Source organism: Boleophthalmus pectinirostris, unplaced genomic scaffold, assembly GCF_026225935.1.
Source record: "Boleophthalmus pectinirostris isolate CB_2022bp ecotype Guang Dong unplaced genomic scaffold, ASM2622593v1 HiC_scaffold_23, whole genome shotgun sequence".
NCBI classification, from domain to species: Eukaryota; Metazoa; Chordata; class Actinopteri; order Gobiiformes; family Gobiidae; genus Boleophthalmus; species Boleophthalmus pectinirostris.
Window position 1 is genome coordinate 15534215 of NW_026571207.1, and position 72089 is coordinate 15606303.

A 72089-nucleotide genomic window follows, 5' to 3' on the forward strand; every position below is an offset into this window, starting at 1 on the left:
ATCAAATGAGGCCCATGCTAAAGAACCGTTCAAAAAAGAGCCAGTCATTGATGAAAGTCATATCACAAAACTCAATGGTCTGACTTGTTCAAATGTTTCAGATCATGCCAGAATCCCTTGAAAACAAACATAATTCGCATGAAGCAAATTCAGTGATCTAGGTCATAAGAAATAAATCTAACTGTACTATTATGTATTATTCAATATTTGAGACTATTAGTTCTATTATTTTATGTTAAAGCAATCTTCTTTCTTCTTAAGGCAAGGCAAGGCAAGTTTATTTGTATAGCACAATTCGTACAAAAAGTAATTCAAAGTGCTTCACAGAATAAGAAATACATTAAAATCATAATAAAAACAAATCAAAACATAAATAATCATGAAGATTAAAATTAAAAGAGACATAAATTGGAGAGAAAAGTACAGAATGAAAACCTTACAGTTATATGCACAGTTAAACAGAAATGTTTTGAGCCTGGATTTAAACAGCATCACAGAAAGTCTGTCTCACATGTTCAGGAAGACTGTTCCAGGTTTTAGCTGCATGAACCTGAAACGCTGACTCCCTTTTGTTTAGTCCTGACTCTGGGCACCAGCAGGAGGCCGGTCCCTGAGGTCCTCAGAGTGCGAGATGGTTCATATGACACTAACATGTCACAGAGATGTTCTTTGGTGCTCGGCCTTGGAGAGACTTGTACACAAGCAGAGCTGCTTTAAAGTCTATTCTCTGAGGCACAGGAAGCCAGTGCAGAGACCTGAGCACAGGACTTATGTGCTCGTACTTTCTAGTTCGAGTAAGGACCCGAGCTGCAGCTTTCTGGATGTTCTGCAGCGTCTCACAGCTCGTTTGGAGAGACCAGTGAGCAGACCATTACAGTAGTCTAACCTACTAGAAACAAGCACATGGATAAGTTTCTCCAAGTCTGCTTTAGACAGTAAACCTTTGATTTTTGCTATGTTTTTTAGATGGTAAAAGGCTGCAGATGTTATTGATTTGATGTGGCTGTTAAAGTTCAAGTCTGAGTCCATTATTACCCCTAGATTTCTTGCCTAATCACAGTTTTATGTCATATTGGTGTCTCCAGAGCTTTTCACAATCTATAGAATTCTTCATCTTCAATATTGTGTGTAGTTGGAGCCAAGAGCTGTTCCAAGAAAATGTTATGATGCCAAGAAAAGTGTTTGATGTAAACGAAAAATATTGCATCAAGAACGATTTGTGCTTTTAAATATTTATGCCTTACATGTAATAGGACCGAGCGATTTTATTTTATTTTTAAATCAAATTGAGATTTTTTAAGCAATTTATGTTTTGATACTAGGATTCTTACGAGGAAAAAAGTGATTCCAGAGGTTTCTATTTCTACAGAATCACCATACAGGACCATAGAGGACCATACAACTCTGTTAATCCGAGGTGACAAAAATATTGTTTTATTCAAAATAATTACTGACAATAAGATTCTATTCACAAGTGTCCCTGAAATAAACAAATCTGAACAAATCTGAACAGCAGAGGTGGGAAAGAGGGCTTGGTGACCAGACTGATTATTCTGTAAAAGAAATAAAGAGGTATCACTCCAAACTTGCCAGGAAAAGAAATAGTAGTACATACATTTAGATTTAATTTAAAATTCTTGGTTGGCATGTTGGGTTTAGTTGAACAGAGAAATGTGCTTGAGATGTGTAAGTGATAAAAAGGAAAATGTGGACAGGGATTAGAGTGGATGAAAAGATACTTCCAGAAACCATGATTTCACGTATCCCAGTGGAAAGGATTTGCTGCTTGTATCCTACTGAGTCTGTGTACGCTCCAACAGTCCTTCCAATCAGGCTTGTGTTCACCTATAGCAGTATCAGCTCCTTAGTTATCTGCTGCTATTATCCAGGGGCATCAGTTACATACACCTCGATTCACGGTATCAGATAGTGGACAAACCTGGCACTGTTGGGAAGATTGGTGGTCTCGACTAGGATTCGAGTTCAAGATTTAGAACAAGATTGGCTCCCTCTCTCAAGATGTAGAAGGAAAAAAGGACCGGGAATGCCGCTTGTGAGAGAATGTTGGGGATGGTCAATAGAGCAATGGGATATTGTCTACAACTTTTTGAGTTTTTTGACTTTGACATGTTTAGCACCACAGGTTAAATGCATGTTTCTAAACTGTCCACTTTGTAGTGCAGTTTCCCTCACATGCTCTTGTTTGGTGGACATGTATATATGTATTTTTATGCTATTTTTTCAAAAAACGTTTAGCTTTAGGAGAGCTGCAGGGTTGGAAGTGTACTTGTGACATGTATCTGATTTCAAATAGATTCGATGTGTTCTTGTTTAGTGCAAATCTGATTTGATAGTGCATGAAATGTACGTAGAACTATGTAGAAAGGTAGATTGAAAACTTATTTGTAACTGTAGACTGTACAAATGAATATAGCTAACCTGCTAGCCACCGCGTTACAAATAGGAAGTGATCACAGGCACACGTCCGCCTATGATCACGTCCATCGAGTCCGGCTCTAATTCACTTTGTATTGAAAAAAATGTCACTCCCTCTACTGCTGCCAGGCTCCTCATTTTGGTCTTAAAATGTTCATACTAACCTCTGTTCTGCATAATCCTGATGTTTTTGTTTTTGCTATTTTGTCCGTAAAATCAATTCTTAATATGGAACTCGGCCTATAACTGCCAGCCTCATGAGCTTCATTTGACTGAAACTAAAAGCTGTGGGTGATGTCACGCTCCTTTAGTACACTTACAGTCTATGTTTGCACTGATATGGAGGGACCAACTATACAGTAATATTAAACTGTGGCAAATTTGAATGAAACAGGCAATAAACTTTTCCACAACGGTAAATCTGACACTGTCCAGGTAAAACGAACAGACTTATGGTGAGTGCTGCTGTAATAAATCAAAGGAATCACTTTTCCACTTTCTGAAAACAGCTAAGAGCACCCATTTCTCAACTCAAAGAGGCATGACAGTAAAGCTAATTTATCATGGCGTTATACCTACCAAAAGTTGAACTACTCTGTTTGAATCTGATCATATAAATAATATTGTAATCTATTTATTTAATGGTCAAAGATTTAACACAGGATAAATTACAGAACCATAACCCATAATCTGTGATCAATCAGGTAATCGATATAACTTTTACTGGTAACAATGCTCATTTATTAATAACTACAAAAACATTGGATGGCCAGGTGGTTTATGTTATACAGTGTTTTGGTTCTCAAGATGATTATCCAGTATGTCTCAGACCCATTCTAGTCCACAAACATGTGTCCAATGTGTGGGGAGAAAGTTATTAAGAGGTGGTTTTGTTGACACTGTTTGGGGTAGATTTATTCTTTTAAAGCAAAATTTAAAGTCCCTCCATGACAGTAGATGTTCTGAGAATCACCAAAAAGGCGAGCAGATACTGTATTTATGCAGAGAATCAATACTTTGTGAAAACCGTGGAATACATAATACATGCTTGAATGGGTTTAGAGGATTTGCATTGATAGATCACATGCCCAGGACAACATGAATGATGCAGGAGGTCGACTGGTGGAGTGCAGATGTGACTGGCTCTATAGAAAACTGCCTATTGTGACACACTAGGACTAGATCCGTTAGTCTTACTACACTTATTCAAGGCTGTTGTGAAATAAACAACACAACAGATAACAACATACACCCTCTGTATTAATCTGGTTTAAGTTGCACTTTTTTCATGGTTTGGGTGGTTCTGCTATTTATACTCCAGTGCGACTTATACATAAAAATTTTCACCGACAACAGCGGGAGGGTGCTCTAGGCTTGTGTGTCAGTATCTGCTACTACTATTATTACACTGTCACTTCATGCTCTACTGTGCATGTCTCTTGCAGAAAGAGCCACTGCCCGGTCTGTATCATGTCAGTCGATCGCACACTTACTTCTGTACCACTGAAAATGTTTTATTTAAACAAACTTATAAAGACAACTGAGAAGACTAAACACAAATGCCCCCAAAAAGAAAATGATATTTTGCAGATTACAAGCTGCAAGTAGCGAAATATGCAGCCGAAAACAGTAACTGAGCAGCAGAAAGATAGTTTGGAGTGAGCCAAAAACCAGGGTGCGGCATGCAACTTTCCTGGAAGTCACTGGATGGATCGACAAAGCATGGGCTTCAGTGACAACCGAAACCATCCTGTCAGGATTCAGAAAGGCCAGAATAATTCTGGAACTGAGACTGACGACAGCTACGCAGAAGAGGAAGCGGTGCTCCGTTTACCTCCAGAGGTTGCAGAATTGCTCAGAAATGACACAGAGGATGAAGAAGTCAATGGATTTATTGATTTGGAATGAGAGTTTGGTAAACTTGTTATGTTGTTTATGCCATAGTTATCTGAATAATTGTTAATATGTTACGTTAACAGCCTGATGTTCTCTGTTCTTTAATAATAACTTTAAAGTTACTACTATAACTTGCCTTTCAAGATGAAATGTCAGTTCTTCATTACACATTTTTTGGCTGGTGCGACTTACACTCTGGAGCGACTTATAGTCAGAAAAATACAGTAATTGTTTTAAGCAGTTAAAAGAACTGTACATTATCACTTGAGTAAATGTGTTAATAATAAGTTACTTCTAAAGACAAGATTCAAATTGTATTGTTTTTGTGAGAAATTTGTAAGAAAAACCAACAGATCAACTATGTCTCATATATTCATCTCATTAAATGCATTTCCTCATTTTAAATGCTTTTATTGAGCTTAAAATTGTGACCACAATGCATTCGCATGGCTACAAATATAATCTGCATCCAGTAGGTTATATTGCATTATGCTGAAGACTGCAATAATAAGAATGATTACTTATGTTTTTTTGTTGTTGTCCTTGTTTTTTCCCAATGAAATCTGAATAAAATGAGGCACGTGAACACTGTATATATTTACTATTGTCATATTCAAATGAAAGTATCTTTTAAAACCACAGGGCAAACAGACAGCTCTCAGCTCTCAGCCTTTGGTCCAAGGTGCTGTGTGGGGACTGGCCTTGGCTTTAAATGTGCTGAATCATAATATGAGGATCCTGTGGGCGCTGTGAGGCTCATTTCAGACTGATGCAGAATAAATGCATATTGATATTCAATGGGGAATGCGTCTTAATTATAAAGGTCAGTTTATCTTGATAAATAAAAACAACACAAACATCTTAGTTATCGCTCAATCCAGGTGTAAAACTGCACATGTGTACCTCTGCTGCTCCTAAAATATAATTAAGCAGCCACGAATAACCACGCTCAAAACGTTAGAATGATAGATGACTGTGCAGTCACTCAGTAATCCCTTTGTACTTCTGTACAGAAGCAGAATGTGAAGGAAATGCATAAGGCAGAATGTATTCTTTTTGTTTCAGTGTGCACAGATTTTTAAAGGGCAATGATGATTACATTACCCTTTGTTTATTCACACTATATAACACTAATTACACACTATTAAACTTTAAACAAAAGAGACAAAGACATTTAATAACGTAATTGTACACATTTGTATTTGTCAGTGCATCTGTTTGGCACAGAGTTCATTCAGTCCATGGTGCTGAATGATCTTTCGCACATGAGTGCTTCATAAATGAATGATATCTACTGTAGTGACATTCATGTTAGTCTCTTCTTCACAGAACAAACTCTGGCCTGGCTTTTATCTGGATTTAGTCAAGTTTACTCCCGTGCTTGATGTGTTAAGTATATGAAGTGAAGGCTCTCTACATGGGTTTCAGAGTGATGGAAAAAAAAGACCAGTTGCCATAGCAACTAACAGTTTTTCTGAATGGTACTCTGGCATGCATATGCCGGATATTTGGTTGTGCATTATTGAGAGAAATAATGTTCATGCATAGAATCAACATTTCATTGCTTTTCTGTGAAACAAAGAGTGTTTGCACACAGTCTAATGAGTGCAGGGAATTATTATTAGTTCTTGGTACATTTATTTTCATTGTCCTGTCAATCATTTTTCACAAGGAAAATGAAAAGAAAACACAATTGTGGGTTCTGGCACATTTCATAATAAGAATAAGAGTGTGAAAATCTATTGGCTTCACTAATACCACCAAATATAATAATGCCATGGAATAAACAAAGCAGAACTGTCAATCATATTGCTACTATTGTGTTGTGTTCATTTACTTCTCAGTCACATATACTGTAATTCTGATAAAGCCCTCAAAATGTCCTTCCAAAGTGAAAAAAGAACAAACAAAAAATTACATGCTAGTTTCCCACCGAACTACTGTTGCCCTGTTATTTCTGTATTCATCAACCAAAGACCTAATTTCTGAGACATTCATTCATGTACTGCACCAAAATAACACAAACTCCACACTGTGCATGTTGTCACCATAATGTTGGATATTGCCTTGTGAAAGCCACTGTAAACTTAAAAAAAGGATGCAGTGGCCAATGGTGAATGCAGTTTTCTAAAAAGGAGAAGGAGGAATGACTGGATTAAAGTGGTATCTTGGCCTCAAAGGTGAGTTCGAAGGTTTGGGTTGTAGTGCCCACCAACAAAATGATAAAGTCCAATGCTGATTTTCCCAAAGATCTAGCAGTGCACAATTTTCTGTATTGTTCCCTGTTTTGGTGGAGATGTTTATGGTTTGAAGAATAGGTTTTTGTCAACACATCAAGCACAAGTGTGACATTCTCTCATTGGCTGAAAAATGCTTGCTCTACAGTCAGCTGGGATACACTTTTACTAGTGAGGTCAAAGGTCACTCACAAGCTGGATCTGCTTCGGTTGTGGTTTATAATGCTGTTCTTGCCGTGTTATGCAAAAAACATCTCTTTTTGAGCTTTTAACCAGAGTTAGAGTTGTTAGAGATGTTCCCCTCAAAATGTACTCACCTGAAGTTGTATTTAGACTGATTTGTGCATGTCTGAGCACTCTTTAATCACTTTATTTCAAGACACCGTATTGCAGATCAACCCATGTGGATGATCAATGCCACATGTCCACAGCTCTATTCTTACTACACCTTACTACCAATTTTATCTTCTTAATCAGTGATATGTGTTGGCAGCTACTCACTAGCATTATGTGCAGCTATCCATAGGAGGAGCTGACAACTTCACAGCGCTTTATTGAGATGACATTTATGGTGACATCATTTCCCATTGGGTACTGCTGTTTTGTAATGCAGAGGACAGTGGACACATTTCTTTTATCAAGTCCTTTTAGATCAATATCGTGACTTATAATGTCCTAATTATAACATAATGATACATGGCTGTCATAGATTATAGCTATATAGCAGACACAAGCACAATCTTTAATGATGAAGAACACACTTACGTTTTATTTTACACCAGAATAACATGTGATCCTTTAAACTGATATTAAGTGGGCCTATTTTTTTTTTTTTTTTAACAACAATTATACAAAATGTGCCAGCAATTTTGTGTTTCTTAATCTTCCCTCTCTTTGTTTTATAATATATCCACTAGAGTAGCTGTAGTGTCTTCATATGACCTTGTTCTCCACATAGACTGGCTCCTGACAGACAGAAAAGAAAAGCAAATATCCTGCCATCATCAAACACAAATGCCTCTCCCTGAACTGTGCTCGACTTCTGGACCCCTGCTTTTGTGAACAGACTACAGAGAATGCATGAATGTATTGTATATAGTTAAATTTCCACTACGCTGAATTTCCAGTGTACCCAATTCTTTGAATGACCATACGTTACTATTACTGACAGCATATAATAACAGACTTTTAGATCTTACCTACAAACCCAACAGAGACATGTTTTATGCATTGCTCTTCTCTTCTCTGCAATTCAAATGATCCACCCACACACAGGAAGTTCTGTAAACACTAAATGTGAGCTGAAAAATACTTCTTTAAAAGATTTGAGAGATTAGGTGAGCCTGCAGGGGCATATGTGCACAGGCCGTATTCAGGCGTCTGTGTCTGCACCTTTTGATGAAGTATTGTGCATCAGTTTAACCTGAAGTCATGCACAGTGGGAGGGGGAATGGTTTTAGGGATTCACTGTTCTGATATTGGTATATCAGATATCAGCACCAATAATGAAAATTTTGCTGGATCGGATATTGCCATCCAAATATCAGTTCAGTCAATATCCAGGTTGAACAAATAACATTTTTGGTTGTTTGGGTTATTTATTTTTTTTTTATTATTATTTTAAGGAAATAAATACTGTTTTCAGTCTCTGTACTGGTATTGGTGGATATTGGGCACCAGCAGACTTAAATCTCTAAAATTGGAATTGGTACTGAAACTGAAAAAGATGGATCTGTGCATCCCCAGTTTTAGGTAAGCATTTGGTAGGGGAAGTGTTATCCTGTCAACATGGTTCTACACAGAGCAGACAGGGTCCAGTAGCCATTCAAACCATTACATATTTCTGCTAAAAGAAGCTGAATTATGAAATATAGTGATATCATATCATCAAAGTTCTCACAATAATATCAAGGGCTGTCACATTATATTGCATTATACTGTAAGCTTCTCTGCTTAAATGCACTGTTTTATTGTAGCAATAGCAAAAGAACTGAGGAAACCATGAAAATATATTACAAGAAATAACAGTTATGAAGAACTTTTCTATCTTCTTATCTTCTTCTTTGGATTATGACACTAATCAAGGCTTTTTTTTAAAGAAAAAAGTAGCATTTCAATTTCAATTCTGTTCTGTTCTGCATCTTCACAATATGACAAAAATATCATATCGTGGAATGAATATCATAATTGTATTGTACCGTGTGACGTACATATATTGCCTGCCACGTTTATTTTGGTTCAGTTGGACACTTCACTTTTGGATTCTGACCAAACTACAATGCTGCTCTCCAATTGGTCTGAACCACTGGTTAACTTGACAATTACCACAGCAGGAGTCAGACTAGATGGATTCTTGCGAAATTACAAATTCATCTTGCTCGCCATCTTAGAACAGTACCACTTTCTCCATGACAGTACTCAAGTTCTACTGCCCAGAACTGTTTGGTAGAAAATATAACTCTTGAATATTTTGAGAGAAGTAAAGCATGGGTAGGAGGAAGGATGAGTAACAACACTTCATATCTGCACTGCCTTCGCCTTAAGCCTCCACATCGCTGGGGCAGTTATATTTTTCCTTGTGTCAGTGTGAGAGCGATGGCATCCTCTGCCTCTCCTCCAGCTCTTACCATCAGGCTTCCACCTGTTTGCAAAGCATGACAAAAGTCGTGATAGCATGTGGAGTCTATTTTTATGCCTGGCACCTGTCTAACTCCAACTTGGGGATGTTCCCTGAGGAGGTACTCTGACGTTCCATGATTCAGAGTTTGCAATCCTCCATTATACACAGAAAGTTTACATTGCAAACATGAGAGGATTCACTGTTATAATGGATACTTGAAACTTCAGCCAAATGATCAGGCTAATATTTATGCTGCCTTCTTTATCCATGGGTTTCTGATTAATACGAATTGTTGGCACAGCAATTTAAAGGACACGGTTTTTCATTCACACTTGCTGAAGGATTCTGGACATCATTAAAATTAAAACAATAAAATATAATTGTCATAATTGATCAGCGAGTTAAATGAAAACAACTGGATTTACTTGAAGCCAACGTTTTGCTACGTACCAGGGCTTTCACAAGCTAATACATATCTTATTCCTGAAATAATTTACAATATCCTACAATAATTAACTGTACTTGCCCAAATTAGGGATTACACGGAGTGTGAGACAATGACCTGATTTTTTCCTATGAATTTGCGCAAAAATTGCCCCAGATACATTGTAAGCAGCACTCAAGGTCAAAATAAATCAGCTGCATGCAACCTGCATCAAATTATAAGGTCGATAATCAGGAAGTATGCATTAGCATTGCTAATTGCTGTTAGGTAAAACTCCACAGTTATAAACTCATCATGGTGAAGAATGCATAAAGGTAAGTGAGGAATAACTTTGGACCACAGCAAAACATTTAAAATGAACTATTCTTTTTTTCATATTTTAAGAGCCTTTAAAATGTATTTGAGCCAAAAAAGTTGGAAACCTCTCATGTAGTACAATACATTTAGCTTGACAATGGCTTCCACAAACATCGTCCAGATGACCACTGAAACCATGGACCACTCCTGGACAAATGTTATTACACTGATATGCTTTTTAAACCATCCAGTATTGATTTTAAAAAGAGTAGCTATACCACAATATTTCCACACCATGTTACTAATATCACCCATATTAAAACATGTAAACAAACATTGTATATTTACAAATACTGTTGCTAGCCCCATATAGTCTCATGTAATGCAATCTCATCAAAGTCTTAATGGCACTCTTTCCACTCCACCGGTAAAACTGCATTTCTGTTTGGAATCTGCAGAAAAATAGTATGCTAATATTCACACATAAAAAGCGTGCGTCTTGTTTATATGCAGATTTAATAATACACTGAGGGCTAAATAAACAGTCTTTTTACATATTTTACATTTGACATTAGTTCCTGCATTATGTATGGTAAATTATTCAGCTTTTTATGTTGCTAATAGTTACTGAAAGTTGTGAGGAAAAAAACAAAAAGATTTGGATTTTTTTTTTACCAATCATGTGATCTACTTATACATAATAACAAGTTTGTTTTACCTGATTTTATTTTATTTTTTCATTGATTGGAATAAGCGACATGGAAAAAGTCATCCCCAGCCTGAGGATATGTGTTTGGGTGAGATTATAAGTGCACCCATTGGTTACTGGGTGAACGTTTGATTCCACCACACACTAAAAAATTCATTGTGCAATTTTTCTGGTGGGAGACTGCCAGCTGCTTGTCTTTGTGAAGGTTATGTTCCTCAGTATGGCATTAGTTTGTGTGTACAGAGGCTTAAGATAGATACGTTTAATGCTGTAATGTGGAATGTTCTTGGCAACACAATAAAATCTCAGTGGAAAAAGAAACGTTGCAGATCCAGAAGTGCACCTTTAAATGCTTTAAATCTGGAATGCAGCTACAGAGAGACAGAAAGAGATATATACATTATTATTTTTATTTATATCTTTTTTAAATATCAAAACTCCAAGGTTTTCAGTCTTACTCACTTATTTTCTGCACTCAAACTTTTTAAACTGTGTGTAAAATGGAAAGATTGTTTTGTTTTTTGTTTTTTGCCTTGACCACTTGTTTTTCTATGTGCACTGCACTTGAATCCACTTATGCTGGAGTAGTTTCTGATGTAGGTAAACTTGGTAAACTTTTCTCTCATGACCCAAGAGTGAACTATTTCTTTCTTTCTGTCTGTCTGCCTGTCTGTGTGTGTGTGTGTGTGTGTGTGTGTGTGTGTGTGTGTGTGTGTGTGTGTGTGTGTGTGTGTGTGTGTGTGTGTGTGTGTGTGTGTGTGTGTGTGTGTGTGTGTGTGTGTGTGTGTGTGTGTGTGTTGTGTGTGTGTGTGTGTGTGTGTATGTGTGTGTGTGTGTGTGTGTGTGTGTGTGTGTGTGTGTGTGTGTGTTGTGTGTGTGTGTGTGTGTGTGTGTGTGTGTGTGTGTGTGTGTGTGTGTGTGTGTGTGTGTGTGTGTTGTGTGTGTGTGTGTGTGTGTGTGTATGTTTGTGTGTGTGTTTGTGTGTATGTCTGTGTGTGTGTGTGTGTGTGTGTGTGTGTGTGTGTGTGTGTGTGTGTGTGTGTGTGTGTGTGTGTGTGTGTGTGTGTGTGTGTGTGTGTGTGTTTGTGTGTGTGTGTGTTTGTGAGTGTGTGTGTTTGTGTGTGTTGTGTGTGTGTGTGTGTTTTTGTTTTTTTCAATTCTTTTTCTGATAATGATAATTTTGGTCCCATTTTTAAGAATTGTACATACTCACTGCAATGAGTTTAGAAGTAATTTTCACAACATTCAGATGCCAGAGAGGATATTTGGTGTAAAGTTAAAGCTAGCAACAACTAGCATGCTAACATGCACTTCTTTATTGTTGGTCCTTAAAAGACTTATGGCGCAGACAGCACACAGCAGATATATTTTGACCTCAAGAGCTGCTACAATATATCTGTACTGGGGCAAGACATACTGTCTTTTTCTCAAATACATGTGCAAGAAATGTGTAGAAGGCAATTGGCTGAGCAGGGCTGCTGCTTTTAAGGCCTTACATTTACACAATCCTGAACAGGACAGAATGTCTGAAGGTTGGACATGATGTTCAGATTAGTAAACAGATGCACATAGCAGACCACAGTGATGACTTCAGTAAATCTTCATAAATGTACAGACAGTACTATTTACTTCTGCTGCAGTGAGGCAAGGTCCTTCGTCTTTCTGATTGAATCTGCTCATGAAAATAGATGTTTCTATTATGCACTATAAGGGAATTGATCGCAAAGGTTATTGAAGATCATCTCACAATCATAGATAAAACTGTAGGAGATGTCATATGGGGCGAAGCTAATGCAAATAACATATGGGTTCAATCATATTGATTGGTTCTGAAGGAGAATCTGGGGAAATATGGAATTATTTAGATCCAATTTGGTTTGAAATAGTCAATAATAAGATTTTGACTTTTTAATTAAAAAAATATATATACAAAGATTGAAGCAGCATTCAGATATAGAGAATGTTTTGTCATGTATTGCTTTCAATTATAAATTGATGAACATAAACAAGTTTTTAATTTGTTTTAAAAAATACACAAATTGAATTGTCAAGAAAATATACCCCAGCGCTAATTAAAATGTGTATATTTGGCAAAGACTGTTTGTTTATTGGCTCGACAAGGAAAATAGTAGAGGTTATGCCCCTCAACATTTTGACTGAGTGGCAGAAATACAGGCAGCACAACAGACAAAATGTGTTTCTTGGCTTTTTTGCAGATTAGCTTTATATGGCTAAATGAAACTGAGAGGAGTTTCTCTGTAATTGCTGTGATTGTGCAGCGCTTAGCTAGCATGTTAGCTAACGATAGGAGGAGACCATGGATCTATTAAAATAACTGGATACAGTATTGCTAGCTTGTAGCTGCCTCGAGTTGACGTAGTGGCCACTCAGTGGTACTACAGTCGAAAAAATCCCATGGGCCGAGAGAAGATTTTTCTCATAGAGCGCAATGTAATCACAACCTGCTCGTGTTCGGCTGACAGGGCACCTACAACTTTCAAAAATGTCGGATTTTGTGGCGATTTTTACCTATTTTTAGATCATAAACTTTTTCTCGCTCAAAATCCTTCAGTTGTCTTAAAAAAACGCTTTATATCCGTTAGCTCCGGCTCCGCTCTGCTCCGCTCTCGTTCCTCTCGCTCTGATTGGTCAAAGCGATCACGTGATACACGAGCCCGCGCTCCGTGCGTGTGGTCGCGTGCATTCGCGTGTGCCCGTGGGAGAAAAGAGCACTACTGCGCATGCTCGGTCGGCCCACGGCCACCGGAAGTACCTAGCCGGGCTAGGCTAATCTGGGATCATGCGCCATTGAGCTCAGCCCATTGACTTGAATGGGCGGCCATTTTGGAACCTGGGGGCTTGGAGGAGACACACAACTCACCCACAAATATCCTCAACACATGGACTCTGTAACATTTTATTCAAAGGTTCTTTATTACACACAATTGACTTTAGGAGAGCTTTAAGCAGTAAATAATTCTAGGGAAAGTGTGTGGAGTTTAAAACACAGTGGAGCACTACTTGTATTACATCACAAGGTCAAACCGTTTTTTTTCTGTCTAAGCGAAGAACTCAGCCTAAATATACAGAGTTTATGTGTTTAACATGTGTGAATGAAACAAAACACAACTCCAGGTATGTTGTAATGAAGAAACAACATTACAACATAGATCAGAAAATAGCCTAATATGGGCCCTTTAAAAAGGTTCAGTTCACCTGCATCTGATCCCAAAGTCTGTGTTGGTGATAAATGTGGATGTAATCTGCAGTGACTCTGTTTAGCCAACTGTTAACTGCTTTTCTACTACTGTTAACTAGATTTCATTGTTTAGGTGCCAGGAACAAACTCAATATTTATATTTATAATCAGATTGTAATCTTAGATGTGTCTTGTGCTTTCACAGAAGAAAAGGCCATTGCTCACCACTGATCAGCACTCATAAATGCTGCAAGTCATTCTTAAAATCCGTAATGTTGTGATGTCATCTACATAACCTCAATAGTCAACAGATTATTATCAGAATTTTTCTTTTTTTAATTGAATATATTAAAGTGTGCAGAAGTGTTATAATGAGACGCAATTAGTTCCAGGCTAGTAACCAACATCACTCAGCTCATACAGATATGAGCTACCTCTTTTCAGCTTACAGTGATTCATTTTAGACATTACTGAAGGTCCTATTTTACACAAAATTGGCTCTTGTGAGCTTTAAATTTAAGTTTTATGTTAGAATGCTGTTACCTCCTCAAAACATACCCAGAGTTGTGTTTTGTTTCATATTTATTATATTATTTATAATATAATTATATTATTGATATTTTGAGATATATTCATATTTGAGTAACCCTTTATTAAATCTGTTGACATCTCCAAAGCCCAAAATGCTCTGCTCCACCTTGTGATGTTATCTGTGGTAGTTTTTAAGTAAACAGCTACCTTTTACCTTTTGTTCAGGAGAGATTGGCAATTACAGGGCTGAAATTATCCAAGTGATTCTAGTGAAGGTGTATGGAGTTAAAAAAATACACAAGGTTGAGTGTTTTCTGTATGAGGGAAAAACACAGCCTAAATATTCAGGGTTTGTGTGTTAAACGTGTGAATGAAACAAAACAACTACATGTATGTTTGTGATGAGGAAATAACACAACAGATTAGAAAATGGCTTAATATAGACCCTGTAAAAGAGTCAATATGTAACTCAAAAGTGAACATTTAACAGCACTCACACAAGCTGCCTCAAACATTTATTTAAGTTGAAGATTACGTCTATTGGCTCAAACTTGAAGAAAAGGATTGTGCCAGAGGTGTGCAGATGAATTTAGTTCTTCGACTCCCTGTCTCTCTTTCACACGCTCAGATCCTTTTGTCACCGATATATCCTGCATTGTGCCCCAGAGTTGAAAAGTCTTAAGAGGAAGACAGTTTTCTTTCCAATATAAAAGAGCATAACCTTTTATGCCCCCATTAATGTCACGGTGGTTTGAAAATAGCACTGTCAAAACTGTCTTTTGAAAACAGCACGCAGGCATTTCCCAGCTGGAAACTGATAAAAAAAAAAATCTAAAATATGCTCAAAATAAGAGCCCCGGTTTGGTTTATTTTCAATACAAAACTGAGTAAGTGCTTAAAGTCACATGCTGCCTGACCTGGGAATTTACAGAGCATTTTGCCAGATCAGGCGATTTTGCAGCTAAAGGTGTTTGGACAGGTGTTGATGTATGAATATTAGCCTCCAGGCTCTGTGTGTCTCTGTAGTCCATACGTACTTGTATAGCTAGCACTATATGCTTGCAGTGTTTTTGCATTAAAGTAAGTAAATGAAAAGGTAAAGGGGAGAGATGACAATAACTGTAAAAATAATTTTAATCTAAGATGACACGTATTCTACATTAGTTCATTAACTTCCTAGGACCTGCATTCTTGCTTGACATGTTTTATTGAGTTCTCTTTGTTATTTGGTCTGACTGGGACCTGATGAGCAAAGAATAAAGATATTTTTAAAATAATATTTTTATATGTGTATATTTATTTGTCTACATATGATATATAAAACATTAATTTGATGTTTTAATCATTTTGATAGAACACAATAAAGTCACAGTTGAATAATGATTTACAAAATCATTATTAGTTTGATTATTATTATTACATTAGTGCCTGAACAACCCAGAATGTGTTGGACATATATGCTACTCACTTAATTATCAAATAAGTTCATTCAAATAAGTTCAGTTAATTGATGCATTTCATTTATGATAAGTTATACAACTGCTAAGGCTATATTTGAAACGCTGTCATTCTGTTTGCAACATGTACTTGTGATGAAGTGTTTTTTTTTGTTTTTTTTTTCTCAGAAGTGCTGCAGCACAAGCATTCTGAACATTGTACAACTACTCTGTAAAGAAAAAAAACAACAACAATTTAAACATAAATTAAAAAAAATAATAAAGAGTCTGCTGGCGTCAACTTCTTGGTTGTAATTTCATTCACTTTCATTTCTTCTCATTTCATTAGCCATAGAGAAGCTGATACTCTGACAATTAGATCTGCTAAATTGGATTGCTACTGATGGACTGATGTGACTTAATTATGCTGAACAAGGTACAAATTTCAAATGTGATCAAGCCCATCCCGTGGTTGAATTTTCCATCTCGATTAGTTAGAAACAAGACATTGTAATCCCTGATTGATCCAGGACCACTCCTAAGGTAGAAGAACCAAATTACAAGGCGTAACAGCCCATAATGAGGTCAGCTAGTAAACAAGGGCAGACCAGTTTCACTCTAAAACTCCTCGCCGGACTAATTTAACTCAGTATAGTATCACCTAAGTCTGGAAGTTGTCATGAGCGCCACTGTAGTCATTTGGGTTGTATTGTTTTGCATGAGGCTAATGATCTGGACAGCATATAACTTATAATTGAACTGAAACTTAGAAATGATATCATTTTGACTTTATATATAGCAAATGTGATCACTTGCATATGGATTAGGCCTGTCATGATAATTACTATATCAGTGTATTGTTCAATATATGAAAGGTGGAACAATTATTTTTGGGGTCAGTATTTATCATGGGTATATTTTCTTTGTACTGGGAGTTTTTGTTCTTTTTTTGTACTACGATTAGATTTCAGCTGAAGAATAAATAAATGAATAAATAACTTCTAGATGTATTCAAACTAATAAAGTATTTAATTCTACTACTACTACTTTCATTTTTGATAATCCTGCCTTTTGGTTATAGTGTCAGTGGGATATTTTTTCTCAGTATAATCATTTATTGTCCATATCATCAAAATATTTTACCGTGACAGGCCTAGTCATAATGGGTTTCCAGCACTGAGGTCCTGCAAGTTATAGTGAGTCTATGTGCAGAGGAATCCTGTATTTGTATCAGGTTTGGTCAGAGCGGGGCTGGTATATTCCCGATGGGAGCTGGAGCTGGAGCCTCAGACAATGTCCATCCACACTGTCTGACATCTTGTAGTGTTTTCTTCAGGCAGTGTGACAGTGTGCTGGTGGACACATAGTCAGCCTGTCAATGACGCTTGCCCTTCTTTTAGGCCCACTCTGGAGAGCATGTGCACTGAGGTGGGTAAAAGATTATACTTAAGGCGCCTTCCCCTGTCAAAATGAATCAGACATTTAGTTTGATGCCGAGTTCAAGTGCTGTACGGAAAAAGGACAGTCTGCTCCCAATAGAAATACTTTGTCATTTGCCCTTTTTGGTTTTGTTCTTGCTCTTCTCACTGAATGTAGATAGACCAGCTGCACAATCTTTGCATCAGACACAGGTAAAAATAAGGTAGATAAATACACACAGAGATGGTTTGGATTATTTCACTTTCACTTGACTTTTCAATTTCACTCAGCAGTGTCCACCTGTACTGTCCACGTGTCCTTGGACAAAACAAATGTGCATAATACTCTTACATAAAAATTATAGTGTTGTAGCCACATCTGCTTTGGGACAGACTCACACTAGTGATTCTCCTTTTGTTGACTACACTGATTGCATTAGTACTTAAAAGCATAACATACCTATCACAATGAATCCGTGTATCATTCGTTCATTTTTTCAATATAAAACCAAAAATAAGAAAACGAAAAAACAACAGTTTTCTTCGCTATTTGTCTCCAAAACCAAAATGAAAAACGGATAACGATTCGTTTTTTCAGTTTTCGATTTTGTGTTTAAATGAAGAATGGAAAAAACGGATAACGGCCGTTTCCCGTTAACGTGACTTCCGTGACTGCGATGCCGAACTTTTGCACGGGTACGGACTGAACCAGGACTGATCCAGGTCCGAGACCAGACCGAGACCAGACCGGGACCAGAGCGGACCAGACCAGGACCAGAGCGGGACTGGGGCGGACTCCAAGCTTTGACTCTGAGCCTCCGCGGGGTCCAAGCCTCAGCTTCGAGCTCTGGTCCTGTTGTGGGCTCTAGCCTCCGCTCTGGTCCCGGTCTGGTCCCGGACCTGGTCCATTTGAACCAAAAGCTCTTAGTTCGGTTCGTTTTCGTTGGTGTGAAAGCGTATTTGGTGCTTTGCACCACCTCGGAACCAGCCGCGGTTCTTGAGCGGAGGACTGGAGCAGCCCGTCCGGACCTGTAGTCCACAGAGCATTCTCACTTTCCCCGCACGCAGACGATGACACGGACCGCTCGAACCGCTGGTCTCGGTCTCAGTTCCGCTCTATCTCGCTCTGGTCCCGGTGTGGTGATTCTCCCGGTCTCAGTCCCGCTTGTCTCGGACCTGATCAGTCCTAGTTCAGTCCGTACGCGGTGCAAAAGTTCGGCATCGCAGTCACGGAAGTCACATAAACGGGAAACGGCCGTTATCCGTTTTTTCCATTCTTCATTTAAACACAAAATCGAAAACTGAAAAAACGAATCGTTATCCGTGTTTTCATTTTGGTTTTGGAGACAAATAACGAAGAAAACTGTTGTTTTTTCGTTTTCTTATTTTTGGTTTTATATGAAAAACGATGAACGAATGATACACGGATTACAATGCACCAGCTGAATGATACGACCACACAAGTCAGCAGAGGTGGGACTTGAGTCAGACTTGAGGCACTATTTTAAGGACTTGAGACTTGAATTGATAAAATGGACTAAAATTTGGGATTCAACTTGGACTTGCAGGTCAGTGACTTGGGACTTGACTTGGATTGAGAAGATTTGATGCTTCTGCTAAAACACATGTTTTTAGAAAATACTTTTTCTCTTTACAGTTGAAATATGCAGTGCTTAATTTTACAGGAACAAACTGGAACATGTCTCTCCCACTTCTCTGTTCGGTACTTTGGATGAAACAAAAGTACTGTGATGTGGCACAGTAGTTTACAGTACAATACAGTAAAACAGAGAGAACTACATGAACTGAATGACTGAAATGACTTGAAGCTCAAAGCATACGACTTGGACTTGACTTATGGGCCAGTGACTCAAGACTCGACTTGGACTTGCCTGTTTTTGACTTGGGACTTGACTCGTACTTGAGACTTACTTGAGACTTGCAAAACAACGACTTGGTGCCACCTCTGCGAGTCTGAACATGCACACATCTCCAACAACAACTGGACACAACTATAATAATGGACATGTTTTAACTTTGTTTTCTCATTCGGCTATAATCCAAGTTTCTGTTCATAGAGCGTGTGATAACAGGTGCACCTCATTCTCTGCTGCTGTCTTCACCAGATGAGTACTTTCACACATGTTGGGGACATGTCGCCATCTGATGTGTAATCCATGAGAGTTCATTGTTTTAATGCTGATAGACAGATTCTTTTAGATGCTATTCTGAGCGTATTTACAATGAACTTCGATAACAAACGTAAACTTTTTGAAAAATAATCACATTATTTGTCCAAAAAGAAAGTCCAAATGAAAGGACACTCTCTTTCTTTCAAACTCCACCAAAGTAGATCCATGAGTGAAACTAATTAAGCTAGCACTCGTTGCAGTTCTGCTGTCTGCCTGTCAGTCAACTGCAAAGGGACAAACCGATGGGTCAGTTTGGCTTTGACATTAGGGCCAGAAAGCTTACAGACAGAAGGCCCAAGGAAAGAGAGGGCATTTCTGAAAGGATAACCCTTAAAATATGTGATAATTGAGAGAATTTTAGATCTAAAAAAAAAAGTGATTTCATTGATGTAATAAAAGCATCAATCAGCACAGAAAGCACTGCTGGCACACCACTGTCTAACAACAACCTGTAAAACAAGGCCAAAGATTACCTAAATTACAAACTAGAAATAGTCTGTCCCTCCATGTGTAAAGTTTGATTTTCATGTTTTAAGTGAACATGTGCTGAGTTATACATAGCTTTGGGAAAGTGCTATGAGAACTCCATTGTCACGTTGCTTTCTAATTATAGTCAGTAGTGCCACTTGTGAATCCAGTTGATAAATATATTCTGAGCTGCTTGTCACTCTGCTCAAACTTGCTTCTCCCCCTGAGTCCTGGACTAGAGCTGTGCCGTCTGCCTTCTTCAAAAGTCTGTCACTCTTTTATTAATAATACTGACTGGTGAATCGAGTTCAAGCAATCTGCCACAGTTTGGGCATTCCATTGTGATGACAGCATATTTTCATTATAAATGAGACCAAAAGTGGTGCAGTCTAGTAAGTAAATGTTTGCCCATAACCTGAGTAGTTTGAAGTTTAAATCTTTCTGTCAACTTAATCTTAAGGCTAAGGCCAAAAATACAAGTACTGAAATGCAAAGAGTAGTATGGATTTAGAAATATGTATTCTTTTAATTAGAAAAAAAAAAAAAAAACACAAGTATTATACACAAACAATGTACAAATCTGAGGTTTAGCTGTTGGCTCACTTGTACTGGATAGCACTACACACTGTAACACCTTCTCATATGTGAGAACAAAGATCAGAAATGACCGCATGAAGAAGATCATCGAAACAGAATCATTTAGCTTGAATTGAATTGATGCAGCAGCACTGAAGCCCTCTGCAAGTTTTCTTGTGCTTTCAACATTCAATGAACTCAAACATTTAAAGAAACAATAATTAAAAAGGAGATTCATGTGCTTGAGACCATGAGACTAGAGACAGACTGCAGAGCTGTGCTGCACATGTGTCCCTCTGCTACTGCTCTCTGCTGATGATTGACAGCAGCCACCTCAGTCTTCTCTTATTCTCTCAAGACAAAATGTTTGGCTGCCAAGTAAATACATTCCAGGATGTGACAGCAGAAGGTGCTTGTATAAAATGGAGAGATGCAGGCATGAAGAGGAAGAGGGAAAGATGAGAGCCGGATGCCCTTCAAGAACTAGAGAGAGAGAGATGGCATGGAGACAACAGCAGCATCTGCAGGTAAAACACTAGAACTTGTAAACACATAAGATGTGCTTATTTTTGTAATAAAACTCTGCACAAGACATACAAACTCCAGGTTACTTAAACGTAACCCTGGTTCTTTTATAAATTGTGTGGGCTTGGTCCAGTCTTGCCCTTATGTACAAGGAATTGTCTAGGTCTGGTCTGGGCAGTGTGAGGGCTATCCTGTTGAACTGAAATTTCAGTTTTTCAGTCTTCCACATGTGAATATTGTGCCAGTGTATTGTGCAGTCTCTGTATACAGTCTATATGCTCTTGATGCCCTGAAATCCATAAAAGTTCCAGCGTTTCTCTAACCCAGCTCCTACTCCTGTCAGCTCCTGTCTGAAAGTGCAGGGCAGCCGAGAGAGCAGCGCCTCCACTTCACCGGTGGTAATCTGTCAACACACAAACACAAGTCACTGTTACAATCCTGCACCAGCAAAAAACAACAACAACAGTGTTCCTTGAGCCTGGCCAACAGGACTGACTATTTTCATTTGTATAAGAAGAATGGGATAGCATCTCAAGTCAGAATGGAGGTGATTGTCAAGGGGGCTTTGTTTCTAAAATGGCAACAGGGAGTTCACTCTGTATGAGATAGCTGGAAGAGCACACTCCGCTTTAGGATGACAGGATAATGAGGGAGTAAGGAAGACTGTACTACATCAAGGGTGAAAGGTTGCTTTCATACATGTGAAAATATGATGCACTATGACTCCACATTTAAATAACTTAAATAAATAATAAATAAATGAATACAGAAAGTAATGACCTCATGTTCCAGTTGGACAGAGATAATGCTGCCTGGTAATTGGTTAGATTAGACAAATGACTTTCTTATTCTATCCTAAAGGGAAAGTTGTCTGGAGCTGTTGTTGATGAAATATATTTTCAAGGTGAGACCAATATCGATGAGTAATGTAGAACAAAAGTGTAATTCTATTATAGATTATGGAGAGGAGCAAAAGACAAAAGTTGTGTGTTATCAAATAAGTAGCAAAGACATTCTGCCATATTCTGGATTTATGTATTATGTTTCTTTATAGTGGCTTTAAATATCATCTTTTTGTTTTTCAGCACAAATTCCTGCAGTAAAGATTTGATAAAATGCCTATTAATGTCAGTGAAACCATTTGGAAGTGACAGTGAGAGTTGGCGTTTTAAAACTACCAGGAAAACCCATAATAATAATAATATCTCTTATGCCTAAAATGTCTTCTCAGAGAGAAGCTTGCGCTGGTTTAGAGAGAAGAATCAAAGAGTGACGATTCATTGAATTACTTTCAGTGTCAGCTCCAAGGATTAAGTGATAAGATGGCTTTCTTTATCCTTGTGTGAACTCACTTCTTTGCTCCAAAATCTGGTCCAAAACACAATCAAACTTGTTTATTATCTGTAAGATTTGTGGCACGCTTTATAATGATAATCATTTTAATCTTTCATCTTGTGCTATATATCTTAGTACTTAACACAAAAAAAGACTACATTAAGGGCCAGATTGATCAATCCAGGTTCAAAAGAGTAAACAGCGGGTGTTTAAGTGTGCACAGTGGGCCTCTGCTGCTGCTTTTAGAATACTATCATTAGATTAGAGCAGCTCAAAGCCATGTCTAAAAAAGATAGAGTGTTGAATTGAATATGTGTACCATGCATAAAGTATAATTATTTTTTACTTATTCATGTACAAAGTATAATACATTTTTACCTATTCAAGTTGAGAATGGAAACGTTTGTTGTGTGAGCATTGTCCCCAAATCCCTGTCTGTAGTGAGGCAGCAGTTTAGAGCCGCAGCAGCCAGTGGCTTCAGTCCGAGTGGAGAATGAAGCACCATAGCCCCTCTCTCCGGAGTGAGTCAGACGCAATGTCGTATCCTATAAAAGCTCCTCCCCATCCCTGCCGAGCCAGTGAGTTAGGGTAGCTTCGGACAGTGATTACCACTCTGCCTCTGCTCAGCCTCAAAAAGGAGACCGCAAACAGCATATTCACCATCTCATGCTGCCCAGATCCTCTCACCTGCTTTGCCTCTATGCAGTGCCGAGTGCCCCTGAGGCAAGCTTCACACAGGGCTTTAAAGGCCACTGGCCATGAGGAAAACATGGGCAAAAAGCTTTATTATTTATAAAAATCAAAGGTATACTGTCTAAAGCAGACTTGGAGAGACTTATCTATGCGTTTGCCTCCAGTATGTTAAGCTACTGTAGTGGTCTGCTCATTGGCCTTTCCAAACGAGCTGTGGGACAGCTGCAGTACATCCAGAACGCTGCAGCTCGTGTCCTGACTCAAAATTCCTAGCACCTAGGTTCCTAGGTGCCCAGAGTCAGGACTAAACACAGGGAGTCAGGGTTTCAGGTTCACGCAGTTAAAACCTCGAACAGTCTTCCTGAAGATGTGAGACAGGCCTCTGCTTTGACACTGTTTAAATCCAGGGTCAAAACGGTTTTGTTTAGCTGTGTATACGACTGAAAGGTTTTCATTCCGCACTCTTCTCTCTAATTTATGTAATTAATGTCTCTCTCTCTTTTTAATTTTTTAATTTTAATCTTTAATTTTATGATGATTATGTTTTGATTAGTTTTTATTGTGATTTTAATGTTTTTCTTATTCTGTAAAGCACTTTGAATTACTTTGTGTGCGAATTGTACTATACAAATAAACTTCCCTTGCCTTGCCATTATTTTGGCGTATAAAATGAAAATCAGACAGTTGCGACATACACCCTAAAAGTTATTCACATAAACTGCAATTTTGTGCCAGATGTTCATCCATGTACTGCTGACCTGCTTTTGTGAGTGGACAAGATCACTGCAACGTAATGTTGAGGCCAATTCACCTGTCTGAGGCTTAACGGTGACCTGCCCATGAAGAATATACAATAAATCCAGGCAGGATTTCAAAACGGCGTTCAAAATGGAAAAGGAAGAAGAAGCAGTATGAAACTAACAAAAGAGAATGCTGAGCTTTGTTTATACGCACATTTTGAGTACTTATAATATAGACTCAAGACTCACCCCACCATATGCTTACCCAGTGGGAGTTAAATGGGATAATAAAGGACAGATCAGCAGTGGGAACACTCATTCATTCAAGCCTGTTACCTTGGAGTCCAGACGCTGCAGGTAGGAGCAGATGTACTCGAGGCTGGCTCCGAACGGGTGAACGTGTAAAAATGTACAGATGATTCCTGTGTGTCAACAAAGAAAACAAAAACAATGCATTACACACAAAGGCACAAGTCCCACTGGTGTCTGCAAGCTGAGACAGAGAATATATGTGAATATAACAGGAGCAGGGCCCTCTCCTTGATCTCAAAGCTGTTATAGAGTTGTATTTGTGCAGTGAGATTAGAGAGGGTTTAATGAATGCTTTGATGCTGTGTTCCCTCAGCTCAAAGAATACATCTGCTATCAGCTAGAAGAGAGAACTCTCGAACAGTATATTATCACGGGACAACTATAATTGTACTCATTTAATGGAGTAGATTTTTGGGGGGCAATTGTATTTTTTTGACTAGATGTAACCTTAAACCTGTATTTGTAATTGTGTAAAATTCTAACAATTAATAGTACTTCATTACAATTAAAATGCCAGAAGTTACTGAGTACTCTATAAGTCCCAATCATCTTAATGCATGGTTGTCTCAGTCTGACTAATCAAGTTTTGTAAAAAATTGTGATCTAAAAAGTGTCAAAAAGTAACTAGTAACTTAGTATTTGCGTGTGTACTTTTTATTTAAGTACAAATTTTACATTTACATTGTAGCTATGTAACTACTCTTTCCATTGCTTCTCACAGGTCACAGCTCACTTCCATTAAACAGCAGCTGGAGAAAAGTGTTTTAACCTTGCACCAAAAATATATAAAATGCTATTGGTTTATTTGAATATATCCACCCACTGGAGTAGTTCTGCTGTCAGTGTTTATTTGTGATAAAAAGCCAATAGATGTATTCAGAAGCTGACAGCACAGAAGCTTGCGGAACAATATGCTCCTATACTCTGTGCACCGATTCCATATGTCAGTGCTCAAATTTAATAACAACTTGAGATTTTAAATATGCAGTAATACATTCTTGTGATCAACAGTGAAATCAGTGCATAATAGCAACAGCTTTCTGGAGACTAAAGAACTGTGCTGTACCTGATTTTAACTATCTTAAAAGTATGAACAACAGAACTAGTTCAGTTTAAGTGGTTTGCAGTGATCCATAGTTATTCCTCACACTCTTTTCACAACGATCAGAGTGCTGTGACAGTAATCATAACAACTCAGGATAACAATAACTGGGACAAAACCACTAACTATTGCATCTAAGTACCGTCATTTCCGGACTATAAGATGCTTTTTTCTCACACTTTGAACCCTGCATCTTATACAATGTTGTCAACACACTCAAACAGTTTATCGCCGTGTGATAAAAGTTATAATGCTAAATTAACATTAGTGAGTGTGATACATCTTACCCATATGCGTTATATGCAGGTGGGTGCATCGTAAATGGCGAGAAAAATCATGCTATAGTATCGTCAAAGTTCTCACAATAACATCGAGGACCATCACAATATATTGAATTACAAGTCTCTTTGCTTAAATTAAGAGTTATGGTGCTACATAACTACTATAACTACATAGACCATAATCATTTGCTCCAGTTCAGTGTATACTACAAGAAGAACCAGTTCTGGGCACTTTTAAGTCTTTGAATTAAGTCTTATCAAGGCATTTTAAGTGGAAAAAAGTAACATATTAACAGCTTTGTTTGCAGCCTCCACAAAATATCACTTAGATATTTGGATATTGTTACATCCCTAATTGTGAGCCTCCCCACCATATCGTGAGCTTTCCCATGATATCGCAATAAATACCGTGACAATATCGTATCGTGAGACTTGGATATCATTACAAACCCCACTGTCCCAGACAGGACAGAAGCTCTTTCTGCAGGAGACATGCGCAGTAGAGCACAGGGAGAGAGATAGGGTGATGCACCAAGGAAGATTGTAGTTTGATTGTGTTTTGAACAGTTATTTTGTGTTTCATGCGCACACCTTCATCATGGAAAACACATGAAGAAATGCAGATGCAGCTTTTAAGTTAACAGCGACTGATCTGGCTGTCAAAGAAGGAAACAGAGCTGCTGCACGTGAGCTTGGCATCAATGAGTCGATGGTTAGATTTTGGTGACGACAGCGTTACAAAGTGACTCAAAGCAAAAGGATGACAAAAACTTTCAGAGACAATAAAGGCAGATGGTCTGAACTTGAAAACGTTCTTGAAAATGTGGACACCTGTGGCTTATCGTCAGGTGCGGTCTATATATGTAAAAAATTGTGTTAAAATTTTGTTGATGCGGCTTATATTCAGGTGAGCTCAATAATCCAGAAATTATGGTGATCTGATTCTTGTGTTGGTTTAGCGTTCATCAGAATAAAATCTGAAATAAAAAGATTTGGTTATTTTAAAAAATTAGATTCAAAACAACTTTATCTCTCCACCAAAACCATCACTACCTGCTATGACCTCGACCCCCTCAAACTGCCTCTCTGCCATAAAATTCTTGATGACCATCAAATTTCTCAAACTCTACTGCAACAAATCCAAAACCATCATCATCTGTCCCAAAACTCTCCTTCGCTCTGTACACAATTTCACTCTAACCGTAGACAGGTACACAATCACTCTGTCATCTCAGATCAGAAATTTTGGATTCATCTTTGACCCCACGCTCTCCTTCAATCCCCACATCTGGCACATCACCGAGACTGCTTTCTTTCACCTCCGCAACATCTCCAGCCTCCACCCCTCTCTCTCCCCCTCTGCTGCTGAAACTCCAGACTCGACTATTGCAACAGCCTCCTCCACTGACCTTCAAAAACTTCAATATGATCAGAACTCTGACACCTGCCCGCCTCCTCACCCACACCCACTCACGAGACCGTATCACCCCTATTCTCCAAGTCCACTGGCTCCTCATCCAACAGCGCATCAACTTCAGCATCCTCTTGATCATCTACAAAGCCCTCCATAACCAGGCCCCTACATACTTCACCGAGCACCGAGCCTTCAGCATCACTGCCCACACCCTCTGGAACTCTCTACCCCTTCACATCAGAAGCTCAGACTCACTAAACAGCTTCAAAAACAGCTCAAAACTCACCTTTTCCTCATAGCGGATAACCCCCACTAATGACCGCTTCCTCACTGCTTCTTTTGTCTGTCCTTGTTTTGTGTTACACCATTGTGAAGCGTCTTTGAGTTACAGTGAAAAGCAGTATATAAAACCAATGTATTATTATTATCATGATTATTATAAAAGAGCTGTCTGGTTCACGAACATCACATCACTATTTGGGTCATGTTTAGATGACATGATCTCACCGACTAGCAGAGCCTCTCTCTCAGACTGGACAGGACTCTGTGGACTTCTCTCTGTTGGACCTTCTTTCTCCTGACTGTACGACGCCACCGTGGACGCTACAAACACTTCCTGCATTAAAAAAATAAATAAAAATTAATAAATTAAAATAAAAAAGTCTGAATCAGCTCAGCATCCATATCAACAGGTAAATGAAACTGAGATAATTGTCACAAAATAATGCATTTTATTTAATTGCACTATCAATACGCCATTTCTAAACACTATCTGTATAGCATTAGTTAGAGTTAGGTTTTTATAGAGCCGTTTTCTACTTTTATCTGAGAAAATATGGCATGAATAGTATCATGAGTGTACTTAGTTATATGTGTATTGTATTGTGAGTCTTTTTAAAGCTTCCATATTACACAAAATTGACACTTGTGAGCTTTCAACCATGTTATAATGCTGTTACCTCATCAAAAACGTACCTGGAGTTGTGTTTTGTTCCATTCACACATGTCTGAGTAATTATTAGTCTGTCTATATCTCCAAAGCTCAAAATGCTCTGTTCTACCTCGTGATGTCATGAAACAGTATTTTACTAAATAAAAGCAACCTTTTTGGTAATCACATATCACAAGGTGGAACAGAGTGTTTTCTGTTTGCAAGATCCTAAATATGCAGGGTTTGTATGTTGTGTATGTGACTGAAACAAGACAAGCATGTTTTTGATGAGGAAACAGCATTATAACATAGATCGGAAAATAGCACAATATGGGCCCTTTAAACATTACAAAATATTGTATACATTCTATAATGCACTGTGAACTTGACTGCCCTCTGCTGTCATGGAGGAAGTCGTGAGCGGAGACAGAACTTACAGCGGTTTGATCAGTGCTCTCCTCTGGGCCTCTGGCTTGTTCCTGAGACGTCTCCAGCTGCAGTACATTAGAAACATATGAGGGAAAGACACAGTGAAACCAGCTCATTTACACAGACAGAGGAGGGGCTCACAGACACACATATTTGTTCTGAGATAATGATAATTTAAAACAATAATAACTACAGCATGGCTATTGAATGAATATTCCAAGTCAGTGAATATTCCAAGTTAATAATTATACTTGGCAGACTCTATTTCTCTGTATTTTATGTACACAGGAATAACACTCTGGTCACTAGGGATGGGGATGTAGTCAAATAAAGAAATACTTGCTTGATTAAAAGAATGCCGTCATATGCCAATTGATTAGTTAATTAAAAACGTGGTGAGGCAAAGCTCTCAAAACAATTATATCTCTATGTATCTGACCCAAACTGCACTCGCAAGACTACACCTGCACTGGAGTTCAACTATTCCAACAACTATTTATGCAGAAAAAAGTACTAGGAAAAAATGTATTTATTTAAATAATGTATTTATATAAGCTTGTGAATCATGAGTTTAAACTGTCCTTTTATATTTAAATACCTAAAAGTGTAAAATCTTTAGATATCTCACTCACTGAATTCTCCTTTCTGCTGTTGTCCCATATACATATTTACTAACAAAATAAAATAATTAGTTGACTAATACCAGTTGTAGTAAGTAAAAGTAAAGATACTGGACCAAAAGATACAGAGCAAAAAAAAAAAAAAAAGTTAAAGTATCACAAGAAAAATCTACTTAAATAAAAAGTATTAAAGTACCTTTTTGAAAATGTATTTAAAATGTACTTAAAGAGAAATTTGCAATGTTTTTTTTTTTTTCCTCGTAACTAGCCATATTTGTTATGATGGATTATACATGCCCCCAGGTTGTCTAATCTAATTTTCATTCACAAGCGTATCACAAGCTGATAGGTTAGTCATTTTTAGGAGGTATTTATTACAGTACAAAAGCGCAACTTTACAAAAAAAAAAAGTATGAGCTATGTTGCAATGTTATATATCTAATTATTTGGAGGGTTTTGGGGGCTCAGAATATCAAATATGTGGAGCCATCCCTTTTACACAAATACATTTTCCCCATAATTATTCCTTGCGTACTAATATTATTTTATATTTCACACATGTAAAACAATTTGCTACATTAATTCCATTAAATCACAAACAGGTGGATCTTTATTATGCTTCCGACAATGACACCACTCCAAATGTAATTACAGATTCACCAGAGGCTTTGCAGCATTAAGTGTCCCAGACTGATGTCACACGCAATCTTTAGTCATTTAGTCATTATCCAATTTAATAGACAGTTGTACCCGGAGCTGGTTTCCATTCATATAAAGAACATTAAGAACGAGGCAAAACACCAGACGTTTACAACATGACAAAGCTAGTTTAAAACCACTATAGTGAAGTAATAAAAACACTTTTCTTTTATTTCAGTAAAATAGTGTTGAAATAACACGTGTGAATGTCTAGAGTAAGAATGCAACAATAACCAAAATATCGTGATATCGTATCATCAAAAGTCTCACAATAATATCGTGGGCTGCCACAATATATCAATTTACGATTTTTTATGATTAAATGCGTGGTTTTATAGTAGCAACCGTTAATAAACAAAGTAATTACATATCCCACGATTCATTTCAGTGCAGACAACATGAAGAAATATGTTTTTTTACTTGAATTTTTGGGATTATGGGGATTATGACAGAAATGATTTGCATCAAAGTCTTGTCAAGGTGTTTTAAAAGCAGTAAGTGTCCTATCTACACTACTATTAGGTTCACCAAAATATCGCAATAAATATCGTACCGTGAGATGCATATCATAATAATATCGTACCGTGAGATTTGGATATCGTTACAGCCCTACTCTACAGTCTATAATAGTAATTTTTTTGTGCATGTTTCTCTGCTTATGGTGGTCAACAGTGTCCCACTCCCAGATTCTGCAAGTAAATTTCTCATTTATATTTTTCCTATAGATTTAAAAAAATAAAATAAAATAAATAAATAAATCAATAAAATTAAATGTGAAAAATTTGAAAATGATTGTGGTTTCTAGCCTTACTACATAGCTGGTTAGCCTTTGCAATACCTTTGAACTTTTAATATTTGATTTTATTTTATTTTTTGAAGTCTATAGGAGAAATTTATGGAAAATATACGGTCAGCTACACTAAAAGACGCCAGACTGAATAGTTGATATGCAAATTTTTTATATTAATCTTCCAATTGTGGCTTTTCGGTCGGAAGCCTGAAAGTCAATGTTGCACACTTACAAAGTTAGTAGAAAGGACGTCGTCTAGTTTTTGTTTGAAGAGCCAGTTAAATGTTGAATTGCTGCCAGTTTTAGTGTGAGCAAAATTTGATTACTGTGAAGAGATGATATGAACCGGAGAGTGCAGTTCACAGTGGGACTCCTCTTTTATCAAATGGATTTTAGTGCAGCACTTTCTTCTGTTTGCCTGTGTACACATCATGCTGCAAACTAATTTTTATTTTGGATTGTTGGATATACCCCAATTATTACAGCTGGGAGTTAGAACATGTTAGAAATGTTTATACTTTTTAGACCCACCTGTATTTCATGTGTGTTTTTCAGATGTTGTAGTTTTTGAAGTCCTTCCTTCAGAGTCTGGACTTCTTTCTTCAGGTGCTGTTTGTCATCCGAACTTTTCTCCAGATCTGACTCACGCTGTTTCAACTCCTCTCGCATTTTTAAGAGTTGCTGCATCAACAGAAACAGATGCCAGTCAATATAAAAAGCACTTTGATCCACCACAGTTCAATATTCTGGGTGCATTTTCATTAAAGGCTCTATACCCTATTTGTTTCTATGTATTTGAGCAATATTTGCCTTACCCCAGTACACATATATTGTATTAACAGCTCTTGAGGTCAAAATAAGTCTGCTGAGGGCTGTCTGCATTTAATTCTAAAGTGTTTTCTTGTTCGATAATCAGGAAGGGCACGTTAGCATTTTAGTTGTTGTTGTTGGCTTCACCGTGATTGCAAAACACCACTCGAGTCTCTGAGAGTGGTAAAAAGCACTTCACGTTAATTAGAATCTCTCGTATATTGGTTAAAAAAAAAGTGAATGGTGGCTTTAATTTACAATAAAGAAAAGATATATTGTAAATGAGCAGTAATTAACTGCACTGAGAATAAAAGTTTTTGTGCTTGTTTTGTGTGTTTGGGAAAGTTTAAATAACAGTAATGTAATTTTAACAAATTTGCTTTGAGCTACAATGTCACCTCAATTAGAGGGCTTATCTTTCTGCATTGGAAATTTAACATCTTGCATTTTATTCAGTTTGTTCAAACATCTGTCTAAAATTATAGTTATTTTCTTCCATTTGGGTTTGTTCCAGAACCTGTGTTTCATCAATGTGAATCATAACAAACAACTGATCTGGTCTGTAAAGGTCCTATATTAAGCTTTAAGACATGTTACAGTCCTGTTACCTCATTAAAAACATACCTGGAGTTGTCTTTTGTCTCATTCACACATGTTTGCATAATCATTTTTATTGTCAGTCTGAAGCAATGGGGACTTGCAAGTTGTCACTTGGACTCAAGTCAGACTTGAGTCTCTATTTTTAGGACTTGAAACTTGACTTGGTAAAATGAACTAAGACTTGGGACTCAACTAGGACTTGAGCCCTATGACTTAGGAAGACTTGAGAAGCACATTTAAATCTGCATTTGTTCTATTCTGACTGTAATGATTCACTGTAAGATCTTATTAAGACATTCAATTTAAAAGTCAAATAAACTGCAAAAATCTAAGCTATTGAAATGACTTGAAACTCAAAGCAGACGACTTGGACTTGACTTAAACTTACAAGCCAGTGACTCGAGACTCAACTTAGACTTGCCTGTATTTGACTTGGGACTTGACTTGGACTAGAGGTCAAAGACTTGAGACTTACTTGAGACTTGCAAATGACTTGGTCCCATCTGTTCCAACTTGATGCCATGAAGCAGAAGTTTGTCTTTTATGTTAACTGCTAGCTTCTTTGTTTTCATCAGTAGAGATAGGAAATTCCAGGATTGAAACTTTCCAAAGGATACTAGTGTATGTAGTGTAGTGTAAAGTGTATGGAGTTTTGGTGGTTTGCGGATTCTGGGATGTGATAATGTCAATATCCCAAATGGTTGTCAAGAGCCAGTTTTTCCTATTGATTACAATGCAATTTGTCATGAAATATCTAAAACGTAAATGCACAAAATGCTGCCCTGATAATTTCTCCGAGTTACTAGACCTAAGACCTTGCTGTATTGCAACATAAATATGCAGGGTTTGTGTGTTAATTATGTGTGAATGAAACAAAACGCAACTCCAGGTATGTTTTTGATGAGGAAACAAAAATTAGAATGTATTATTACCATTTATATTTTTGCTCTTTGTTATTAGAGTATATTGTGATGTGCGAGCTACTGTGTCCAAATAATACCCATTGTGGATCAATGAAGTTTGTCTAAGTTTAACATAGATCAGAATATTGCATAATATGGGCCCTTTAAGCTTTCCATTGAAGTATGAGTTTCCGATACCACTGGGCAGTTCTAACTACAGTCCAGCCATCAGATACATTTGTGATTGCCATCAACCCTCCAGGTGACCTGACCAAAATTATCACTAGAAGTACTTTTTGCTGCAAGTTTGAATATACTTGAATATACTAAATACCTTCATAAACCAAACACACACACAAAGTTACAATATTCCAAACCTGAATAGTATTTATGATGGCTCAGTCTAATAGCACCAATCTCACTGCATTAAGTACCAGTCTCTTTGCTTTGTATATATTTTTTATATTCATGCCTTGATGGTACACCCCTTCTATAACTGGACTACAGCTTTAAATATTCCTGAGCCTCTTCTAAGATGAGGTTAAGAGCAGCCCCAGACAGCTGCACTCCTCAGATAGATTTTTGAGCACTTGGTCATGAATAAAAGAGAGCTGAGCTATTTCAAAATCGGGCTGAGAAACGCAATGGGTTCACCTGACTGACCCTGGTCTTAAAGAGAGCTTGGTTGAAATTGAGTAAGAACTTGGATTAAACTCTTCATGATATCGCCTGTCTGTGACCATTTTCAGAGTCATACAAAATGTCTTAATATGTGTTAAGAATCCTATCATTCATAACCTAAGCTCATGTGTAGTGAATGGGCTGTGTGCATAGGCCTTTCACAATAACACATATTAAAGTGCCACATATGAAAGTACGTTATGACACTGAAACAAGAACTTAACCAATAGCTAAAGCAGGATAACCCCAGCATGTTGTTGAAACCATGAGATGCAATAAATAAATAACACAACTGAAGTAGTTTGTTACTAGTTTGTTACTAGTAGTTTGTCTATAATGAGTCATTGGAGTTAATTACTCAATCTTCTGCAGCTTAAATGTTAATACATTACAAAAAAAAAAAAAAATATGTGGAGAATTTGTACCGTCTGCATTCCTGTGTTGTGTGTTTGTGTCTGTAGTGTGTGTGTGGGTCGGCTATGTACCGTGGGCATGCCCGGCAGAGCTTGTATCATGTGTGTAGTGTGTATGTGCAGTGTGTGTGCATATGCATATGTGTATGTACCGTCTGCATGCCCGGCAGAGCTTGTATCATGTGTGTAGTGTGTATGTGCAGTGTGTGTGCATATGCATATGTGTATGTACCGTCTGCATGCCCTGCAGAGCTTGCTGGAGGAAGCTGAGTTGCTGTGAGTGCGTATTCTCTTCTTCACTTCTCTGGGGCTGATTCTTGTTCTGTTCTTGTTTGAGGAGTTCCACCTCGTTCCTGTAGGCGTCCAGCTGACAGCGCAAAGAGTCATTCTCCTCCTTCAAGGCTTCGGCTTGGGACGCAACTAAAACAGACCAACAGAAGTGATAAAGCTTTCTGATCTTGATTATTGCAATTATCATTAGTAATATTATTGTCCAATTAAACACATTTTGTCAAGTAGATGTTCTAATTTTGCGTATATTTGAGGACTTTTGTAACATTGCCAACATCTTAAATCTACTATCTACTAGGAATGGTATTGCCTTGCCAGAAATCTATCTCAGGAGAGACAATTGGTATGTGATGATATATTCATTAGACTTAAAAACTGTGGGAAAAAATATGTAAAATATAAGCTAAAATATGAGCTCAGTGTCTTGCACAAATTTTGTTACATAACAGCCAGCAATTCTGACTGATGCAGCAGTGTAAACAGCTAACAAAGACCTGGTCACCTCCACTCTGTCTGCACATGAAAAATTAGTGTCTAGCCTATGGTCATCATAACAGCAGTATGGTGTAACACTTGGCTTTTGACACAAACATCAGCTTCACTGTGTCCGGTTGTGTTGCAGCTGCAGATTGACAGGCCTGTGACAGCAAAGCTAATCACAGTATAGTGAGGTGGCACCAGGGAAGGGCTGCTCTGACTGCATTTACATACATTTGCATGTTGATTACCAGAGCTGTCAAATTAGCCCATGGCAAAGATCAGAATGATTAAAAGGAGCTTGTAAAGGAAGCATAATAACAAGCAGAGAGGCGTGAAACTCTAGATGAAAGATGACCTTACATGTTCAATTGTCAAAACCGTGTGTACTGAGGACAGCGCGACACTGTTATTAAAAAGTTAAAATAAAAGGAGCAGTGGACTTTTATGGGGCTGCAAAATAGTTAAAGAGTAGAATAAAATTACTTGGGACAGTCCAACCACAGTTGCTAATTTTTGGCACATGTCTCTCAAATGAGGAAAACATCTCCTCTCAAAGTTTTATTTCACCCTTTTTTCACCATGTTTGTTTTGACACATTTCTCTGATTGGTAAATCATAGCCATTGGAAATCAGTGACCCTGGATAGAGTTCAAGACTGGTCTTTGTAAAGTACTGTCAAATGTGATAAATTCAGACCTGATTCCTCTGAGTGTTTGCTGTTGGAGGGACTTTCCATGTCATCATCAGACATCTCCATCTCCTCCTCTCGCCTGATACCCATCAGCTGCTCATTGTGCATGTTTCTGAACTCCTGGAACACAAGACACAGCAGACAACTTATAGCCTATTTGCGCTCAGACTGTGTTTGAAGTACTGTACATCTGGACAACTAAAAGTTCCCGTGGGCCTGATAAAAATTCTCTTGAACAACGGTTTCTACTTCAAACACAATGACGAACTGTTGAGTAATAACCGCACATATGGGCACAACAATCTTAGATGTGTTAAGAAAATAATCACTGAAGCTGAGAACAAAATTCCCCAACAGATTTAGGCACATCAGTCACCTTACCTTAAAATGATGAATGTGATTCTACTCAAGCTGGATGAATACCAAAAGCAGACATGATGACATAAGGGACTTACCAAGCAGATAAATGGTCCATTTGAACCCAGTTCAAAACACTCAGTCACAGTGCAACCTCTTGTCATGCTTCATTTTGTCAATACGTGAATGTGAATGTTTTTTCCCTATTGATTTAACTCACCCAGCAGCTTGTATGGGGCCATCAGGGAGACGGGCAGTAAGAGGCAGATTTATTTGTATTTTTTTTTTGTAATGAACAATTGTAACTACTGATCAGTCAGTGGATTGTTAATTTTTTTCAAACAGTTTGTATAATAGCTATGAGCAGTTATAGACTAATGGAACCAAAGCACATAATTTTAAAGCATGTGTGAACAAAAGGTGTACTAACCTGTGCTTGCTTGCGCCAAACGTCCAGGTTCTTGCGCTGAGCTTTGGAGAAATGGTCCCATGCCTTTTGTTTGGAAGCAGCTTGGAATACAGACACAATCTGTTCAACTGTGGAGGTGCAGGAGGGGGCAGAGAGCATCCACAGGGGGGCAGGAGACAGAGGCAGGTGGGAAGGAGCAGAGTGTGAGAGACTGGAGTCAACAACCTGATGCACTTTTTAAGTACCTATGTTGAAGGCATCTTATGCTATACTTACCACATACTGCTTCTCCCTGTACTCCCTCCATATTTGATGAAGTATGATTATATGGTGAGTCATGGTTACATTGGCTGCTTCTTTACTCTCTTATAAGTATTACAGACCTACCTATGAAGATAAAACTTGCCTGAATGCTGTTTTCTGTTCAAACACACACACACACCCACACACACATACACACACCGCCAAACATGCAAACACAGGTCTGGTTACTCTGGTGAGTAATGGGAGTGTTGTGCAGTTGTTTGTATAGATCATATAAATATAATGCAAAACAAATTGAGTCATAGTTTCATCTGAGCTGTTGAATTCAAAGTATGAAGGATGAACCTGAAGCAGCTCAAACCATGAAGATGCAAGAGAGTATGTATGGATATAAAGTTTCCTAGTTAGTTAACTGAGAAATTGAAGAACATTACAATTTGATGGGTTCTTTTGGCTCCTTTATGAATCCGAATCTTTTATATCAGGTCATTTGACAGAACTGTTTCTGCTCTTTTTCTATTCACTTATATGACAGAACCCTATGTGAGAACTGTTTAAAAAAAAGCAAATCTATCACAGACAGAAATGACCAAGGTGAAGAAATGGTTCAAACTGAAATTGGGAGTGTGGTTTACCCATTGAAATTATCTACATAAAATGTTGCAGTACAATAGTAAGTTAATTGTAATTTGTGCACAAAGCTCTCACTCATGTTGCTACTCCATTTCTGTGCTGATCTTTGAGTTGGTTCAGGGTTAATCTGTATAAAAATACATAAAAACTAGGAAAAAAATTAGATCCGTTTCCAACCGTTCACATTAAGGAAACGTTCAAAAGAGCTGACACATTTACAAATGTCACTATTACAGTTATAATTAATGCCTGCACTGTTGTATGATCTAATAGTGATCACATAGGGAGGAGGAGGGAAGTGTCACCAGTGAGTAACAGCAGTTTATAGTGAAACAGTGCATTTAGTGAGGGAAAGAACACTGCAGGATCAATAGTATCTTCCCAGAAACGTGTAAGTAATTTGATGGTTCCAATCAATGACGAACACTGAGAAGAGAAGCATGGCCATTATAGACACCCTCTGTGCTGATGGCTACAACTGAGCTTATATATTTACGCTATGGAGGAAACACAAAAGACACATAAAAATGTACTGCTTCACCTATGCCTTAAAGTGCAAATGACAGGTTTTCAAGGCTTTTTTTTATACTTGGTTTGGTGGGATAGCACCTGTGGTGAATATTTATCAAGGTTAAGTACATCATCTAAGTGGTGGTTTGTGAAAAAAAAAGGTGGACAAGAAAAGTATAAAAATACAGGAAGTAGCTCTAAGTTCTAAAACAGAATACTGTTGGAAAAAACGTAATCAACACGGACAATGGACAAGAAAGGAAGGTGTTTTTCTGACATTTTAGACCTTTATTTTATCAAGTTTTGGCCCTTCTTGACATTATAGTTGCCAGGTAACAGTTATGGTATTCCCTCTTAGTATGTCATGTCTGCTGCCCAGGTCCAAGCAGTAAAATTATAACTTTACCAAAATGAAAAAAAATAAAAAAAACTAGGCGAGATTTTTAGTACACTTTTAAATATAGTTATGTTACCTGTGTTTTAGTTTAGTCTAATCTGTCATACGCACTTGAAATTATTTTTGCGTTCTATTCACATGCATGTGTTGAAGTGGTGGAGTTGAAATGCCGTGGGCTGTGCAGCTGCACTGAGAGCTGTCAGAGGTGTGGGAGCAGTCTGCTTCCTCTGGATTTTTCTCAGATGAAAACAACTTTCTAAGCATGTTCAACCTCACCTTGGCTTTGCTATCTCTTTTTTAGTTCATCTATTATTTATCTCTTACAGAGTTAGGCTGATCTAGTTTGGTGAGGGGTTGTTACAGAGATAAAAATGACTTACCTTGGCCTATAGATCGATAGGCTCGAGATTATGACGTCACACCTGAATTTTCAGTTAAACCAATGGAGATTTTTACATGCCAAATACTAGCTTTAATTTCTCCAACACTATAGAGTGACTGATGCATTTACCAGTGGCTCAGCAGTTTATCAGACTGTTCCACTTTGAATTGTTTACTCATTTCATTGTTTTGGCTCATATATATTTTTGCACTCCTACAAACAAAACGTGGCAGATTTCCATAACGTAACTTTCCATTTTTGACGTTTCATATCAAGCTCTATTGGGTTTAGTTTACATTAGAAATTAGGATACAACAAAAAGGAATTCTTGCATTTGTGGTCAGAGTAAAAGAGCTTTTGTGTCTGAACACAATTTTTTATCACATTTTATCCTGATAAGAAACATACATACGTAAGAAATAGTTTAAGACTGATAAAGGCTTAGTAACTATCTGAGGTTAGAATTAGACATTAAGTGTAGTTATTATAAGGTGTTACCAACAAGTATTCATGATTTTGAATACACATACACTACAGTGTCTAGAATAGACCGTCAATGTGTCTGTGCACAAATAACTCACATTGGCCCAGTATCCCAGCCAGTGCGCTCTTGAACTTTTCCTTGGCCTCCTCCATCTCCTTCTCATGCTGGGCTTTCTCACTCATCAGTCTGCGGATGTGGCTGTTGGACGATTGGATCATGGAGTAGAAGTTGTTGGCATTTCTGCGATTGACTTCACCTCGCTCCAGCCAGGTCAGGAGCACCCGGACAGCCTCGGCAAACTTCACATCATCTGGAACACACATGCAGGAGAGAAGACACAGGTCAGGTGGTATACAGCAAAGGAAGTATTTGGAGAGTAAAGACCATTAGTCTTATATAAAGTCAAACAAATAAACATTGCATGGGCCAAAATGACAAACAGATTTTTTTTTTTCTATTCTCTGTTCTCATTGTACTCTCCAGATTTTCATCAAATACAAAGGCACCATACTAGTATGTGGGTTGAGAGTAAGCGCAAAACAAAGCTTCATCTAGGCCTACTTTTACCCGAACACCAGCCATCTACAGTCACAGACCTTTGATCTTGTCCCCCAGCAGGCTGCACTCGTGGTCGGTGTAGTGGACGATGGGAGGAGGAGAAGGCGGTCTTAGTCGATCCTCCTCCATCTTGCGTCGGTGCCTCTCCTCTCGGGCTAACATGCGCTGGTGACATTCCCACTCGTACAAGTCGTCTCTGGCCTGGGCAAAGTCCACGTGGAGACGCCCGCTGTCCTTCTTGTCTGTGCTGGAACCCAGGCGGATGCGGTAACCTGTGGAGAGTTGTATTTTGTATGTGAGTAAAATGTTTAAGACACAATGTTGGTGTTTGGCTGTAAGTATTAACAAGATTGCGATGCTCCACAGTGCAGTTTAATGAGGACATCATGATTGGTGAAGGGTTTGCACTCCTCTTCGCCGCAGAGCTTTCCTGTGAACCAGAATACACGCTCCTCCAGATGTGAATCTGATTGTCGATTAGCCAATCAGGGACACACATGGTCCATCCATATAAAAACAAATATGGCTGTTTATGAGGAAGAAGGAAAGGAAAAAATATCACAATGGAATGAAACATTTTAGTGAATTTGTGCAGAATCACTGAGTGAAGCGCCAAACTCTTGTTCAAAATGATAGATGACTTTGCATCACTGAAATAAACAGATCTGCACGGTTCTGTCTGAATTTGGCTTAAGACACAACAGATATGGGTGATGACCAGACTGATATCCCTCTGTACTAAAAAAGACTAGACTTACCAGAGCTCAACAGTTTGGACAATGTATATATGTGTATATATACATACATATTTATCACAGCAGTGAATTAAAACTGTAAAAATCAGATTTATAAAACTGAATGCATGTTGTAATTTAGATGGATGGAACCTAAGGACATACTGTATAACAAAATGATTAGAGCCACCATAGTTTGCTCTGCTGCCAAGTAAACAGACCTGAGGCTAAGCATTAGATTCAACTGAATAACAAGCCAAGAATAAATGAGTGTGAATCCAAAAGTATACACTAAGAAGCTTATCATGCTTCTCTCACCCATTGTTCACCATTGTCCTCCTGGACCCTCCACACTTACATGTATGAGCCTACTTCTGAAAAAGATCAGCTTGTCTCTTGCGGCAGTAAACTAGTGCAGAACTGCTAATTACAGCCTGGCCATCTCAACACTGCTTTTGTCTGCACCAAAGTGAATTTATAATGACTTAATTTGCTGAAAGGATCAAAGACTGAACAATGGGTGGACACAGGAATTCTATGGAACTTCACAAAAGCCATGAAAATTACAATAAACAATGATGAAAATGTAGATTCAGGGCTCTCTTGCAGAAAGTACAATTTAAAGTAAATAAGATTGAATAATTGTGTTTGTGGCTACTATGTTGGCACACAGAGCATTTTTTTGAGGGGAAAAAAAAATCTAAAAAAATCTATCTATCTAGACCTATATGCTTGGTCACAGTTACATACTAGCAACAATCCTAATATTTAAAGGCACTGTACTTGAAACAAAACTAGTTCATTTTGAAGGGTTTGCTCCAAACTTATTCCTCATTTACCTCATGCATTCAGAGCATCTTAATTATACACAGCAAAGTTTATTAGCACTTTTCACAACTTCTGAGGCCAGAGCGGTGTCAAGGCATTATAAACACTTTGTAATTACATGCAGACAGTACACAGCGGACGTATTTGACCTCAAGAGCTGCTTGTTTTGGAGTAAGACAAGTTTTGCTCAAAAAACATGGTAAAAAAAAATGGAGTACGACCCTAGACTGCATAAAAAAGTGGACTAAGCAAGTGTGACATCACCCATGGAGTTCATCTCCACTCAAATGAAACTCACGGTGCTAGTGGTTACAGGACAGAATCTAGAGCCAGCCTCTATATCATGAATAGGATTTTTTTTTTTTTTTAAACAGACAAACTAGCAAGAAAAAAAAAGTCACAATCTGTTCACAACACTTAGCCTACCGGATAAGAAAAGAGCCTTGTCCACGGTGTACTCCTCAGCAAAGCGAATGTGGCAGAAGTTTTTCTTGCTTCTGCGGATGGCGATGATCTCTCCACATGGACCAAAGACCTCCTCAATGGTCTGCTCCGTGGAATTCTCTGGTAAACCACCAACAAACACCGTCTTACACCCAGGAGGGCGCTCCCTGGTGGCTGGAGGGGGGAGATCTGGAAAAAAAAAAGGATTTGACAGGCTACATCTCTGCTGAAAGAAAAACTTAGAACATCAAAAAAAAAAAAAAAAAAAGAAAGGTCTGAAACATGTTTTTTTTTTTTTTTTTTTTTTTTTTAGCCAAATGTTAAACCAATGTAGCTTAACAACTTTCAATTAAAAAAACGTTCAAAACTTTGTCCATCAAAAATATTGACACTATAAAACGATACATATATTTACAGTAGTGACCCAACTGTTTATGGGGTTGCTCCATCACACTTTTGTTTCATTTTTTTGCTTAGTGTATCCCCCTTATTGCACTACTGGCAGAAACTTAGTGGATTTCCATGGTAACGGACATTCACCAAACAATCGAGGCCAGGAAGTGAACCCACAGTGAGCACAACAGGTCACTCTTAAAACATGAATAATGAGAACTAGCAGAATTCTGTTTAGATCCACTTTTGGTATTCAGCCAATGGAAATCCAAGTCTAATGTGAGTATACTGTAGATTTCTGGTGCCTGCTGAATGCGACGGGGATGCTTGATTTCTACATGTTTTTCAAAGACTGCAATCAGCGCCTGTTCTCTGGGCTGCTCTTTATATACATCCATACTGTGAATTGCTCCTGGGCTGACCATTGTGTGATTGCTTTATTCACAGCTTGAATTCTATGTGCACATTCTCTTTTGACACTGGCTATAAGAACTCCCATTAACTATGGATGGAAAGTAACTACTCATGTTACTGTGATTGAGTACATTTTGAGTAGATTTTTAAAACTTTATTTTTACATGTAATTGACTATAATTCTAGCATTAGTTTTATTTTTTGTTTTCCCCATATTGACAGATTTTGATTTTCAATTTGATTCTTCTACCATCCATCCATCCATCCATCCACTTTCTTCTCCTTATCTGGGGCCAGGTCGCGGGAGCAGCAGTCTAAGCAGGGACTCCCAGACTTCCTTTACTCCAGACACTTCCTCCAGCTCCTCTGGGGAGACCCCGAGGTGTTCCCAGGCCAGCCGAGAGACATAGTCCCTCAAGCGAGTCCTGGGTCTTCCCCGGGGCCTCCTCCTGGTGGGACATGCCCAGAACACCTCCCGAGGGAGGCGCTCAGGAGGCATCTGGAACAGATGCCCGAGCCATCTCAACTGGTTCCTCTCAATGTGGAGGAGCATCAGCTCTACTCCAAGCTCCTCCCATGTGACTGAGCTCCTCACCCTATCACTAAGGGAACGCCCAGCCACCCTGCAGAGGAAACCCATGTCGACTGCTTGTATCCGCGATCTTGTCCTTTTGGTCATTACATAAAGCTCATGATCATAGGTGAGGGTAGGAATGTAGATTGACCGGTAAATCAAGAGCTTTGCCTTTCCGCTCAGCTCCCTCTTCACCATTTTGCTGAAAACATAGACAGGTGGACAGCAGGGTGTCAGGATAACTACAGTTTTTATTTTGTGTTGACAGGACTGATAATTATAGAGAAACCCACAGTTAAAGTTTGGAATGAGTTTGTACAATATATTAAAGGTGCATTGTGTAAGAAAATAGCTTTTCTTCATGGAGATGGTTATTGCTTTGTCTGGAATGTTTCACAGTATGGCATTCAACCTTTCTGTCTTCATGGAGACCAAACCAGACCAAGTTACAGATCAGAACTATGGAGAGGCAACCCCATTCATAATCAGAATGTCAGTTTTTCTAGGTATTTTTGAGCTATAACACCACCTGCAGCTGAATAAATGTAAAGTAGATCTGTTTAACGTCATATTGTGGAGCATTCTAAGCAAAGCAATGACATATCTATAGAAACAAGAAAGTGCTGGACCCCCCAACCGAAAAGGTACACAGTGCACCTAAGTATATCTACTGATTAAAGGCTTCTAAACTTGAAATGACAGTAATTAGTACTCTGAGTAGAATTTTTCACTTATACTTTTTACTATACATTTTTCAGCAGTACTTGCACTTGGAATTGAGTAAATTTTTAACCATGATTATACTTTTCCTTGTGCATACATTTTCAATATTCCACCACTGCCATTTTCTCACTACACTGTTTAATCTTACTTAGACAATGTTTCAAGTATGTCTTTCCAGGAAGGTGGCACAGCAAAAGTAGAAAGAGAACATTTCAGTGGCATTGTTATATGTAATCTGCCTTTACTCGTAAAAGATTTCACCCACAAAAGCCATTCACTGACACCTGACAGAGACATGTTTCAGGCCAAAGGGGAGTTCAGCATAATCCCCTCTACATCCTCTCAGTCTGTGCTGGAGTCTGGAGTCCACGCGCTCAGAATAACTTTACAGGAGACATACACCGTGCATCCCAATCAGATGTGTACATGGAGTAAGAGGAATATGTCTTTGTATTGTTTAGACCTTGTGGCCGGGCAGTGGCTTCTCCTGATCCTGTAGAGATACTTCAATCTTTCTTTGGTAATCATATCCCACTGTTTGTTTTCACAACACGCTATTACAAGATGTATACTGCAATAAATATTATAACATTCTTGATAAAAAAGTCTTTATTTGTAAAAAGCTATAATTTTAAAAACACAGTGTCGTTCTATTTTTTATTACTCTGAGTTTAATAAATCCTTTTTTTGAATTGTCATCAACAGTTCCTTCGATTGCTTGGCTCTTGCTAAGTTTGTACAGTTAAGTGACTTACTGGGGTTGGGAGGGAACAGGGTGCAGCTTTTACAGTGGATGATCTCCTTGACAACAGGAACATCTGGTACCAGACCCAGACCGGGCATGAGTGGATTCAAGGGGCCGAACTCAGGCATCAGGCCCACATTTGGCTCATAGTCTGGAAACAGAGGGGAAAACAAGTGAGGTTAAAGTGCCTAATATTGAGACTTTGCAGCTGATGTCATCAACAATCAATGGGGGTGTAAAGCTAACTGTAGGCACTGCTCTGTCTGAGAATCTGTTACTCAAATTACACCTTAATCTGAGCTTTGTTTTATCACAATCTAGAGTTGATTTAGCTGGAACTACAAGAGGTGATCTGATTTTCTCGCACATATACTGAAATTACAATTAGGGATGATCACGATTAATTGACTAATTGATAATTGATCATTAAGAATTTTGTTGATAATTTTTAATTGACAAACCAAATGTAGGTTGCTATGCGAAGCAGTCAGTAAAGAAACGAGGCAGTTAATCACGCTCACTTTTTTTTGTTCAAAGTCAAACACCTAAACAGGACCATAAGCACTCGTATTGATCACAGTCTTGAGAAAAAGTGTAGTTTAAATCCATTTTGCATCTTGTCTTGAGTTTTCAGACAATCTTAAAACTTATCTGACAGTGTTTGTTAGTGTCTGCGTTGTGTCACCATAGTAACTGCTGAACATTCCACCATAGAGATACAAGTATAACACCCTCATCCAAATGTCACTGCAAAGTATCTATATTAAAATGTTACCCACATTGTACAGTATAAACATGGCAGTCTGCCTAAATATTTACTTATGTTTTACAGTTGTGTACAGAGTCATGAATGTTTTATGCTTCTTCCGAGACCAACAGCCCATAATGCAATATGCAAACATTTATGAATAAATGATGGCATCAGCACTGCGCATATCGGATGAAGTTCCCACAGAGTCAGTCACATGTCACTCTGCTGCTGAAACAATTACCTTATGTGTTATCAAAACAGCTGCTCCTATTTCACACATATGTACCTAAGTGCGCACACTCCTGGAACAGTGCTTTTGAAATGGAAATGACCCTGCCACCTACATCTGCATCACTGGTACCTGCGATGAATAAGAAGCTGATGAGGAATAATGACACATAAAAATGCAAGATCGGTACTTGACAAAATAGGAGATGCGCGAAAAGGTCATGTCAACTCATTTAACGTAATAGGCAGGTACACGAAACATTCTCGAGTCCCTATTGTTCAAAACTGGTAGAACAGAGTTGTTGTTCAACTGTCAGATTATAAATTTGTTGACCTGGTTTATGGTTAAAAATCTTGTTATTACAAAGACTGTCCACATGAAACAGAAATCATAAACATCACTATCATAAATAAACAAAGTTTTTTTTTTTTTTTTTTTCTTTTAAACAAAGCTTCAGAAAGTGGTGCCATAAATTCAACTACAAACACTTAAAGGGACAGTCTGGAATTTTGGATAAAGGACCTCATTTCCTAGTGAGCCAGAGTGATGGAAAATATTCCATCCAGTCCTTGTATTTGCAGAGGTCGCTGGTGCTAGGCTAGTGCATGTCAATGGCCATAGTTAGCCTGCCACTAAAAACTTACCCACTCTACAAAGCACCTGAAGCAAATCATGCATTGCATGAATCGTCGCATGTTGAGGGAATATTTTCTCAGCAGCAGTGGAATTTTACTTTGCTGGTAAAATAGGTGTAAGGTGATATCAGTCCGCCACTGCCAAGCTTTCTGTCAGGAAGTATAACTCACTGCTGCTGCTCAGACGTAAATCCTTCAAATACAAGGTTGGTTTTACTTCTAAAATTATTCTGTCGACACAGGCAGTTACACTGATAGTCTGGCGCAATAATAGATTTGCTTCAGGTGCTTTGTGGAGTGGGTAAGACTGTTTTTAGTGGCAGGCTAACTAAGGCTTATGACATGCACTAGTCTAGCACCAGTGACCTCTGCAAATACAAGGACTGGATGAAATATTTAAAAAAATGTCTCCACAAGTCTCCAACACTCTGGCTAACTAGGAAATGAGGTCCTTTGTCCAAAATTCCAGACTGTCCCTTTAAGTGTTTGTAGTTGAATTTATGGCACCACCAAATTTGTAACAAATAATTACAAAGTAATCCAATGTTTGTTTGTGGAATTCTATTTTGGACACTTATTTCAAAAACTCTCATAGAGTTATATAGGCCCATGCCCACTTTTGAGATTATGGCGTCATCAAATTTTTTCACTTGATACTTGATACTTTGCTGTCACATCATGCTGAGAGGGTTCTGCGTGTATGTCTATGGCAAATAGTTCTGCAGCTACCATAGTGACACAATACACACATTAGCAATAACTACCAAAAAAAAAGAAAAAAAAAAGGTTTTAGTCCTGTTCAGGTGTTTGATTTTCAACAAAAAGTTGAGAGTGACTAATGGAAAAACTGCTGATTAATTCTGGCTAGCTTGTGACTGCGATTTTATTTTAGAAACTTGTTTAACAGCACAAATCATCTCTCCTGTTGCAATTCCAACCAAGACAGTTCTTTATTGTGTTGAAATAAAGCGCAGATTAAAGTCCAACTTGAGTAACATGACTTTAGACAGTGCAGTGCCTCCAGTTAACATCACACTCTCAGGCAATGCTGATGATGTCAGCTGCAAAATAAGCACAACTGCAGGAGAACATGTTTTAAAATACCCACAATAGAGAAATGGACATGTTTTTATTTCATTTTTTATTTTTTTGACTCTCTTTTCAATAACAGCACTTTACCACTTGCACCATTTAGCACAAAGCTTAGTCATTTAAGTTAGCAACAAAGAATGAAACTGCCTCAAGAGCGCAGGCTAAATCTAGAGTCAAAGAGAGGCTGGGTGATTTAATAAGCCTGTCTCAAATGAACAAAGACGTGCAGATTAGAAATAAATGTCTCCTGCTGAGAAATGGCACTGCTGTATATAATAGCAATGAAACCAGCCTAATGGAATAAAGAGTGATTAGACTAAATGAATGTGATCTACTGGAGTCATTTTCCTGGTGGTCTCCCCTTTGAGTTAATGGTAAAATGTTAAGTAGGTGCACAGTAAATATAGGCCCATATGCACTTTACATTATTGTGCACCATAGGATTTAAAGAGCCCATATTATGCTATTTCGCATCTATAATTATAATAATATTAGTTATAATCTTGTTCACTCATCAAAGCATCCCTGGAGTTGTGCTTTGCTCCATTCACACATAGGAGGACTTTGTACCAGATGCCTTACTGTGTTTTGAGGAGAAAAGTAGCACATGGTGAGTATTGTTTCTGCATGTACTGTACAGTTCTAATGTTCACGTGATTCTGTTTTGGTCCATTATTGTATTAGAGAGTAATAAATGCTTCAAGTATATTTAAACATGTACAACACAGAGTAGATAATCATAATGTAATCATGTGTCTTCACTGGAATAAATCTTCACTGTCCAACCCCAAACTGTGTGTCTCTTTACCTGCGCTTTCTCTATATTTTGATTCAATACAGAACTGTGGAAAATTAAATACTGTCTTTGTATTCTTTTACTTTGAAACCCTTTAAGAACATTTGACATTGCCTGTTAAAATAATTGTGTCAACAGAATTAAATTATATATAAAAAATAAAACCAGAAAAAGGCAAATTTTCATGATAAGGTAATGTAAATAATTTAATAATTTTCTTTGTGGATCAATAAAGTTTGTCTAAATAAGATATGTATGTGTATTCAGCATGATTTCACATTTCATAAACATGAAAAGGTGATGTTCATGTTACCAGAAAAGTATTTGTATAGTTTGTGGTAGAATCAAATAAGTAATTGTATTGCATGCAACTCATTTCCATCTTTTTTTTCTTTTTTTTTTTAAAAGCAAACCAGCGACATACACTACCGGTCAAACGTTTTAGAATACCCTAATTTTTCCAGTTATTTATTGCAATTCAAGTCGTGCAAGTCCAGTGAAGAGATTAAAATCGTACAAAGGTAAGAACTGAACAGCCAGAGGTTAAAAAAAAGATAAAAGATAACAAAACACAAATCCAAGCTCTGCCAAAACTACCTCAGGAAAAAAGAACAAGATGGTGAGCTTGAAAACATGGAGTGTCCAGCACAGTCTCCAGACTTAAACCCCATCGAGCTGGTTTGGGATGAACTGGACAGAAGAGTGAAAGCCAAGAAACCTACAAGTGCCACACATTTATGCCAATAGTGGACACTTTCATGAATCAAAAGTTAGAATATGTTTTGGTCAACAGTAAAAAAAATAAATAAAATGAAAAGTGTAATGTTCTAAAACTTTTGACCAGTAGTGTATTTTTCAGTGCATGTTCTTTTCTCAATCTGAAAACACTTGGTTCCACCTTGTTATGTCATACAGAAAGTGCTCCACTGTTTGTTTTTTTTAACTCTGTTCACCTTCACTTGAATTGTTTGGATAATTTCACCTCTGGAATTGTGAACCTGTACTCAACTAAAGGTAAAAAGTAGCTTGAAAACTATCGCTTCATGACATCACAAGGTAGAACAAAGTATTTTAAGCTTTGGAGATGTAGATAGATGCATAAAGGATTACTCAAGCATGTGTAAATGAGACAAAACACAACTCCAGGTATGTTTTGGATAAGGTAACAGCATTTTAACATGGTTTAAAGTTCACAATAATCATTTTAATACATTCTTGGGACTTCCATCTTTGCCTTATGAATATATATTTATTTATATAAGTGAATAACAAAGCATTGCACTGATCTATTAATCCAAGTACGACGTTTTCAAGATTTAGTTTTGACGGTCACAGAAAACGGGACTAAAGTGTCTGTCGTATCATAATATACTGACTGAAAATTCTAGTACTAGTAGTAGTAGTAGTAGTAGTAGTAGTAGTAGTAGTAGTAGTAGTAGTAGTTATAGTTATACTTATATTGTAGCACTATTCTGAAATCCTGAATGACTTTGTTGTGTATTTGGCTTGGCTTGAAGTTACAATTTCAGTTGTCTATCCATCACAAAGTGCAGAGTGAGAATACAAATTGTGTTAAGCTCCAGCCCCTCTCCGCTCTGTAACTCCCAGGAGAAATGTGTGTCCTGGAGGGAGAGAGTGGTGGGGACAGAATAGAGACATAAGTGATCGCTGTGAGGCATGCTGGGTAATATTCTCTAATGAGGGGAGCACCACACCACCTGGAACCAAAACAGTGACTACAATCTGCCTTCTCAAATTCATGCCAGGAGTCACCCACTGCAGGCATGATTCATTTTTTAATCATGACATTCACATTAATTGCAATTGGAATTAAAATATGACTCTTGATAAACTGACAACATTTGTAATTTAAATTTTGATTTATACACAATTTGAAAAAAAAAAAAAGTGTTGTTCCTAATTTGGGTTAGATTCTTTGACTAAAACCAGTGACTGTATTATCATTTTTGCCTGTACCTTCTGAGTTCACACTTTCATGGGAGATCAGAAAGCAGAATGAGCCTCACACAAGTCTTTCATTTGGGTTGCCAGTTCTTAAACCTAAAAGAACTGTCTCTGATCTGAATCCTCATAACCTAAACCAAATCAAAGCCAATCATTAATTAGGGCTACTGCAGCCTCTGCAGCGCATTACTTCGACAGCCCAGTAGTTTGGGACTAAACCAGGACTAAACCAGGACTGAACCTACGCCGTGTCATTAGCAGACTCACGCCGCCACCACAGAGCTGATCGCCAGGACTACACCAAGACTACACCAGGACTACACCAGGACTACACCAGGACTGAAACAGGACTGAAACAGGACTGAACAGGACTGAATCAGGACTGAACCAGGTCTAAACCAGAACTTAACCAGGTTTAAACCAGCACTAAACCAGTGTCATTAGCATAAATATACACAACCGCTGAGTCGATCGCCAGGACTACATCAGGACTGGACTAGGTCTAAACCAGGACTTAACCAGGTTTAAACCATGACCAGGAGCGCAGCCGCTGAGCTAAATGAGAAAAAAACATGTGTCCTCTATACGCAGGTCAAGTCACAGGCTCTCCAGGTGAAGTTGTGATTCTACTTCCCTTTTTAAACCAGCAAGAGTGCAGGTTACATATACTGTATAAACAACAACACCTGGCAAGTATGTTGACAGCATGAAACAAAATACAGATGAATATTAAATACTTAGTAAATGTAATAGTTCCGTAAAACAGTTGAGTTCAGTGTTTAGACAGATGTCATGGCAGGTCTGTAATTTCCATGTGTTTTTTATTATGGTCCAAGGGATTCCCGGTGAAGCCTGGGAAAGACACATGGAACACTACTGGAACAGGATCTGTGTTTGGTATGTGGACACCAGATGTTCAGTAATGATGGGATTTCCAGCTTTATTCCAAAGGTGAATGTGATACAATTACACTGATATTTCCAGTTTATGACCTGATACACTATGTCAAATTGTCACAATCTTAATGGCAAATGTAATTCATCTGGCAAGCTCAAACATAGTATTACATTTTGTTGTTTTTTTTAGTAGTAAGAGTCCCGATAGTCAATTATGTCAGTAGAGGCAATAGAAAAAAGAGAAAGGAATATAATATGCAACTATTCAAGCATACAGCGCCAACATTTTCATCATTAATAGTCCTGTAGCTCACTGATGCTAAACAAATATTATTTTGACTTTTAGAGATGGTCCTAGTATATGGATTTTTTCAGTCAATACGAATATCTGATAATTGTCTTGCTATTGTGGCTGCTAACGCTGTTTGCCAATATTAAAGCTGAAGTGACTTAAATGTTTCACTTCTCTATCAATAATTACGTTTATGTAGGATTTAAAAAAATAATGTGTCTCTTAGGTAAACGTACAACCACATCTTGCTTCTCTCTATTTCATCTCACTGGTCCACAACAAAACATTAGTGCTAAATATGTGGTACTTTTCGATATCCGACCACTGACATTTTTTGCATCCTTACTTTTTTTCTTGATATTTATATTCTAGCTGGTTTAACGTAGTGTCCAGATTTCTTTGTTTATGCATTGGTCAGACTAAATGTCTTGGTCACAGGTAACGTATACTAATTATACTGACAGACACTAAACAGGCGTAAAATGAAACCGTCTTATCTTGAACCACCAAAAGGACGACTGATCGATCTCTTCAAAGGCACACGGTGTTCTGTGACAAGAGCAGTGTGACAGATCAAGGCTGCGTGGGGCCATTATGTGCTTTCAGTTTACAGGCAATTTAGATGAAAGAATCCAGAAAATCACATCTTACTATCCTGGAATAAAGTATGTGTATTGACATTAACCAGGTACCAAAAGTCGGATTCTTGGTGAAGAACTCCAATTGTATATCCACCTTATTCTTCTACAACTACGTGACCCCACACCTCTGTTTGTGTTGGCACTTTGAATTGAAGTGGGTATTTCATTCATTTCACTTAAAAATTTTACTACTAGGAATGTCAAGATTATTAGGTTAATCGATAATCATGATTACCCAAGCCACAATAAAAGAGTTAAAATATAATTGTGACCATTTTAGAAGCAACTTTAAATAATTTACATTCAATCTATGCTCCAAAATAATATATATTTTTTTAAAAAGTGCTGTAGCAACTGGCTGTTTATGTCACTTTAACTTTTATTTTATCAATCAGAAATTTGATTTGATAAACCAGGTGATATACTGTAACACTGTGGGGTTTCCTCACAATAAAATGTGATACTGTGACCTCCCTACTTACTACTAAAATACTGTTTAAAGTAGGTTGATTAGTGTAAAATGTTCAATGTTCATGTGCACCTAGAAGTTAATGTAAAGGTGCACTATGTAACTTTTTGGTTGTAGGTCTGTCACCTGCTTGTTTCTATGGATATGTCATTGCTCTACCTGAAATATTCCAAAGTTTCTACATTTCTTCAATTACATATGGTTTTACAGCTCCAAAATACCTAGAAAAACTGGAACTCTCCAAAGATCTGATCTTTAACTTGGTCTGATTTGGTCTCCATGAAGATAGATGGTTTTTATGCCATACTATGAAACATTTCAGACAAAGCACATTACATAACATAACATCTCTATAGAGAAAAGCATTTGACGGACCCACCAGAAAAGAAAAAGTTACACAATGCACCTTTAACAATGTACCCTTTGTCAGAGGGAACTGAAAACCTCATAGTAGTCGGTAGCTTATATAACTTATTTGTTGCTGATATTGGTAGCTATGCAAAATCACACAACCAGTAAGAAATGAAAGTGCCTGTGGAAACTTCTGAATAAGGTATTAAAAGGGAAATGCTTATTGACAAGGCAGTTTAAAACCCATTTGCTAATGTGATGCACTACTTGAAATCTAAAACCCTCTAGATTCAGAAGATGTATACTAAAAAGTGTGTGAGTGAAGCATAACTGTAAGCAAATGTTAAAAGAACAGATGTCTTAATATCTTTTTCACAGTATAATTTGGGTTGCCAGTTTCAGTGCTGAAATTCAGATGGTTTAAATGTAAAATGCCTCTCTCTGATCAGAATCCTCACTACTTAAACCCCAGCACCTACAGCCAATCATTAATCTAGAGCCTGAGGCTCCAATAGGCGGAATGTGGGCCAACTCTGGACCCCGAGGGGATCTGTACTGGCCCACAAGACCCCTACCACAATATGAAAGAGGTACTTTAGATACATAAGCTGCAAACATTGTTCAGGGCCAAACTTATGGAGTAAGAAAGCTGTCAAAAATATTTGTGCGCATAAAATAGAAATCCGTGCGTATTTGGGAAATCCATGCATATTTGGCTGTAGTTGTGCATAAAATAAATATTTGTAAACTCTCAAATGAGTCCAGTCGTACATAAAATATATTGTGTGTATTTTATCCATCAGAATATGAATTGAAAAATTACGACATCATGAATTACAATCACGAAATGAAAATTTACGATTACGCTTTCATCAGTACGAATACGAATTCACAGACGGAACTTTACTGTCAAAAATACGTCATCACTTCACAGACATTATTTATCGAGCAGAAGAAACATCGATCAAGATCAAGACTGCGCATGCTCAAGTTTGTAGCAGAGGGTAAAAACAGAGTAATAGCACAAGAAGCTACAACAACGACCAACAAGTGGGTTAATTAAAATCTATTGTAAAAATGTCTTGAATTCGGGAACCGAACGCTGCTGTATAATATTGTGTAGAAACACCTCCTTTGAACGGGAAATTGCACCTATATGTTAGATAACATAGTGGAGCCAGTTGGCTAACATCCGACGTAACGTTATCCCAGGGCTAATTAACAAATATCAGGTTCTCTGTATGTTTAGATATTAAACATTCACGGCTACAGCCACAGCGAGCATCAGTCAGTCTTCACTTCAGCTGCATTTTTGACAGCTTTCTTTACTCCATACAAACTCCCTCATCAGCTCTAGATGTAAAACTGTCCACTAGGTAATATGAGCTTATATTACACCCCTCTCGGCACACAGTTCTTAGTGAGGGTTGCGCATTTTGATAAACCAAACCTTCCATTCATCAAGTAAGCAGGGAGTAAATAGAAATTCTATTAATCTTGTTTCTATTTATCATGTATTTAAAATGTATTTAAGACAAATACATACACACCATAAGTAATAAATGCACATTGCAGGTGTTTAAATAATTACATTTTACAAAGTATTATATTTACTCAACCAATAAAACATATCAGTTTGATCATGTGACTTAAGACTTGCATTTCACAAGGCAGTAAAATTTGATAGCCTTTCCCAGCGGAGTGTAATGAAGTAGTAATGAAGTAGTACTACTGTTACATAATGAGATGCATATTTCAGTACTATGTTATGCAGTCATTCTGTCACAATGCCATTGGTCAAGTGGTAGCATGTTTGTTGCAGCTGATCATGGTGCGATATAAGATTGAGACTTCGACATTATAATATTATCTGCATAAAACAGTTGTGTGGAGGATAAACTGATGCTGAAATGCACATTTAAACATGTTATATTATATTATGAAGTATAGCTACTGTCCCTATGCTTGCTTGATTACTTATTAGGCTTTTATTTACTCAGTTTACTCAGTTGATTTGTGTAACTAACAAATAGACAATTGTTGATCGCTCTTTTGTTCACCAGCTTGGACTACCCATGGACTTGACCACAGACATATGACACTAATGTAAAGAAGAAGAAGCAGAAGCTCTAAGAAATGCAATGTGGACAGAGAAAATCACCAGTTCAACTGTGAATGGACAAAGGAGTTTTGTTTTATTTGGCTTGAGCACGGTATTGAGCCTACGTGTTTGATTTGTTTGCAGACTGTTCAACACTACTCACGCTTTAATGCCACTTACCCAGAAAAAAATGAAAAGCGCAAACAACGCATATCAGATATGAAAGCATCATACATTCAGTCAGTGCGCACGAGAATGAGAAAAACCTGTATACGTCCTCTGTTCACAGTATTCCTTCCTGCCCACTTCTGTCTCTAAATGCTCCTAAACTGCGCTTTCTTGTGGTGGCACTTCCAGTTATACAAGAATCCCATTCATATCAATAGCAAGTTTGAGAAACGTTTTTGAGAAAAGATTAAATATGACTTGAAGTGTGTTCATTTGTGAAGTCAAGTCATCACTGTACCGATTTTCTCTGGGAGGCTTTAAAACAGCTTTATAGTCCGTACTGTACATATTTGGTCTTAGGACCGGGAGCCCCATACAAAATAATACAACCTGAATGACAATGGCAGCACGCATGGCAACTTCCAGAATAAGGTGAATATGTAGGTTATGGCACCAGCAACCCACGTTCAGTTGTGATTATAGTACCCTTTTAAGAGTAAGACTGCAGGCTAAATACTGTCCCTTTAAGAGTGAAATGCACTGATGAAATTCCACCATTATCCCCAGTCGCCCTGTTACCTTTCTCTGCAGCACTGTGATCAAACTTTTTCTAGGTCTACAGCACATGTACCTGTTCTGAGTGCACCCTGAGGCAAGGCCTGTCCTTGTTAAGTGCAGCAGGTCTCGGGGTAGTGCTGTCACACACAGGTGCACACGGTGATGCTATTCATGTGTGTCCCATTTGTGTGCGACACATTCACACACGCAGCATTCACACATACACTGTCGCCATGAGCTCTACAACACAGGAAACATATTAGCTACACCTGTGCTGTTCCCACGGCAACAAGAAAACAAAGAGTGCAGTCATTAGACACAACAAACAAGCAATGAATCTGAAATCACCCACTACAGCACATGCCCATGATAATGACAAATCCACTCATTAACCAGAGTGAATCCACAGGTGCAGGCAACATGGGCAAAAGAATAACTGGTGGTAAAAATAAGCTAAGATAAAATATGATTCATCTACAGTATTTAATTGGAAACAAAATTTTTGGTTCCATTTACCACAATGTTAACTAAAATTTCAAAGTGATCCAGAATCCAGGATTTCTTCCGGATCACTCCCAAAATGAAATAAGTTCTTCCTTTTCACATTTCCAACAAATCCTGAAAATTTCATCAAATCCATCCATAACCTTTTGAGTTATGTTGCTAACAGACAAACAAACAAACAAACAAACAAACAGACAAACGCTGGCAAAAACATAACCTCCTTGGCGGAGGTAATAACAGATAATGATTTGTTGGGGTTTTTTTTAGTTTTCGATTTTGTGTTTAAATGAATAATGGAAAAAAAAACAGATAATGGCTATTTCCGTGACTTAAACTGTGATGCCGGACTTTTGCGCCACATACAGACTAAACAAGGACTGATCCCAGGCCTAAAATAGGGTTAAATCAGCCTCAGTCGTAGTGTGGTCCCGGTCTGGTCCTGGCCTCAGTCCTGATCACCCAGCAGTCTACACGGGTGCACCTCCAGGCCTGTTCCGACACTCAGTACTGGTTTAGTCCAGATTTAGTCCTGGTTTAGACCTGGTTTAAACCTGGTTTAGACCTGGTTTGGACCTGTTTTAGTCCTGTTTTAGTCCTGGTTCAGTCCGTATGCGGTGCAAAAGTCCGGCATCACAGTTTAAGTTTCAGAAACAGGAAATGGTTTAAAGTCATGTTTTACAAGAAAGGACATATCATCCTGTGTTTTGGAATCAGTATATATCGTGGTATGTATCGTATCACCAGATTCATGGCAATGTACACCCCTATGAATAATAATAACGCAATAATTCAATCTTATTTTTGGTGTTAACATGCACAAAATAAATCAAAAACACTTGGTGACATGTGTCAGTTAATCAACGAGTTTTAGTATAACTAAAGACAAAGTACAATGATTTTGAAATCTTTAACATTTTCCACATTAGTTTGCATAATTTTCCCTTTTTCAAAAGTCCAGGTCTGAACGATCACAAAGAAATCAGTTTACTCACACCAGACTGTTTACATGACATTTCAAGAATACTCCTGACATCCGATGTACGTGAAAACATAGCTGCTGAAACTGCACAAAACTTCCCTTTGTAAATGCTTTATGATGCAGATCCGTACCTGGCACTAGTGTCTGTGTGCTCAGCCCCAGAGGAGACATCCCCAGGTTGTTCATGGCTGTGGCCCAGGCGCTGGGGTCTGACATGGGCATAGGCATCGAGCCGGACTCCATGGGGAGGTTGTGGATCACTTCTGCTGAGAGAAAGAAGAGAACAAGTTTTAAGTCCAAGAAAGAAATACCACAGTCTGTTTTGCTTGTGAGTCTATCAAATTAGGAGGAATTGCACTTTTACTTACCCAAACAGCAAAATTGCCTAAGTAATTTATTATTTTTTTTAAAGATTTTTGTCAATAAGATGACTGGGGCTACAGATCCGAAGGTTGGTGGTTCGAATCCCGCTCTCTCTTTAAACAGCATTGTTAGAACGGTCAGATCTACTGACCCACAGGTTGGTTTTAGCTTCCATGAATGAATGCTTGTTGTTGTGTCCTTGGGCAAAACACAAAGCACAACCCATCTCACCCCCAGTACCTGTGCACACTGTATGAATGTGTGTGAGAATGGGTGAGTAGTTTCTGGATGTAAAGTGCTTTGAGTGCCTTGAAAGTGGAAAAACTAGATATAAAATGTGCCCATTTTCCATGGCAATAAAACTTTCTAACTGGCCAAGGACGAAGCCAATGACACCTATAGACGCATTCGGGTCTGGAGCATAAACAGAGACAGAAAACTAACTTTGGCCAAAAATGACTGGCAGTTACACTATGAGCTCTGAAATGTTGGATATCATTACACCTTTAAACCAGTCCACCTTTAAGTCAACATAAATATAACTTCTTCACGCTTTCTCACACTTCATTCTCCACCCCTCCTCCCCCTCTCCCTCAGAGCTGCTGTTGCTGCCCTCTTCTCTCCCTGATGCCAAAGACAACAGCAGTGCTAATAATAAGAGGCCCAGCTCCTGCACACAGCTCACAGTCTCAGGCTCCTCCTATGTCTGCAAAACACTGAGTCTTTCCTTTCAGGCTCATGTGATAATGCTTTTACTTCTCTGAGAGGATATTTCCAGAGTGGTGCTGAAGCGGATTGTTAATTAGACGACAATATTAACTGAGCCACTTCAGAAGAGTCAACAGGACAAGAGCAGATTTTGCTATTTTCTGGCAAAAACTCTAACTTATTTTGTATTGTGTTATTTGCAGTAGTTTACAGTAACATAGTAAAAAAAAATAAAAGTACAATAATCAAGCACAGTTTTTACATATACATACTTTACTTATATGTACATTTTACAGTGGATACTTTGTACTTTTTTTTACTTCACTATATTTGAGAGCATGCATCTGTACTTTCTACTCCACTACATTTTAGATGCACTGAAAAGTAAAAAGTACTTTTCTTTATGGTTAAAGACCCATTGAAGATAATTATTTTTTAGCTAATTTAATTTGAGTCTCTGCCCCAACTTTGAGTTAACCAAATACACAAAAACATCCAGGAAAATTAAGAACTGAATTTAATCACTTATCAGCTACATTCTTTATCAAAATTACTACACTTCACCCTTTAACTCTTCTAAAAATCTCTGCAAAAAACAAAAGAGAACTTCAGAGGAACTAAACGTCACTTCAATAGTAACCCCCGACTGTGCTCCTCCTCTGGACAGATGTGAGTCTGTCCAGGTGCAGATGACAGGACACAAGAGACAGTGTCAGTATCTTTGAGGAGAGGAAAGTCTGAACTGTAAGAAAAACAGCCCAGGACAAAGTGAAGGTCCAAGTCCAGCATCTGCTAAAGATGCAGGCTCAGCGAGAGGTCCAGACGGTCTGCAAGAACCTCCAGGACAAAATCACTGAGACAGTGATGAGGAAAGTCCTAAGGATCAACATGAAAAGCACCAGGATCAAATCCAACTTTAGACCAGGAGAAAGTCCTGGACAAAATCACAGACCAAAACATGAAGGACAAGAGCAACATTGTGGAGAGGGGGATCATCTGGAGAATCCTGGAAAATCTCCAAGATCGCCAAGACCAGGACAGATCCCAGGACATGGTCCAGACTCAGGACAAAGTCCTGGTTGAAGTCCAGTGTGAGGTCCACAGCAAAGTCTTGGAGGAGGATGAAGTTGAGATCAAGCGCCAAGAGCAGATTCCACTCCACAACAAAGGTGGAGACAACATGGAGATGGACAAAGTCCAAGAGAAAACAGAGATCCAAGTCCAGGACACAGTCCAGGAGAAATTCCAGGAGGAAATGGCGGGTGTAAACCAGGGTCAGGTCAAGCATCCCCCAAGTGTTACCGCCTCATGTTTTACCCTCACACTGCTCAACAAATCCAAGAAATCCTGCACCATTAAGGAGAAGTGGATCTGTGCAGACGTCAGAGGCACATGGGGTTTTACTCATGTAATGCAGCAAAATACTGGTTTTCTCTGAACACCAAATTACATTAAACTATGCAATCTATATACATGATTAATATAACTGTTTAATGATATAAATTAGTACTTTGACATTAAAGACGCTATCCCTTCTCACCCCACTCTCTGATCTACTCTCTGACTGGATACACAAACGATATTTTTCCTACATTTGGAAATAACAGCATCAATACCAATTCCATGTTAAACACTTTGGAATCTTTACGTAGCTTTAACTCTTTTGGTTTGTTCCATTCCCTAGTTGTGAAAGAGAATACTGATTGGCCTAGTGCTGTTTTTCTTTGGTATCCTAACACTGGCCAATTGCATGTTGACTTGTTGTTCTGGTCATTTGTTCAGATGTGATGTCAGAATTTGATTACATTGTCTTGGTTTTCTTTTGAGAATCCTAAGTGCTTGTTTGTGGACTAATTCAACGTGTAATAATGTTTTGGCTTATTGGGTTTTCAGTGAGTTTCAACTGAAATTAAACAAATTACACTATATACAAACTGGATCAAAAACCTCAACTCTATTAACTAATGCCAATGACTAAAGCCGTAGTCACAGAAGGGCACACTGGGGCATGCACATTTAGTACAACGATTTAGATTATGCAATCTAGCTTTTTTTGATTTTCCAAGTCATTTATTCTAAAATCACAAAGACAATAACCAATACCAGTACCTTGATTTGCACAGGTATTTTCCTTCAAACAGTAAAAAAAAAAAAAATAATAATAATTAAATTAAAAATAAAGGGACTGCAAGTTTAAAACTGGCCTAACTGTGTCTCCAGATATGAGGTAAACATGTTCAAATCAAAATGGACATAAAGACCTTTTTAATGTTACAATAGTTTCAAGAGGATTACTATTATCCAAGCAGAAAGTAGCATGAGCCTCAGCTTGAGCGCATTTTTGCATTGCCAGTTTCAATATTGAAATCCAGTTGGTTTAAATCTAAAATGTCTCTCTCTGATCTGAATGGTCACTACCTAAATCCCAGTCCCTGGAGCCAGTCACGAATCAGTGCTAGTGCAGCCTCTGTAGTATGTCTACTTAACCAACAGAGCAACAGAGTATGAGTAGAACATGTTTTACAAACTATTAGCAAAGAGTTAGTGTCTCAATTGTTTGGAGTCCTTAGAGCTGACAGGATCAATGGACCAGAGTAGCAGACATAACACACTTCTACTGTAATTGGTTTCACTTCTCACAAATATGACTTCAGCTGCCACTTCTCTTCTGACGTGAAGTGGTTCAAGCAAGTTTGTACTAAGATACAATTTGGGAGAAAGACTTAAAGCAGTTTTATGCAAGCTTAAAAATACATTGTCTGCCAAGAACTTGTTAGAGAGTCCCCCCAGTCTGTTATCCCTAGTGCAGGTCTGTCGGTCTGTCTTCCAGTAATCAGGAAGTGCATTACTAACATGCCAACTGTTGCTAATTGTTTCCAACACAGTAAGAAAGTTGTGAAAAGCGCTTATAAACTCATCTCGCTGAATAACTATAATCTGACTGCATGAAGTAAGTGAGAAATAACTTTGACCCACTGCCAACTATTTAATATTAAACCTATTGGTTAGGGGTCACCTGCTTGTTTCTATGGACATGTCATTGTTCTGCCTAGAATGTTCCACAATATGACATTAAACAGCTCTGCATTATCTATCATACACCTTTTCAATTACACATGGTTTTATAGCTCAAAAATAAAATACCTAGAAAAACAGGCTGACTTTTCTTGGAGTGGGGATTGTCTTTCCACAGATCTGACCTGTAACTTGGTCTGCTTTGGTGTCCTTGAAGACAGAAAGATTTAATAGCATACAAATGAATAACAGCTCCATGGAGAAAGATATTTGACGGTCCCTCCACTATAAAAGTTATGCCCCACAAACACTCCGCGATATTTTCGATCATTTCACTCAGCCCCAGGTCAAACTGTACGACCAAATCACAGGTTTTAAAAGGTCACAGCTTGTGGAATGACTTCAACAGAGCGAAACCCTCACGAGATGCGACTGGATTTCAAACAGGTTTGATATTCTTGCCACCTACGATTTCCAATGGGGAGCTGGTCGTGAGGTATTAATCAGCTCTTGTTATCCCATGTATACTACACGAAGCCCGACACACGATTAAGCCAAAACTCGGCCCGATCCCAAAAACTGTCGCACAAGTGAAAAATCAGCTCAAAAGGGCCAAAAATCACACAGTGTATACCTGGCTTTACACTGTGTACCTTTATCTTTAACTAACTCATGAACATCATATAAATTAAGACACAGCACCATTTTAATTTGGAACAAACAAATAGTGGAAAGTCATTGATTATCAGAAGCTGTGGGAGTGCTGTGTATAACCAAAACTCTACTCGTATAAAGATATGAAGGGAAACGAACAAGTGGAGCAACCAACACCAGGGCCTGTTCGGTGAAGTGTTGCCAGCAGAGGAGGGATAATGAGCAGCCTTGGGCAAAGGGAACACATGGAGAGAGTCCAGATTTGGAAGGAAAACAAAACCTATGATCGGAATAATGCTTTAGTCTTTAGTCAGGAGCCTGTTCACCTCGATGGGAACAGATGCACGGTGTAATTGTTCCCACGTGTGATGACAAGAGGCTGGGATTAAGGCAGAAAATCTTCGGAGGTGTTAGAGGATTTTATATGGTTGTTAAAAAGACAGTGGTATGTGTTTCCAAATGTGTTTGAATGGTCGACGGGAATGATTTACACTATATTTGTTGCTTGTACAGGAAATGACGCTATGTAAATTATCATCTTTATAGCAGAATTTTGCCATCACGGTAATGCTGACAACAACTAGCATGCTAATCTCCTAACTGTAAAACAAATAAATGCTTTATACTTAGATGCAGACAGTACACAGCAGACTTATTTTGACATAAAAGCTACTTTTACAATATATCAGTTCTGGGGCAAGAAGGAAATGCTCAAATACATGGGGAAAAAACTGGGTATAGTTTGAATATTGTAATTCTGACTGATATTTAACATATACCAACACTATCCTTTCTTCTCTTGTCACTACCGTCCTAAACCTGTCATAATGATGTGGAACAGATAGGATTGCAAAGAAACAAATCTAGTTGTGCAATAGAACACCTTTGCTGAAAACATGTCATAATTCATTGGATGGAAGGAAATAACACCATAAAACAGTGACCAAACTCTGCAGGCTCGACTCGGCAGGCAAGCAGACATAAATAAATAGTTTTCTGTTAACTAGATGAATTGGGAAAGAAAACTACTTGGACACTGAAGGACAGTTTGGGGCAGTCATGTAATTCCTTGATACCCAGCTGTGAGAACCATATTAAAAAAAACAAAACCTTGAAGACTTGAGATGTGGTAAGCTGTTTTATACCATTGGTGCAGGGACTATTATCAAAGAGCCCATGTTCTCCGTTTGACCTTGTGGGCCTCTGCTGTGTACAAAGACTGCCTCCATGTGTCCACTGAAGTCTGGAGGACAACTTGACACCAGTGAAGAGGTAAACCGGGCTGAGCTTTTTCAAAACTGATTTTTTTTTTGAAAGCAGGATCAGAACAGGTGAGGGAATGTGACTCACTGTTGTGTTACTGCCAGTTTTCTTGTACCTGACTTTTTTCTAGTGCAAAAAGACAAGTTTTACTCCAAGAAGTGTACTGTAAAAGCAGCCATTTGTAGAAAAATGAGTCTACGTGTAAGCCATGTGAGTTCATATATGCATTTTACAGGATGAGAAGAACTATGCGTGAATTTCAAGCCATGGGAACCATTGCCGTGGTCATAGCAAATAAGCAATTCAAAATAAGTGTATCTCTTGAATGGGGAAAGGTCCTCTATGGGTCCTCACAAAGTCCTTCAAATCAGGAGGGAATTGTCTGAAACCTGTGAATGTGAAACCAACTGCCTATGACAATGTTCTTGACCATTAAGGCATATTGTTGGATGCAACTGTAAGTGACTATATAAAAATGTTGCTCTCTATCATTGTTTAAAAAAAAAATTTCATTCTTCATTAAGCTCAAATGAAGCTCTTGAGATCAAAATAAGACTGCTGTGTTCTGCCCATCTTCTGATAACCAGGAAGTCCACAGATATCATACTAATTATTGCTCACTTTACTGTCACTCAGTTTTCATTTCTGAAAGTTGAACTTTAAAAGAAAATTTCATTCTGTCAGCTGGACAAAAGTTTTAGACTGATTACAATTCACCACTCATCCAAGAGGCTTCTTCAGTTCTTCTTCAAAACTGAATTGTCCCATTCCATGACAGAACAAAGGTCGATCAAAGAGCTTAAACTCAAACTGTGTCCATGTGGATCTGATGCTAGAACTGACGAAAACCAAACAAATTATAGACTTGCCTGATAGGGCTGTCTTTCATAATTTTTTCATACATTTTTGTGATTTTGTGGTGAGCCTTTTGTTCAGTGTACCATGCACTCTCATACACATGCTTTGACCAGACATCATTTGATTATACTCTCTCTTACTCTTGGTACTCTGAGGGTTTGTTGAAATCGTTTCAGCCAGTAGAAAGAGATGGTGTCCAACAATTAGACTAAGTTTGAGATTGGTAGTATTTACCATTCAATAAGACTAGCAAAGACTGGTTAGACAGGAAAAGCTGTTGCATATTTGCCCATACTCCTTGAGCTCATTCAGTCCTTCAGAAATATAGTGTGGATTTGCCTGGATAAATCATTTCAAGGCAATTACTTTAACTTTCTAAAACATATGGCAGAACCTGCTAAGTGAAGTGTCAAAATGGCCTATATTATGCAATTTTCTGATCTAAAGTTATAATGTTGTTTCCTCATCAAAAAACATTCCTGGGTTTGTGTTTTGCTTCATTTACATATGTTTGACACACAAACCCTGCATATTTAGGCTGAGTTCTTCTCTCAAACAGGAAACACACAGTGTAGTAATACAGACTAGAACCATTTTGATAGTTTCTCTAAGACATCCCCTTCTCACAACAAGAAGGTTCTGGGTCCGATCCCAGGGTCGGTGTGGTGTTTGCATGTTTTCCCCGTGTCTGGGTGGGTTTCCTCTGAACACTCTGGTTTCTTCCATCAACCCAAAACATGCACCATAGGTTAAATCTTCCAGCTAAGGTAGTCCTGACCAAGCCAAGGAACAAGATCATGGAGATGAGTCCCCCACAGGGAACCAAGGATCCAATCTCAACTGAACTTTTTATTGAACAATCATTAAAACGTAGCTGATAACTTGAAAACTACGACTGCATGACATCACAAGGTGGAAAAGAGCATTCTGAGCTTTGGGGATGTAGACAGACTAATAATGCAGGGTTACTCAAATATGTGTGAATGAAACAAAACACAACTCCAGGTATGTTCTTGATCAGGCAACAACATAAAAAAAATGTAAACTTAAACCTCACAAGAGTCATTTTTTCATAACAAAGGACCTTTGAGAAGAGGAAGACATGACAACACTTCTGTGGTGACGGTCTGGAAAATTGTTAACGGATAACAACCATTTTTCTGTTGCCAGTAGCAGCAACATCCTGTGTTCAGTTTCAATTTGTTCTGTTTGGAATTTCTGAAAATTTGAGACAGTGTTGGGCTTTAACCAAACACACAGAGTAAGTGCTGAGATTTCCCCCATTCCTGAAAGCCCAGAGGAATCACACACACACAGGAACAGTTGATTCACACAGCCATACAGTACAGATGCATACTTGGAATTCAGGGTATTCCCCAGTCTGACCGCGGCTGGACAGAGGAGGCCTGAGAAAAAAATGGCTTCCCTCACAGTTCACACATACAATATTAAACAGCCTTCCATTAGAGATGTCTCAGGGGGAAAAGCAGTGCTCTAATAGATTTCAGTGAGCTGGCGGTGAGGGGAAAAAAGCGAATATCTGAGCCTCTGATAAATCCAGAACTGAATAGAGCATAAAATTAATCACAAAAGGGCAGAAATATCAGTTAAAATTGTTGTTTGGGAGATTACGCTGGGTGTTTCTGCTTATTTTTATTTTTTACTCACCTGTTTTGCTATAATAACTTCTTATTTTTATATGTATAGAGGATAAACTCATTTTGCATATCTTCAGAACAACATTTGCAGTATTACCAATATGTCATTGTATTGTCCACTCTTTGACTAGATTCAAGAAAAGCTATTTAAATGTTGAATAACGTCAAGTGTCTATATTGCACTATTTTCTGATCTATGCTATAATGTTGTTTCCTCATTCACAAACAGACCTGGAATTGTGTTTTGTTTGGTTCACACATGTTTAACACACAAACTCTGTATATTTAGGGTGAGTTTTCTGTCAAACTGTCATGTAGTAATACAGGATGTGCTTCACTGTGTTTTTAAACTCCATGAGGTGGAAGAGAGCATTTTAAGGGATGTAGACAAATGTAGACAGCCTAATAACAAAGGATTACTCAAACATGTGTGAATGAAACAAAACACAACTCCGGGTATTTTTTTTTTGAGGCAGTAACAACATTATAACATGGCCTAATGCTAACTAACTGTTTTTCTGGCTACAAACCTCTAGCTAAGCTGGCGCCACCTAGTGCCTCCGCTCAATTTCATTTCTCTCCAGCGACTAGGTCAGGAATCGGAAAACACTAGACGGTTTGCAAGAAGCCCGGAAGTTGTAGATCACGCACCAGCCAATCAGCGAAGAGTTGTGAAGACATGACGTCAAACTCAAGCGCCTGTATGAGTCCCTTTTGTGGTACAGCACAACAGTCATACATTCTGTGTTGGCAACGATTCCCAAGATCGAGGATTTAAAGCCGGAACAAAGAGAATGTTTGGTGAATTTTATCAAGGGGAAAGGCATTATTGCCCTTCTTCCTACGGGATTTGGGAAACACTTATTATACCAGTTTGTCCCATTAGCGGTGCATTACATACGTCATGACCAAATAGCAGCGATTGGTTAAATAAAAAAAACCTGAGCGAGTGAACGAATCATAATCCTGCTGATTAATCAGGCTAATAATCTTCTACAGTACGGCATGAAATGTATCTATGTTCCAACGTATGATTTTAACTTTGAAATATCTCCAGAAAATGACATACTGTGCCTTTAAATTAAACAAAACTAAATTAAAGGCAACTCTAATGCAACAACAAGGACATCTGAAAGTAGTTCTGCCAGAAACATCTGCTGTAACTGGATGTGACTCAAAAGAATCGCCAGAAAGCATCAGTAAAATAAAGGAGCTGAGTAAGCCATGTGAAATCCAGCCCTGGGACATCGATACAGTACATGTAAGCTGCTATCATTGTTGTATGTGGGTCACCAGCATTTGTGCTTCCTGTTTACATCCACATACTGAGAGAGGAAGCTTTTGAAGATCATGTATTGAGAGCTAAAATAATTAACAGTTAATGAGGGTTTATAACGAGAATGATTGTGGACATTTACATAGCATCACTGTTATTATTTACTTTTATAACAAGACATCACTTTTAGAAGATTGTAATACAAATGCAAGCATAAAGGAGACTAAAAATACAGTGTTTAGAGCTTTAAAAGGCTCTTATTATGCTTTTTATTTATTTATTTATTTATTATCTATGTTCTAATGTTGTTTCCTCATCAAAAACATACCTGGAGTTGTGTTTTGTTTCATTCACACATTTAACACACAAACTCTGCATATTTAGGTTGAGGTTCTTCTCTCAACAGAAGACACTCTGTTACACCTTCGATATCATATGCTAATACAGGAATTGCTCCAATGTGTTTTTAAACTCCATACCCCTTCACTAGAATTTGGATTATTTCAGCCCTGGAATTGCCATTCTATACTGAATTAAAGGTAAAAGGTACAGGAGCTTTTAACTTCCGCTTCATGACATCACAAGGTGGAACTTTGGAGACATAGGGAGACTAATAATGCAGGATTAGTCAAACTTGTAAATAAGAAAAATACTTGGCAGGGGGTGTTACTGTGGTCTGGTATTATTTGTTGTGATGACATTTTGAATGGGTTAAGATAGAACTCCACAAAGTCCTAGGTTTACATGTGGTCAATGTTCTACCTGAACGCTTTCACTGAATGATAGTTCATGAAAGTGTTCATATTTTGGGCGAACATGAATTGAACACACTGTATTACTGCCTGATGAACGAACTGTGAGCGTGTTAATTTGGATGTCTGTGAACAACATGGGCTATCTATTTAACTTAATTCAAAAGGATTCCAAATTTCTTTAATGTTCCAGGCAAAAACCCGGCTAAACACACTGTAAGGAGCCCTTAATATTTAGCGGAAAAACATTCAATCTGGCAACAACACTAGCCATCAGCGTTGCATCGCTGCATGCGTCACTGAAACAAGACTAAACACAAAAGAATATAGAGGGATTATCAGACTACATCACTTCACTCTCTAGTGTGCATGTTTCCTGCAGAAAGAGCCGCTATCCAATTTATATCATGTCAGTGCCTTGTAGGATTTCACCAGATTTCAGGCTAGTTGACTAGTTAGGCTAGTTGTCAATCAGGTATGAGTGGATGTCCTGCTACTGAAGTTTGAGAAATTTCTTCTTGTCATTTACGCACTCACCTGATTAAACACATACGGGTTATGAAGACTGTCCTCACTAATGTTCATTTAGCATCATGGCTTATTTTATCACACAGTGATAAACTGTTTTCATGCTGCCAACAGTGCTAGCTAATGCTGCAAATTCATGTTAACCGCGGCGCTTTCTGCACACATCCGCTGTGCTCATAAACAAATAATCCATCTGTACTGTAGGGGTGAAAGCTGCAGCTGCTACTAGTGTGGACTGAACAGACACCAACAATGTTAATGGGAACCCTGTTTGGAGAAGGATTCAAAATGTGATAAGAAGATGAAATCTAACACATAGTTACATTGTTAAAACTAATAAAATGATTCCTGATAAAATGATGAAAACTGATAAAATGATGAATAGTAGCTCACAGCAACGTACTGAAAAAAAAAAGAACTATGAACAAAATATTAAGTATAAACAATTATGAACTATGAACAAACTAGTTCATTTTGAAATTTGTGAACTGAACTTTGAACTAGTTCATATAGAAAAGAAAGTTTCACAACACAGCATGTGGTTTCAGACTCACTCCTGTCATAGCATAATTTTGATGCACTACAGCCTCTGACGGTGCTTATCTGCAGAGGACCATAGACAGAAGCTTATCAGTGTTACAATTACAAGGAAGTCTCTGTGCGGAAATGTCAACAGCTTGCTGAACCTGGCACACGTCTTCATCCACACTGCTACGCTTTTTACCCTGAGAGCTGAAGAACCAGACAGTAAAAAGAAATATCTCATTAAAGACGCTGTGCCTGATTTCTGCCTTGAAAACTTAAAAAATAAAAAAAAGAAGAAAAAATAGACCTACTTTATTTCAAACAGTTTGCAGTGGTCCAAAGTTGTTCCTTACCTCCCTCATGCACACATGTTCTGAAATGTGATTCTTTCTTCTTCTTAATACTTCTGGATGCGTTTAAAATGTAAATTGAACAGAACTGAACAGAATCTATTATTAAAACATAGAGTAAATCACAAACATCATTGTACAACATTGCATTCACATTTGCTCAAATGTTCAGCCCTACTCCACTGGGGAAAAATCCACAGTTTTTCTTCCACTTCAGTAGCTGTGAGAGTGACAGCCATATTTGTGTCCCATGTGATCACCAGTGGCATCATGGGTCATGGAACTCAGAGCAGTGCGGTCAAGCAATAAGACTTTGTACAAGACTGTAGTGGTCAGTGTTCAGACCATCATTGTCTGGGGAATGCTGTCTGCTGCTGTAGCTCCCAAATAATTCACTGTTATTGAATTTGAGGTTGGAAATACTATTACAATTATTGATAATTAGAATACTGGCGATATCATCAACTATTTGAGAAAAGTGACAAAAAAGAAAGAACATGTGTGTTTAATTTTAATTTGAAAGGGTCCATGTTATATTTTCTGATTTATGTTGTTGTTTCCTCATCAAAAACATACCTGAAGTTGCTGTGTTTTGTTTCATTCACATGTTTTAACACACTTTATAACACTCCACTGTGTTTTTAAACTCCACATTCACTAGAATCATTTGGATTATTTCAAATGATGTGGACCTGCCAGTCTCTCCTGAACTAAAGATTAAAAGTAGCTCTGATAACCATAAACCTATTACTACATGACATCGCAAGGTGCAACAGAGCATTTTGAGCTTTGGGGATTAATAATAAAGGATTACTCAAACATGTGTGAATGAAACACAAAACACAACTCCAGGTATGTATTTGAGGAGGTAACAACATTCTAACATGTGTACAATTCCTCAGTCATCCAGGTGAAGTCCATGGCAAAAGGAGAAATTAAATTTGTCAACTGGTCGAATACGTTTCGCAGCTCATCCTAGCTGCTTCTTCAGTTCTGGGCAGAAGCAGGAGGACACTTCCTTATATCTGTCTGAAGGGAGGAGCTAACTACAATGAAACTAACACACCTATTTGTTTACAGTTTCTGTTAGTTATAAGGCCTATTGTACTGGCACTGAGTGTGGGGTCATACGAGCATAACAACCTCTGGACCTGACCTGGCTATCTCTATTGTTCTCTTGTTTGTTACCTCCGCCAAGGAGGTTATGTTTTTGCCGGCGTTTGTCTGTTTGTTTGTTTGTTTGTTTGTTTGTCTGTTTGTTTGTTTGTTTGTTTGTCTGTTAGCAACATAACTCAAGAAGTTATGGACCGATTTTGATGAAATTTTCAGGATTTGTTGGAAATGTGAAAAGGAAGAACTGATTTCATTTTGGGGGTGATCCGGAAGAAATCCTGGATTCTGGATCACTTTGAAATTTTAGTTAACATTGTGGTAAATGGGGCCAAAAAATTTGTTTCTCAATATCTCGGTTAATTATTGACCAAACCCCATGAAATTTGACTCAGGGATGGACAATGGGATCCTCTTTCATATTCCAAAGGCTGATCCGGATCTGATCCAGAAGACTGATTTTATCGTAATTTATATAAAAAATGGGGGTAGTCCTTGGCGGACGTCTGCGCTCTCTGAGTGCTTTTCTAGTTTGTTTTGATTTAGATCTGAGGATGGAGTTGTAAATAGGAGATAGATGGTGTCTGAATAGTTAATTTCTGTTCAAAGATGGATTGTCTTTCTTAACAAAAATAGCTTCTTTAACTCCCCTCTCAAACCAATTCTCTGGCTAAGATCTGGACCTCACTATCCTCAGAGGAGTGGCTTGTGACTTTTAAGTGGAGATGAACAGCAGACTGAGGTCCACTGCTGCTCTCGTCTGTGTTGGTACATCCTCTTGTGAAGTAGCTGTTTAGTTTCTCCAGTGTAGCGTTCCTGCAGTCTTCACTACACTGAATGGAGTAGACCACATTGCTTTGTTTGTGGGTGGACCAGAGTGTATATTATAGGAGCTATAATGTGTATTACAGTAACGTTGTGTAGCTTTGTGGAGGCAGCATGTTACCTGCACAATAGAAATAGAAAAGATGATAAAACGTTAAAATCATACTCAGAACAATCTCCATGGTGACAGAGTCAGGTTTATGGAAATGCAAGCCACCTCACGATAAGGACATGTCTAGTTATTGCACATTTCCGATGAATTGGCAAAGATCTGCTTTCATTCATTTTTGTAGGTTTAGCTTTGTGTCATGTGTTCATGTCTTTCATATTAAAAACAAATAACAAAAATAAAATATTGCCTACACACACTCAGTGAGATAATAATTTGAAAAAGTCAGTATTGTCTCTTGATCTATGGTTTAAATGACCAAAACATCAACCGTTTGGTAAATGCTTTCTGAAATGAGAAAATGTCTGCACACACAACTGAACTGCACACTTCACAGCAAAGTGTTGACAGAACTGTTATAAATGCCAACTTTAATAGTATTTTATGATCTCATATTGATGTTTTTTCTTTAGTTTTTCCCTCATGTGGAGGACCATGTCGGGGAATATCCAACTTACTTCCCGGTGGCTTTGATAAATGGCTCAAACACTGCTAAGGTCAAAGCCATTACAACAAAGTGTGGAATTTATCAACCGCAATCATCTGATGGTTATTTCAGATAAAAGCCATTAACCTTCCTTCTACAATTCAAACAGCAGAGGGCAAGTTACGCAAAGGACAATTAGAACAGGGGGAAACAGTGCAGCACATACATGTCACACAGGCATTGCAAAATGATCATTCAAATAAATGGATAAATATAAACAACACATACTAAAAATTATAACATGACAATGGTTGTTTTATGGACTACATCATTTATATTAAAACTAATCAAGCAAATGAAGCAAAAAAAAAAAAAAAGAAAGAAAGAAAGAAAAAATTAATTCAATTTGCAAAGTAATGTTTCAAACAAAGGTAAGGTAATAAAGAATTTAGAGGGAAGTATACACTATTATGATAAGCAATGTTTCCTCTTAATATTAATTGTCATAATATAAAATATGCATTTTAAAGTGTTAAAATGTTCTGGCAAGGAGCTCCCAAAGCTTGCAGAGCTTAACCTTGCAGAGAAAGATGGATCCTTACTATATTTATGAGTTCACAAACTCACAAGAGTCCATCTTGGCGAGCTCTCACTGGTGAGACAGGGTCCGTCAGTTGGTTGGAGGACCAATCAAAGAGCAGCACTGAGGTTTGTGCTGAAGCCCAAGGCAAAGTGCCCAAGTGAACCAAAACAAACATGGCGACACCAACAGACATATTTCAGCCTATTTTAGTGAAAATACTGACTATTTTGTTTGTGAAGATTTGCAGAAGGTATGCTCTTTGTGCATTTGTGGACAGGCAAGATGTCTGTAATTTTCTCTCAACTGGATATAACAAAAGTTTGATTTTTTTTGGTTTGGTTTCCATTCTTGTGACGCTTTGACCAATCAGATTCAAGTATTCATCATGGTGTTTCCGTGAAAGCCATTCCAGATTGATAAATGTGTAGAAATCAATTCAGAGTGCTACACATATCAATCTGGTGTAAGTCAGGTTACCCCAGAGCCCCTGGTACCCCAGGCAGTGGTCTAAAAATTGCTAATTTTGCAGTTGTATTTTAGCACAATTCTG

General features: G+C 38.0%; 1 protein-coding gene across 1 annotated transcript; it reads right to left on the reverse strand.

Annotated features, from left to right (window-relative positions):
• Positions 1-21256: 21256 nt before the first annotated feature.
• Positions 21257-56733, reverse strand: LOC110158975 (ecto-NOX disulfide-thiol exchanger 2-like). Its single transcript, XM_020923538.2, has 12 exons — positions 56607-56733; positions 44059-44199; positions 41182-41388; positions 39232-39465; positions 38733-38945; positions 35987-36093; positions 35205-35319; positions 33970-34157; positions 30910-31012; positions 27370-27480; positions 24090-24175; positions 21257-21388 (listed from the first exon to the last, which is right to left on the reverse strand). Exons 1-12 carry the CDS (start codon positions 56716-56718, stop codon positions 21257-21259), a joined length of 1749 nt encoding a protein of 582 aa, XP_020779197.2. The 5' UTR covers positions 56719-56733.
• Between the last annotated feature and the right edge of the window lie 15356 nt (positions 56734-72089).

Excerpts from the sequence above, each read along its gene's own strand:
- LOC110158975 (XM_020923538.2), bottom strand. The coding sequence starts at position 56,718 with ATGGAGTCCGGCTCGATGCCTATGCCCATGTCAGACCCCAGCGCCTGG. Across the intron at positions 44,200-56,606 it reads CACACAGACACTAGTGCCAG|ACTATGAGCCAAATGTGGGC; the intron begins GTACGGATCTGC and ends CTCTGTTTCCAG. Across the intron at positions 36,094-38,732 it reads GGCTGGGATACTGGGCCAAT|TTGAACAGATTGTGTCTGTA; the intron begins GTGAGTTATTTG and ends GCACCTCCACAG.